The 72089-nt window shown below is 36.6% G+C and overlaps 1 protein-coding gene across 1 annotated transcript; it reads right to left on the reverse strand.

Annotated features, from left to right (window-relative positions):
* Positions 1 to 7955: 7955 nt before the first annotated feature.
* CRISPLD1 (cysteine rich secretory protein LCCL domain containing 1) lies at positions 7956 to 52971 on the reverse strand. The gene is made up of 15 exons (XM_082600733.1): positions 52823 to 52971; positions 51527 to 51846; positions 26418 to 26536; positions 25935 to 26067; positions 24786 to 24901; positions 23908 to 24008; positions 21868 to 22008; positions 21638 to 21698; positions 21462 to 21528; positions 21134 to 21264; positions 19393 to 19436; positions 19227 to 19299; positions 15863 to 15938; positions 11743 to 11873; positions 7956 to 9055 (listed from the first exon to the last, which is right to left on the reverse strand). The coding sequence occupies exons 2-15, from the start codon at positions 51782 to 51784 to the stop codon at positions 9004 to 9006; spliced, it is 1503 nt and encodes a 500-aa protein (XP_082456859.1). The 5' UTR covers positions 51785 to 51846; positions 52823 to 52971; the 3' UTR covers positions 7956 to 9003.
* Between the last annotated feature and the right edge of the window lie 19118 nt (positions 52972 to 72089).

The raw sequence follows: 72089 nt of genomic DNA on the forward strand, positions 1-72089 counted from the left end.
CGAAAGGAAAAAGAAAAGTTACTTAGAAATCTCCCTCTAGCAAAAATATCCTCCAAAACTGAAGATGGAGTAAAGATGTATCAGATAAATAAAAGCTGAGCAAATACATGAGCAGTTGGCCTACACTACGGTATATTATGTTTTCTCATATTAAATAAAATATGACAATATATGGAAACACAGAACTTCTGAAGTAAACAAATCCTGGAAAAAGTAAATGTAAATAAATACTGACTACTTCAATGAACAACGATAATGTCTTATAAGGCAGATCACAAATGTAGAAGTAAAAATTATGATAACACGAGCACAAAAGGCAGGAGTGGTGGTAAATGAATTAAACTGTTTGAAGGCACATGCATTTAGAAGTGACAAATGTGCTAATTTAAGATAGACAGTAATATAACAAAAATGCATATTACAGTCCCTATAAATTACTACTATGAGAAAAATAAATGAATATAGAGCTAAAACGTCAATGGAAAAGTAAAAAAAAAAAATGGAATAATTAAATATACCTGACTTATCCAAAAGAAGACAGGAAAGGAGGAACAAAGGAATAAAAAACAGATGACCAAAATGGAAAATATATATCAAGTGTAGGGGATTTCAGAGCTGATCAAGGAACAATATACAACCACAAGGTGGCAGGAGCACACACAAACTTTACTGGGCAAGCTTTGACACGTTTTCACGGGGTTGGGGAGTCCCTCACAACACGAAGCCAATGAGAGGCTAAAACGTGGGGCAGAAAAACAGGAAACTTACTTGTCGCTTACCCCGGTGGGGAGCTTGTTAGCCTGGTTATTGAAGCCTCCTCTGTAGTAGATGACTTTACAGGGCATTTGCTTATGACAAAAGTATCTTCATACCTTGTACCATTCTGAAAAGTATATTTGCATAAAGAGATTAGGCTGTCTATACAGCTAATAAAAGATGCTGGCTGTGGAGAGAAATAACTAATAAGAGGCCAGAATCTAGAGCCATATTTTAGGAGTTCAAATCCTGGCTCCAATATTTACTTTATGGGTGATTTTGAGGAAGTTACTGAACTCTTATCATCTATAAATGAACATGATAATGGCCCTCTCCTCACTGGACTGTAGTGTGGACTGTGTGAGTTTCCATATAAACTGTTTAGGACAATGCCCGGCACGTAATAAGCACTCTATGAAAATGGCTATTACTAGTACTATTTATAAAAGCATTTGATAGGCCTCTTAGTATTTCACACAGGAATACCAGTTGTCTGGTAGCTTTTTAACATCTTACAGACTTAGTGTATATGTTGTGATTTTTTTTTTTTTTTTACTTTTTAAAAAAGAGATTCTGATGCAACAAACAAATATGCTTCTAAATTGACACATTAAATTACCTAATTAGGTTTATTCTTTATTAGTGTGGTACTCACCCTTAGTGGTAGAGTGTTTGTAGTATAATCACTGACTGTTGATACTTTCTGAAGTGTGCAAGGATGTATTCAAAGCATTTAGGCATCGGGACTCTAACATTGGGTTTGTGTGCTTATTCCTGGTTTTATCTCAGGGAAATAGAGAAAATATGACTGGAAGTCTGAAGAACTTACTTAAAATTATTCACAGCTCTATAAGACTTAGGCCGAGTCAGTGCATACTCAGTTTTTCCACCTGCAAACTGAGATGATGAATGGTAGTTAGATGAACACTAAGACATTTATCTAACACACCATCATTCTATGAAAAATGTAAATTTACACACACACAAATTCATATACAACATAGACAGAGGTTGTCCAACTATAGTTCTCAAAGGAAGCTAAGATTTTTTTTTTTTTTTTTTTGTCGATTAAAACTGTATCAAAGTTATAGAACAATTTCCAGCACATCTGTTCTGGATACATTATCATAATGATTTCCTTACATTGCACATCTCAGCAGTGCCAGAGCCATGAGCCAAGTAGGAGCAAAAATCTTATTATTAAGCAGTGACAACAGTTCCCAATTCATTTCTTCTCTGATGTTTGATAACTGAAGTCAATTAAAGACTTCCAGTGGAATTCTTTACGTTAAAATAAAGGTTATGGGCTTCCCTGGTGGCGCAGTGGTTGGGAGTCCACCTGCCGATGCAGGGGACACGGGTTCATGCCCCGGTCCGGGGGATCCCACATGCCGCGGAGCGGCTGGGCCCGTAAGCCATGGCCGCTGAGCCTGCGCGTCCGGAGCCTGTGCTCCGCAATGGGAGAGGCCACAGCAGTGAGAGGCCTGCGTACCACAAAAAAAATAAAAATAAAAGTTATTTGTATTTAACAGCTATAGATGAACACTCACCTCCCGGCTAAGTGCAAAGACAGGATTTGGCTTATTTTTATGACTGCAAGGTCGGGCCAAGGTCCAGCCCGCTGCACAGCCGGGTCTGGGCAGTGGCGGGAGAGGCCAGGCCGCAGGCTGGGAGTTCCGGAGCAGCAAGGCGCTGCCAAGGTCCAGCCCGCCCCAAAACAGAGACGCCTGTTCCCCTGAAGCCTATCTCGGGACTCCTCAGTCTTGCCGTCCAGGGCCCCGTGGGAAAGTTCTCTGCTGCTGAGAGATGCCTCTGAGGCCTGACTCCCACAGAGGCCGCCCTGTGTACCTTCCCGGCACAGGGCCAAGGAGCGTCTAGCTCCAAGGACCTTCCCTGCTCCACGTCAGGAGTGCAGTGGGGGAAACAGCTGACCCCAGGTAGACGGGCTGCGAGGCTGGACCGGCCCTGCTCACACAGCCGTAAAGCTTCCGGACGCCTGAGAACAGGTGCTCCGTGAGAATGAGGTGGGGGGCGGGGGCGGCGAGCGAACTGCCAAACTGCGCATGCGCATCCTGCGACTCGACATCCTGGCTCTTTGGGATCGGTCCCAGGTCGACGCCTTGTAGGGCGGGGCCAGGCCCATCTGGCCGGGGACTCCGGGCCGGATATCAGGGGAACTCCTCAGCCTTGTCATCCCAGGCAGTACCGGGAAGTCGGCTGGTGAGAGACACGTGGGAGGCCTGACTGGCTCTGTGTACCTTTACAGCGCAGAGCCTTGAGTCTGGCTGCAAGGAAGTTCCTCTCTCCTCTTCTAGAGTGCAGTTGGGGGAACCGCTGGCCCTAGGAAGATGGCCGCTGGGCAAGGTCGGCCCAGGTTCACAAATGTTCATAGGATCCCCTGGAGTGTTTGCTTAATACCAGCCTGACTCTAAAAAGAGCAATGAGAGAAGAATAAATGGAACTTTTCCAGAGCTCACCAGGACCCAGGAAACAAGCTCTGAGCAACCGGAGTGGCTATTCCTTGCGTATCAGTGGGAGCACTTCATAGAGACCCCAAAAAGGTTAGACCTTAGTATGAGACTAAACAATCTCTACATAGTGATAAATAGAAAATTTAGAACGCTGCCAGAGGAAAAAGAACCATTATGTAGAGACGGATACAAATAGAATGATTGCAAAGGTCTCTTCAGAAAATACATAAGCCAGAAGGCAATGACATGACATCTTTAAGATGCTAAAAGCAAACAACTGTCAACACAGAATCTTATATCCAGTGAAAATAGTTTTTAAAAATTAAAGCCAAATTAGGACTTTTGAAGAACACTTGTAATAAAACACAAAACAAACAAAAAATTAAGTTGCACTCCATCAAATTTAAATTTTCTGCTCTCCAGAAAACATCATTAAAAAAACAAATACATATTTACATATATACTGCTTAAAATACATATGCTTATATGTATATGGATGTATATGACAAAAGTCTTATATCCAGGATATATAAAAAACTTACTATTGTAATTCAATAATAAAAAGACAACCAATCATTTAAAAATGGGCAAGAGGTTTGAATAGACACTTCACAGAGTAGATATATAAATGGCACATGAAAAAATGCTCAACATTATTATTCATGAGGTAAATGCAAAGTAAAACCGCAATAAATGAGAGAGGATTACACATGTATTGAACAGCTAAAATTAGAAAGATTAAATGTAATCGAGTTTGCCAAACATGTGGAGCAACCAAGAGCTCTCCTACATTACTTGTGGGACTGTAAGATGGTACAACCACTTTGAAAAAAAGGTGAACAAAAATCTTTTAAACACATATTTGCTATATAACCTAACAATTCTTCTACCTACGTATATAAAAGAAATGAAAATATGTGTATAGGCAAAGCCTTGTACATGAATATTCATAGCAGATTTATTCAATATTACCTAAAACATGGAACATTCATCTGCAATAGATGAATGGATGAGTAAATTGATGGAAATTCATACAACAGAACACTATTCAATGTTTAAAAAAGAAAAATTACTGATAAATGTAACAACATGAGTAAATCTTAAAAACATTAAACATTATGCAGAGTAAAAGAAGCAAGACACAAAGCAGTACATACTATATAGATAATTATATTTATATGAAACCCTAGAGGTGTTCAGTCTAATACTGATAAAAATCACAACAGTGATAGCCAAATCTGAGGGCATTTGGAGGATTGGCTGGAAATAAGCAACACAAAATTGGGGGGTTTATGGAAATGTTTTATATCTCCTTATAATGGTAGTAAATACAAATGTATAAATTTGTCAACACTCATGTAGTTGAATTGTGTTCTCCAAAATTCACATGTTTAAATCCTAATCCCCAGTACCTCAGAATGTGACCTTATTTGAAAACAGAGCCATTGCTCATGTAATCAGTTAAGATGAGGTCATATTGGATGACTTGTGTACTTATACAAAAGGGAAATTTGGACTCAGGCACACACATAAAGAGGATAACGTGTGTATGTTGGGTTTATGCCACATGCCAAGGGAATACATTAAAATGTCAGCAAACCAACAGAAGATAGAAGTGAGACATGGAACACATCATTCCCTAGAGCGTTCAGAGGGAGCCTGGCCGTGCCAACACCTTGATCTGGGACTTCTAGCCTCCAGAACTGTGAAACAATAAATTTCTGTTGTTTAAACCACTCATTTTGTGGTACTTCATTAGAGCAGGACTAGGAAACTAATACAACTCATCAAAGTGTATAAAATGCATACACTTTCTTGAATGTAAATTATACCTCAATAAATTTGATTTAAAGTGATTGAATCTAGTTCATTAATATCTGAAATAAAGTTCATAACTTTATTTAAATAACTTCTGAGAGTTCACATGGAGATAAGTTACTTAACCTTTTAGAATCTACATTCTAATACATAAATTTGGGGAAATAATCTTGCCTCACAAGTTGTAAGAAATCAAATAATATACATGAAATCTAAAGCAGTGTTTCTAACACATTGTTGGTGCTCAATACATGTCATCCCTTCTCCTAGAATAAATGAAAGCAGAAAGCTTCAGGAAGGGCTATTATTTGTTCATTCATTCGTGTTTTTCATTGTATCGTTCCTAACCAAGTTGTTCCCATACGGCTTAAAAAAAAAAAATCTTGGTTTTAGCATAAGTTAAGAGCTCAGTCAGGCGGGGATTTTAACACTCCTAATGTTATTTTAAATCAATCCATACACTTTTAAATATTTATTCCTTATTTCTATTTCATCTTACATACATGTCCCTTTTTAAAAGTGAGCTTATCAGATACAGCCCTGTGTAGGCCCTCTGTTTTCATCTTCATCAGCATAGTCATAAATATAGTTGACAATTAGAGTTTTAATTAGAAGATATTTTTTAGTAGTCGCTGAAAAATTAGCTTTTCACAATTTAATGATCTAGTACAAAGATATTTGCTTATCAGCATTGTTTTACACTCATTATTTTGCAGAACATGACAGGGATTGGAGAATAAGAAAAAAAGAGAATATCTAACTGGTAGGCATAATAGTAGAGTTCTAAAAAGTTTGTCTTTTAAAAATCTCAAAAGTATAATTTAGCCTTTAATTCCAACAAATTAGTGAAAGAGGTTCAGGTAATTTGACTAAACTATTTCTTCAGCTCCTAAATATTATTGTGCCAGGGTTTAAATACCACATCAGATAAGTGTTTTAAATCCACCTAAACAATGTAATTCTTTGTGCAATAAATTAGCTTAAACCCTAAATCTTGAAGTTTGGTATGTTTGCAAAAATCATAGCTTTGTTTCTTTGCTTAGCTCACCATGTTCTTCAAATGAGTTTATATTTAAGAACATTGTAGAAATGCTAGAGAAAAGTCAAGACTTCAAGTTACAATATTGAATAGAAAAATATACACTATAGCATGTAAATTATCAACAGATTTAGGAAAGAAAAAAATTTTGATTACTCTGTTTTGCTTGAAATGCCCACATTATTTTTATTAGATGCATAACATTAAAGTAATAGTTAACGTATGGTCTGTTAAACTTTGAAAGCTAAAATAATGATGTTAATATTGATACTATTATAAAAGCATTGAACTCTGTGTTAAGTCCACATTTAGAATGTTTATCAATAAATTATTTTAATTAGCTATAATATTTTATTTCTGCTGTCACAACATGCACGTTGTTTACTTATGTCATCAAGAATAAAATTAGGAATTGTTGGACTATTCATTCAACAATACTGACCCACTATTTATAGAGGATAAAAATTACTGTGTCTCTGGGGTACAGACATAGATAAGAGTATTACCATTATCCAGGAGCTTATCCTTAAAGAACTAAATGTAATATAACAAAATTTAAAAATTAATATGGTTACGTTAAAAAGGCATATTAGAGAGCATTATTTTATTCTTACCAGGAGAGTTGCAGAAAAATTCCTGGAGGATTTCACATTTAGTTAAATGCTGAAGGATCAGTAGTGTATTATGACAGATGCATAGTTTCCCCGTGGTAAATAACAACAAAAATGTTTATAAAGATATTAGTAATAAAAACTAATGTATATTGACCGTATATTTTGTGTTTAATGTTCTTTTAAGTAGGTTATACATAATATCTCAATTAATTCTTAGAGCAATCCCTATGAGGTATTATTTGTCCCATTTTTCAGGTGAGGTAACTGAAGCATAGAAAGTTATATAACTTACTCCAGGCCACACCCTGTAGAACAGCAGAGATAAGCAATATGGAGCAAGACTATGGAGGGTCTTAAATGCTTTTATAAGATGATTTGGTTTTCTTAAATAACGGACTTATGGAAGAGAGTAATTCCAGTAAAAATTAATGATGCACTGAAAAAGAATGGAGAGGAACAAAATGAAAAGGCTCCACTTGGAGACATGGCAATAGTACAGAACACTGATGATGAATAGCTAAACGAGAGACAAATATAACAATCCTTATACTGACAGAATTAATGGGGCGTCCCTACTCGCGGGGGAGGAGTGAGGAACAGAAGATGAATCTCACTATGTGTGTTTACATTTCAATCACAGTATTTAAGAAGGTGTATGTGTCTTTTGGAAAAAAATATGATCCCACAAAATTTGCTTTAAGTTCTGACATTTTTAATATATAAATGGTTACTTTTTGATTACCTACATTTTGAACCAATTCCCAGCCAATACTTGATAACTGACCATGATGTTAGTTTCTTCACCATTTGCCTCTCCAGCAGCTGTTTATGTGAGCCCCTCTTTTCTTTCCTGTTTTGGTATGATCCAGATCTCTTGCTTTCTCTGATCCCTCCTGTAATTTATCTCTCTTTTATCTGTTCCTAAACACCTACTCATTTCCTTTCTAAAAATATTTGAAGTATTTGTTGCCAATTTTTCATAATCACTTTGTATCTTTCAGATTCCTTCCTTCTAGTTTATAAATAAATCTCTCTTTTTTGAAATTTCCCTTAATATAATGTTTCTAAATATATGATTGTCTGTCTCCTCTTTCACAAACAAATAACTAAATAATCAGGGTGACTCTGCAACATCTTATATAAGGGGTGTTGTTTAGATTAATGTCAAAACCCAAATTCAAAAGAATTACAATAATGTTGTTAACTGAAAATGATTTCTAAATCAAAATAAGGATACAAAGGGGACTAAAAAAATACTTTGAAACATGATTAATTTTAATATGTTTACAAGGAAAGAGTAAATTCACCAGCACAAAAAAAATTACCAAAATTAACATTTTACAGTTTTTTAGTCTTAAAGCACAATACATTTTTCATACAAACAAATATATCACCATTATAGATACCATAATATGGCAACATTTATACACAAGGCCATTTACCATTAAGAAAACCAGTGGCAATGGTGATGCAATACATCAGTTCATGTTTGTTAAACTTTTTGCTATTATACTTCCTGGCCCGCAGGAGTATTTGCCAGGATACAATATAAATGTGTGACCTCAGTTTCAACAATACATAGAAAGCTCTGGTTGCCCATGCTTAATCCTATATTTATTATATGATCACTAGAAATGTTTTCGTACCACTACTCTGACGTAATTCCATTTACTATTAAGACCGTTCCCAAGAAATCAAACATTTTAACAGATTCACTTGGATATTAAGGAATTATTTTATACAAAATAAGTGCAATATCAGGACTTAATATTCTATATGCCTAAACTTAATAAAAGAGAAAAACTATACAGGTATTATGTGGAAAATAACTTGATATTATATGGAGTAGGTAACCATAGCATTGAACTTGGGAAAATGCAGTATGTGTTTTTTTCATTTTTAGAGTTACTATTTTTATTATTGTTTTTAAATGCACCAGATGATTTTCTGAGGAACATTCACATTCAATGTTTAGTTTCATTTTACTAGTGGCATATACAAAGCACCATATAACATATGAAATGTAGAACAATTATGACTACGTAATACTGTAGAAATAACTGCTAAGAAAATATAGCAATATTTAACACAGGATTTCTAAAACCATTACATATTCATTACTTTTCCCTAAACTAATAATGTCCCATGTTTAATTTTATAGACGTAGTCTATCACAATTTATATGCATTTGACACTCATGAGGGGTTGAAAATAGTTGATATCTTCTGTACAGTAATGTTACAGTTTTATACAAACTTCAGAAATATGGCATTTGGAATAGTGTTCCTCCTCCAAGTGTTCCATTTCACACAACAGCAAATACTCTGAATGCCTTTCCTCCTGGAGGATTCTGTAAACTGCAAAAAATACACAAAGTGTATTGATGTCATCTCCATATATAATCCTTCAAACAAATCATGCTTTCTTATGACAGTCAAGAAAGCAGCTTTATGAGTCCAGATGGTCAACTTTCTTAGACTACTATAATTTATAGTTATTGGAAAGCTTGAGTGAGGATGACATAATTCTTAAAATCTTGGTTGTACACAAGTTTACTAAAAAAATTTAAGGTGCAGAGTGGTAATAATAGTACTTTATATAGAACATTATAGATTCCAGGTCATGTTTTCATATATTACCACCTTTAGCTCCAATAAAGTAGAGTTAAGTGGCTCTTATGCCATTTTACTGGGGAAGTACTAAGATACAGGTTTACAACTGACCGGCATGGTTAAAAGCTAACTACAAGTTAAAGAGAGGGAGATACTTAAGAGATACTCTGGAATACTAACTTATTATTCCTTAAGTCTGACAAAATTTAAATTATATAGCTAGCATACTTATTAATATTTTAACATCTGTGGTTTCAAAAAAATCTTAGTGAGGAAATTTAATGGTCAAATCTGGAAGGTCCTAAGTATTTCTTCACTAAACAGGAAACATACACACACACACACACACACACACACACACAAAGCACTCAATCTCATTTCAGAAGTATTTTAAAACAGAACTTTAAAGCAATGCAAAATTATTCCTTTTACTCTTTATTAAATTATTTATATTTTATTTGACAATATTAATCAAGGTATGTTTTGCTTAAATGCCTCAAGTTAAACCTGGTTGATAATGACATTAATCATTATTTATTCTAATCAAATGTAAACTTTTGAAGTCCATATTTTTGCATAAAGTATTATTTTCTTAATAATACAAAAAAGCTTTTAGAGATAAACACAAATGCTAAGAGAGAGACAAAGTGCAATTTCTTTTACTATTTATTCATGTGTAAGAAAAGAAAGGGGAGAATTTTAGAAGAAGAGATGAGAATGTCACAAGTGTGCACACACGTTACACAATAAACACATACACAAGCCAGGTTTTTCATACAAGCAGACGGCTAATTGAAAGCCATTTTTATTTGTAGGAAACAAACTGACAAAGTGCCCTGGAAAGTGTCTTTTTACACAGTGATACACCAGAAAAATACACATTTTTGAACTTAACTAGTTCTGAATCTGAGCTCTGACACTGACTAGTTATATGACCTTGGGCATATCATTTAACCTTTCTGAGCCTCAGTTAACATGTCTGTAAATTAGAGTTTATAGAACCGACTTTGTAAGGCTACTGGTAGAGCTGAGTTAATATACTTAAAGGGCCCTCCAGCACCTGGAAAATTCATAGTAGATGTTCATAAACAATTATTATTCTCAGTTTTCTTAGGATATTGTCTACCTTATAGGTTTAAAATAAATTTAAGAAATATGACAGGTAAATGAAGCCACATTACTCAGTTTAGCTTACAAAACTGCATATCATACTCTATAAATCCATCTACTTTATATATATATATATATATATAGAGAGAGAGAGAGAGAGAGAGAGAGAGAGAGAGACAGAGAGACAGAGAGACAGAGAGAGAAGGAGAGAGATGGAGGAAGGGTGTAGGGAGCGAGCTCTGTGTGTTTGTTTACATTTCAGTGAAGAAATTCTTAGGATCTTACAGGTTTGACCATTAAATTTCCTCACTAAATTTTTTTTAGATGTTAAAAATATTACTAAGTATGATGGCAATACAATTTAATTTTTTTCAGACTTAAGAAATGGTAAGTTAGTACTCTAGGACATTGATATGAGCCAGCTAAGCCAGGTTGTGGAGAAGCCACCTCCTTAACAATGGCCTCCTGATACAGTCTCATCTGAAAATAGATGCTAAATACAAAGCTGTCATTTTATGAAGATGGCACCCAGATGCTTTTGTGGAAGGCAATCTAGGTATCCTGCATGGCACATCCTTTGGTGTCCTTTACAGAAACGTTACCATATGTGCAAACCCTCCACTGGCAATTTTGAAGAACCTAGTAAAAGTTTAAAAGTTAGGGATTTATCTGTATACAAAATACATGGGACTTAATATTACTTCCCCAAGTACCAATGATTTAAAAAAATCACTACAGGCTTTTTTTCTCTTAACTTTTATTATTACTTGATAAAGTAAGTCACATTAATTTTCTCAAACCACTGAAATATATAATACTAATAAGCCAAATACCAGATGATCTGAAAGAGTTCATTTACATCATACTAGGCATCGAACTTCCAATCAAAAAGAGAATTTGGTTCCGGGGAAAATCAGACTCATTGTTTTGGTCAAATACTTTGTCAGATAACTGGATTAGAGAAATACTCAGTGCCTCACTCACCTAGAAAGAGTTACATGTAAAAACCAACCTAGAAAAGCCAAAAGAGGATGAAAGAAATTTCCTTATTATAAGATCAATTAACAAAAGAGTGGTTCTGACTCATAATCCGATTTTCATGTTGATTTTTATAAGCCTGCAGGAGACAGGCATCTCTGGTACTGCAGCTTCTCCCATCCCTGGAAGACCTACTATTACACAGCGTGCAAAGGAAGCACACTGGCTCAGTCACGAAACCTCAAAGCCATGCTAAGGAGAGTTGGTTGTAAAGCCAGCATAATGGGAAAGATGATATATCTAAATACATATATGTTTATAAACATATATATCAATTTATTTACCTTTCTGAGAAGATTCCATTCTGAAAAGAAGCAGTGTAAGTCTTTCTTTTGTCCACAGGCATCACGTCAACATAACCCCCGTGATTTTGAACCACGCCAGCATGTACAGCTGCTCTGCAGATACTGGACAGCTGAGGGAGCAAGGAAAAAACCACCATCATTAGAAAACGTCTGCTGAACTTGTCCAGCCTACTCTTCTATGGGACACAAGGTCGCTGACATCTGTCTCTATGTGGATACCCAGTGAGCAGTTACAGGATGATGTTTTGTGCGTAAAGGAATGTTTTAAAAGTCACAAAGTTAAAGCCAAGCAAGTCGCACCTGAAGGTAGACCTTAAGGGTGGCTGCAAGGATAAGATCCTTTCACCAGCTAATCTGTCCAAACAGCAAGCTTTTACTACTGTCCAAGCAATAAAATGAAAATTAGCTCATTTTATCTCTTCAAGGGCCTACTTATCACTCTTAAATTTCAGCCTTTGCTAGTTCCTACTCGGGTCACTCTGACCCAACGTTCACAGGGGGGATTATCTGGACCTCATTTACATTCAGTTTTGACTTTGAGCAACTCAAACATAGTTCTGTATATCTCTACAGTCCCTTTTCCAAAATACAGGCATACATTAAATGAGGAGGTTTTTCCTATTAGATAATATAACCTATGTAGAGAAAACTTGCCCAAAAGAATAAGCCCAAGAAGAAAAAAAGATGAAGAATAGTCATCGCTTCTACGTAGATTTGCAATGTACATCACTCTGATTTGAATGGTCTGACATGAGGTACTAAGAAAGTTCTATTTTTGCATTGTACCAGTTATATAATCTGAATTGAATGGAATTTCTATAAAGGAGAAAATTGTTTCAGGTCTAACAAACACTTCCCATTTTTTTAACACGACTGAGTTCTAGAAGTCAACGCTTTCCTTTTGGCCAATTAAAGTCTTCTGTAGATTTTGACAATTGCTTTCATCCAAATGTTCTACCAAAATTTGTCAATAGCTGAGTATAGCCTGACAAAATCCTACAAAATGAAACGCTTGAACTGTTTCAGAATAAAGCAATCTACCCCATATCCCGATGGGTCTTTTCTGAACCCACTGGTGTATTCTTTTCTTATCTCTATGCACATGTGAGTGACTTAATGTGCTTTTTAAAGTTCACATCAGCATGTGCATCTTACATGACCTTGCTTTATTACTGTGCTCTGAACTCTGTGTCATCAGTCAGTATTTATTAGATCAGAGAGACCGAATGCCAAGCTGTCTAATACTTTTCATGTTTTTGCTATATCACAAAACACCATACATCCAAAACCCCATATCCTTACTCTGAGGACACATTTTATTCACCATTTAAAGTCCCTCACTGAATTAATATTTGTGTCTAATATGGTTCATAACAGATGGAATTAAAAATAACTGTACACTTTTCAGTATTTATCCTGTTCTGTTAAAAGGTTATCATCAGCATTTTTCCCAAGATAATAAAAGTGCTTAGATATAACATTCACTAAATCCAAGCACTTAATATGGTTTGAAACTATTGTTTTGCCCATAACTATGTAGTCAGCAGGCATTACGATTTGAGTTCAAAGGTCAGAAGAGATTTTCTTTTCCTACTGCACTTTATAAGAACTAATATACCATGAAAAGAAAAAACTATATCTGTGAAAACAGTGGAACATTTTTAATGAATGCAGAAATTAATTTCATCTGTCATAAATGAGAAATAAAAGCTCAAAGCAATAGAATGTACAAGTTGTAACTCTATAAATGGAAAGAGAGAAAGAGAGAAAGATGGGGGAGAGAGGGAGATTGATAGATTGTTTCTCATCTTTCCATATCTTGTATTTAAATAGATAATGTATTTTGTAAGGGATGGGAAGATTGCGTAATTAATGGCTGAATCTCTGATTCTTTACTTAGCACATAAAAATATATATTTCCAACTTGTTCTACATAGTAATACAAAATTTCTTACCCCATTTCCCTGAGATAGAAAGATAAAATGATCTCAGGATATAAGTCTTAATAAAAACCTGAACTCTAGCAAAGAGATGGCTTATAGGTACAGAAGTGTATAGGATTATTTTGAAAGATTTTCACCAGACATGAGTAAAATTAAAAGTTTTTTTTACTTAAAGGAACAACCTGGGAAGAATGATTTCTTTGGAAATCTCTGATGATTCTAGATTTCCTCATTCATATATATTTATTAATTTTTTTAAACAAACATTTATGTTTCAAGGTGTTTGCCAAATGTCTGATATCATTACGTGCTCTAAGTTCTGTTAAAGCAGGAACTAGGCCTGTCTTGTTCACAGCTTGGCACATGTAAAATTGCTGATGAAAAAATAATGCATAATTTGCCCAGCTGCTGCCTTCAAGAAACTTAAAAATTAATAAAAGAGGTGGGGAAACAATCATAATGCCTAACAGAATCAGTTAAGTGATAAATAAAAGGAAAAAAACAAAGTAATAGGGTTAAAGAAAAGCAACACCGGGCTTCCCTGGTGGTCCAATGGTTAAGAATCCACCTGCCAATGCAGGGGACACGGGTTCGAGCCCTGGTCTGGGAAGATCCCACATGCCGCGGAGCAACTAAGCCTGTGCGCCACAACTACTGAGCCTGAGCTCTAGAGCCCGTAAGCCACAACTACTGACCCCACATGCCACAACCACTGAAGCCCGCGTGCCTAGAGCCCACGCTCCACAACAAGAGGAGCCACTGCAATGAGAAGCCCGTGCACCTCAACAAAGAGTAGCCCCCGCTCGCCACAACAAGAGAAAGCCCGCGCACAGCAACAAAGACCCAATGCAGACAAAACATTTTTTAAAATAAATAAATTTATTAAAAAAAAAAAAAAAAGAAAAGCAACACCATACTTGGGTTAGGAGAACCAGCAATACACTTCACAGAGAACATGGCAATAATTCAGAAGGTAAAGAATGACCATGATGTTCACAGAAAAATTAGGAAAAGCATGTTTTCAGAGACAAGAAGATAAGCACAAATTGTGAGGACTACCAAATTAAGATACCAACCCAGGACATTGAAATTGCAGATAAGATACTGCAAACCTGGAGCTAGGAGAGAGACTTAGATTTGGAGAATAATTTTAACGGTAAAGCTGAACTGAAAAAAAAAAAAAAAACCTGAACCTGAAATGAATTCAGGTGTAATACTCACATTTCAGGACTCTTCACAATTGTATTTCCATACTATTCTACTGAATAAGTACATCAAGAATATATTTCTTAAATTTCTTTTGGAACTCTTTGGATTAGATATTGGTAGTGGTTTCCAAATGTCTGCCACATAAAATCTAAACTTATCAGCATGTATTTAGACTCTCCAATTACATGTTTCAAGAGCCGGATTCCTCCCTCCATCCCTCACACTAAGTTGTCTGCAGCCCCTTTTAGCTTCAAATCTCACCAGCTCAGATACAAGCAAACCTACAAGTCACGCCCACTTTCAGCTCACTTGCTCTCACTTCATCTCCATGTCTTTGTAGGTGCCATTCACTCCACTTAAAATGTGCGCTAATCCTCTTTACCAACCCACACTTGAAACCTGGATCAGAAAGCACTTATCGGCCCTGAAGCCATCACAGCTAATCTTCCTGGTCCAACCCCAGTCCTGGCATCCATTACAATACACCCTCAACTGGTTTCCTTTTGTATGTATTTTAATGACTACCTGTTTTTGATTCTATGCTACTTGCTAAATGCCCATTTGGCAGTGGAGATATTGTTCATACATTTGACAAACTCTTAATTATCCAGTTTATACTTCAAGTACTGAAGAACCAAAAGGAAGGTTAAAGAAAAGTAAAATGCCTTTTCCTTCCCAAGGATGCATCCAAGCTATTTCACTTAGTATCTGATATAAGAGATATAGATAGAATATGAAGAAAAACTTAGTCAAGATAAATGATTATGCATGCATATTTGCATATAGATATTTAGTTTTTAGTGTTACTGATGATTGACCTTTCTGAGAATATGTATATCAACACAGAATCTGTTCCTTTTTCTGTATATAAATGTACATATATACATTTAAACACGTGTGCATGCATATAGATAGATACTGAGAGCTGCATAAATTAGGATACTTACATCAGAATAAATTCGAGTTCCAATTACACGAGCATAATGTGGATTTGCCTGCATACAGTTCCGAGGACAGTATACTCTAAAAAATAAATATATACTTACAAATATTAAGTAGCTGGTTATTTCAGTCTTTCTTATTAGTAAGATCATAGACATGCATACACAAAAGTAAACTCAGCATTCTAAATCCTACTCATTATTTTTTATTGAAGTATAGCTGATGTACAATATTATATAAGTTACAGGTATACAATATGGTGATTCACAGTTTTTAAAGGTTATACTCCATTTATACTTAGTATAAAATATTGGATATATTCTGTGTTTTACAATATATCCTTGCAGCTTATTTTATACCTAATAGTTTGTACCTCTTAATCCTCTACCCCTATATTGTACCTCCTCACTTCCCCCTCCCCACTGGTAACCACCAGTTTGTTCTCTGTACCTGTGAGCCTGTTTCTTTCTTGTTATATTCACTAGTTTGTTGTATTTCCTTTTTAGGTTCCATATATAAGTGATATCATAAAGTATTTGTGTTACTCTATCTTATTTCACTTAGCATAATGCCTTCCAAGTCCATCCATGTTGTTGCAAATGGCAAAATTTCATTCTTTTTTATGATTGAGTAGCATTCCAGTGTATATATACACATTTTTGCCTTCTGAAATAGGTCAATTGTACAATCCCGGCAGTAAGCACAATTGGTTCTGCTTACTTTACCTACTTCCAGTTTTTGGCACAGATGTGTTTCTTTTCTCTTTCTTTTTCTTAAAAAAAAAAAAAAAAAAAAAAAAAAAAAAAAAAAAGCTTGGCCAGGAAGCTTTCTAATTTGGGGATCCAAAGCAGAAAGAAACATCAGGAAGTATCTCTCTCTCAGTATCTGGGAATTTGTTACCCAATATGACTGCAGAATTTAGTAAACATATAACTTGGAAAAACTGAATCATTGTCTGCCACAGACATCTCATAGTTTCTTTTCTCTATGCTCACATCTTTGGTATCTCATAAAATTCCATAGCTTTGATTATCATCTATAAACTATTGATTTCCAAATTTATATCTCTAGTTGGGACCTCTTCTCTTAATTCTAAATTTTTATGTCCTACTGCTTACTGAATATCTCCACGTAGACCTAATAAATATCTCAAATTTAGCATGTTTGAAACCAAATTCCTAAACTTCTCATCCAGTCTGCAAATATCTTTTTTCTGTAGGCTTCCTACAATAAATGTCAACTCCATTATTCAGGTGCTCAGGCCAAAAAAAACATTTATTCTATCCTTAACTCCCTTCCTTACCTCAACCTTATATTCAACCCAATTTCTATTCGTTGTACACTGAAATAAAATCAGAACATCCTTAAGCACCTCAATCACTGTTAACTCTGGGCTCTATCTGCCAATATCTAGCTCACTGCAGTAGGCTCCCCTATGATCTCTCTGCTTCCGATTTTGCCCCTTCCAATCTATTTTGCCACACACTTACACTGAAGAATACAAGTCTAATCATATCATTCCTCTGCTCCAAATATTCTAGTGGCTTTCCATCTAATTCAGAACAAGTGACAGGATCCTTACAATAGCCAATAAGCCCTGAGTATTCTGTCTTCCCATTACCTCTCTGACATTATATCCTACCCCTCTTTCACTTTCTCACCCAGCTCCCGTCACACTGGCCTAATGGTTATTCTTCAAACATACAGAATAATCTCATCCTCGGGGCCTTTGAGTTTATCTTTCCCTCTGCATGGAATGTTCTTCCTCCAGATATCCTACTCCCTTCCTGATACTTCAGCTCCTTTTATCAAAGTTTCCAAAAGTTCTTTTATTTAAACATAGGGTCCAATTATCAGTGTTCAGTCAGTCACATGATATTTTAAAAAATTCGCTCCCAGAGTTTAAGAAACTGCCAAGTGGCACTTATTTAAATTGATTGGCTCTTCTGAATTCAAATACACACACACAAGTACACACACTCATACACTAAAAGGAAATCAAAGCTAAGACTGGAAAAAACATAACTCATTTTACATAGTAAATCAGAGTCTCAACAAAAAAACTATATGAAAATCTTTGTTTGATAAAAGTATCAATTATTTTCCAAAAAGTATTCTTAAAAAAAAAAAAAACTTCATTGCAACTACCTTTACCAATTGAAGCAGATCTTCCTCAACACAGTTTTTAAGAAATGGTTACATTTCTTTTTTTTTTTTTTTTTTTTTTTCTTTTTTGCGGTACGCGGGCCTCTCACTGTTGTGGCCTCTCCCGTTGCGGAGCTCAGGCTCCGGACGTGCAGGCTCAGCGGCCATGGCTCACGGGCCCAGCCGCTCCGTGGCATGTGGGATCTTCCCAGACCGGGGCACGAACCCGTGTCCCCTGAATCGGCAGGCGGACTCTCAATCACTGCATCACCAGGGAAGCCCTACATTTCTTATTTAAATTTCATGTTCCTAAAATTTGTATAACACAGTACACTTTAGCACCTAAACCAGAACCACTTAAATATAAGTAATAAATGAATAAGTTTTTATAACTTTGAATTAAAGGGTTGATTTTTATAAAAGATGTCTTCTGTAGGAGGAAGGGTGTCCCCATTGACTATAAAATTTTATTTTTGCATTTGAGAACTGCTGCGCATTCACTGCCCACCCTATGGCGATAAAACCAGCTGGTCCGCCCTTAGGATCATGACGTGCATGCTCTACCTTCACCATATTTAGCACTTGGTCTGTGGAAGGCCAAGATCAGTAGATTCAAACTGAGTTCATTTCTACGTAGGTAAGTTCAGGTCAAAGAAAGACTGCAGGAGCTTTTTGCTTGTCTGAGTTCTAGTCTCTGGTTTTAACACCTTGTTATATATCTGTGAGAATGTAGATAGTGATCTAGTAAACATTCCTTCATCTACAACTTCCCTTATGCTTTGAATAAAAATGCTGACACATTTTAACAGTACCTGCCTTTACATCTAATCATAGGGAAAGGGGCTGCTTGGCCCTGATGTAATCCATTAAAGAGTCATGCAATGACCAGACAAGTGCCTGACGTGTGTAACTTGTAACTTACTGGGTGGCCAAGCTTCATACAGCTGTAGGGGAATGAACATGTGATTCTTTCTTTGAAATGCTAAAATAAAGATTTTCGTAGAGACAAAAAAAAAAAAACCCACATTTTTTGGAGAAAGTACGTTAGGAGTGCCTAGAGTGCATGCAGTTTGTGGTGTCCATTGCTCCCTGATGCTAGCAGTTCAAGATCATACATCTTCTGAGTCCTAGAGACACTGGAATCTCAGGCAAAAGCAGTTATCCAGGGTAAAAGGCCCCCTGTTCACAGGTTAAAAATGAAGGAGAAAATCTAGAAAACTGTACCTTGGGCAATGTGAAGCAGGCTTATGAAAAGGACAGAGCTGTTCCACAGTCGTTTCACAAGTGACAGCCTGAACTGAAGAATTCAAACACAAAACAATAAGCAAATCCTTTAGAAAGAATAATGTGCAACAGAGTGGTAAGGAAATAAGACGAAAAAAGTGCTAACCTGTTACTTTAGAGACTGTGAAGGAATTAGCAGACTGATACTTGCTGAAGATAAAAACATAAAAATTTCAATAATCAACATCTTGCATCACCATCAACATAAATTCTTATATTTTTAAGTCTATGAATATTTTATTTTTCTTAAACTTTCTTATTTAAATATCTAGACATGTAGCAGTATAAGAATTAATCATCTGTTTTATGCTAAATTCATATTACCTTCAAGTATGAGCCAAATAAATACCATTCTTGATATCAGAGAAAGATCTCTTTTCATTATCAATCTCAAAAACTTATATATAACAGCATAAAATAATACACATTTGTATCTATATATTTGTTTCCTATTAAAATTAAAACTCTCAATATACTCATTCCCTGTTACCACAGAACCAAACAATTTAATCTTTCAAAATAGTCAATACAAGGCAGTGTAAAAAGACTACTAAATAATAAGTACCTTAAAGGAATACGCATCATTCATTTTTTTTGTTCCCCCTAGTATCTAGTAAAATGTCTACAATAAATGAATGAATTCCTCCTTCATGTTTTATTAAAAAGAATATAAAAGAATATAAGAATAGGTATTTTAATTGGTTTATCTATAAACAGGCTTTCATAAAAAACATCTATTGCAAAAGGTAATGCTTATTTGTGATGGTACTTTAATATGACACACACACATTTCAAGAGAGTTTATATAATAAACAATTTAAAAAACAAGTTAAAAGAAAAAGGTAAATAATAGGAAATAAATGTTCTTTAATGCAACACCCAATGTTTGGCTTACCAAAGCTAAAAACTAATATTTATTATTTATTAAAGTAAGTATTTGCTGAGTGAATAAATTAATCAATAAGTGTTTCTGTAAAGCTTTTACTTAAGAGATTAATCACTAATGGTTAAAAACCACACATCAGGCCTTTGAATAAAATTGTATACAGACGGCATCATTCCACCAATTTACAAGGATTTTTAACAAATTCTTTCTTATTATTATGAATCTATACTGTGGAGTTTCATGCAATTGTTCAGTTACAAAGGAAGGGAGACTATCATATTTCCTAAGAAAAGGCATTCCATTATGAGGTTCAATAATGTCTATTATTTTACATAGGAGAAAGAGAAACTACAAAGATATTTCAAAAGCCTACATTTTTCTACTTTCTATAGAGTAGATATGAAAATATGTTGTTTTATAATAATACATTTAGTATATTTAATATGACAAACATTTCAAAAGTTAATCAATGCTTTTATGTTGGGTCAAATTACATTTTAACAGACAAAAGAAAGGTGACATAGTGTATTACATATTTAGAGACTTTGCAAAATGCTCTTTTACCTAGTAATCTATCTTATTAACAAAGTTACTGTTGCATGAAATAAATAATTCTCCCAAACAGGGCAGGAAGAATATGCAAATCAATTAGCCTTCTCAGGCACTTTTTATCATAGCTGAAAAATGTATTGCTTCACAATGGGAAAAACTATAAATTTGTACATTCTTAATGAAAGTAGAAAATTTAGAGTTTTAGCATGATCTTTATAAGCAAAAGGGTTCAACTTTGAATTCAGATACTTTTCCTTCTTTTTGCCCATGGAAATTATGTAGTTGAAATGAACCTCGAAAATTACCTTCTCTCTTTATAAACTAAATTCTTCTATGCTTTGCTCTAAATGAATGTAACTTATTGTTACAACTTAAAATCTCTGGTCCAAAAGATTATTTAGGTACTTACCCAATTGTTTGAACACCATTTCTATTGGATTTGATAAAATAATGTTTTCTTCCTTGTCTAGTGATATCCACCCAACCACCATCATTGTCTATTATACCATAATGAATTGCAGCTCTACAGATGCTGGATTGCTGGGAGAAAAGGAAGGGATAAAAGGATGTTAAAATGATAAGAATTCTGAATAGGATACAACTCGTTACTATGTATGACTTTAAACAATTCTGAACAAAATAGCTATACATATATAAATTGTTATTTTTCCCATTAAAAAATCAAAATATTATATGAAAGGATCCTATCCTCAAATAATGACATTTATAATACTTACCATTTCATAATGTACACTGCCAATAACTTTAGCTTTACTATCCAAACAGCCAGCAGGGCATTCATATCTAAATAAAAGAAATGGGGAACAAAATTTAGCTTCTCTGAATGTCCATATAAAATGAAAATATTTTTTATATCTTGCCAGTTAATTTTGAGAGTAATCATAAATATTACCTATTGCAGGTTGTGCCTTTGCACTGGTCTCTTAATCTTATTTCGCAAGAAACAATTTGAGCTAAAATTTAGAAAATAATAATAAGTTAGACGATGCAACAGCTGCTCTAAATCATCCCATACAGTCTAACGCCAAGTTTTTGCCATTCTAAAACTGTTCAGATTAATAAAATAGAGTTGAATATGCCAGCAATGTAAACTTTAAAATGTAAATAATGCAGAGATCTTACACATTTGCTGTGTGCTTATGACTTCGTTTCTGTTACTATCATCTGCTATTGTCCGGATGAGGGTGTCATGGACTTGTGATTGCTGCCGTTCAATTTCATTTGTTTCTTCTTCTTGAGGAGGGTAATAGCTATCTGATCCTTCTGTTAGAGAGAATGGATTTAAGAAATATGAATCCATCTTAAATGTGCACAAATTACAAATGATACACATTTATATGCCTGTTTAACACTGAAAGCTACTAGAAAAATCAGTACTGTATATTGGCACAGGTTTTGGCTTAAGGTGGTGATCTTACATACTGCATTGGAATAAATAAAACAGAGGCATAAACCTTTGAGCCCTTGACTCATTTATGCTAACATTAAATGGAATCATTTCTAAACTTTGCTTATATTTTAAAGTGGTATCAGTGATTACCTTTCATAATGACATCGTGAGGTCTACACAGTGATCTAATGAAGTCGGGCTTAGTGAATTTGAATTTGTTTTCTCAAATGAAATCATATTTTCAAGAGGATAACACTTAAAATTTTCAAAAGGATCACATTTAAAATTCTCCTGAAAGGAAATTCAGACAAAGAAGGATTGACATGCCCTTGCTATTTACCACAATATCAGTTTCCATGGAAAGGTTTCTATTGCAGAAAGAAATTCAATGTGCAGAAATTTAAACTTAACCATGGAAAATATGCAAACTTTGAATTTAATATTTTTTCCAGGTTGGCTTGTATTAAGGGCTTGACAGGGGCACATTTTGGAAATGTGGTTATTTGCATGTATGTCTAAGAATTCAGAATCTAGAAAAAGGAAGTAGGAATTCAGAGGAAAGTCAGCTTTAGCAAGACAATGTGGTCATTGACAATGGAGCAAGCAGGGAGGAGGTTTGGAAAACAGACTCAGGCACAATGAAAAAAGCTTTCAGGAATTAAAAATGGCTCATATTACACAGTGAACTATATGCTTACTTCTTGTCTACTTATTATAGCTAGTGAGCACTCAATCATTAAGGAAAAAAAGATACCTCTTTATAAGTACTAAAAAGTGGCTGCATTTACACATATTTTCTAATACACTTGGTCTGCATTAATCTTCATTTAGTCATCATTAAGAACAAAGTAGTACAAGAGTGTAAAAATATTTGTTCACTTGGATGCCCAATAAAAAGCATGACTTTCACAAAGCTTTGTCAGGTAAGTTTTATCTTCATGTGTTACAAAAAGGACATCATATTTATATTTATTTTTGAGGACATCCAGTACATTTAAGACAGTATTTTTTTTTTTTTTTTTTTTGTAGTACGCGGGCCTCTCACTGTTGTGGCCTCTCCCACTACGGAGCACAGGCTCCGGACGTGCAGGCTCAGCGGCCATGGCTCACGGGCCCAGCCGCTCAGCGGCATGTGGGATCTTCCCGGACCGGGGCACGAACCCGTGTCCCCTGCATCGGCAGGCGGACTCTCAACCACTGCGCCACCAGGGAAGCCCTGAGACAGTAATTTTTGCAACAGTTTTATAATACTATTATATATTGTTGTTGTTGTTGTTGTTGTTATTTTGGCATGACAAATTGTATACTCTGCAGTAAGAAGCAGAGAATTAGTATAATTCATTGGGCATGGTTCAATAAGATTCACGGATAGGTATTTAGGCAAAAACTCTTAAAGTGCTTAAAATAAATTATGTTAAACTGCTAAATTCTTCAGAAATGATGACATTTATGGAAATAATTCTAGTCAACACTATATCAAGAGAGCTTTTAAGAATGAAAATATACTTGTCACTCTGGGATAATTTCAAAGTAGAATTACGTGGTTATCTGGAAAAATCATGAAACTTTCCTTTAAATACATGTTGGTGTAATAGACTTATTAATATTATAAATTAAAAAAATATTTTACATGACTTCTAAATATTTGAAATAGAGTTCTAGAAACTTTTCATGTAATAATTAAATGTGCTTTTGGCTTTCAAACACATATTAATGCAGAAGTTGGATGAAAATATAAATCAAACTGACTATTACAACACAATATCACATACCTTTGTAGCACAGATTTTCTCTACAGCCTCCTCCAAAACTAGGCGGGCAAGCAGAACAGGGCCGGCCATGTTTGTAGGGGGCATGGCCCCACCAGTTTCCCCTTAAAAAGATAATCCACTCCATTAAGAGGTGGTCTATTTTTAGTTTTTGAGAAACTCCATACTGTTTTTCCACAGTGGCTGCACTAATTTACATTCCCACCAACAGTGGACAAGGGTTCCCTTCTCTCTACATAGTCACTAACATTTGTTATTTATGTTCTTTTTAATGATAGCCAATCTGACGGATGGGAAGTGATATATCATTGTTACTAAGTTTAAACATACACTGCTACCTCATTCTTTTGAAAATATTCTAAATAATACGTTATATATATTGCTAAAAACTGAAAAACCAAACTTCTGCAAAACACTAACCTCTGCTATGGAATATTCATCTATATCCCATTTGTTTTAATAAAAACAGATTTTAGACGTAGACTTGACCCTAAGTTCAGTTGTACAGTATTTTCAATGTAATTATTTGAAGGGTCTTTACGTAGGTGAAAATACATTTCTCAGTCTATAGTTTCTCATCTCTAATAAACCAAAATTATTAAACATTTACACAATATAGTAGTGCAGTAAATAAAACTGAAGCCCTAAAAATATGATTCCTATCTTTACAAAGATTATATTTTCAATTTTCATATTCCTTTTAAGCACCAATTTTACACAACAGGCAACCATAATTGTTGCCATATGACATAAACTCAGTTAAGAAAATGCACTTTACTCAATAATACACACTGAAAACAAAGAAAAAAATCAAGAATATAAAGTTATTTTTATGTTGTTAAGAAATACTTACATATGAAAGTAGTGTTTTGTTTACTTACTTTGGGGAATAATTGCACACCAAGTAGACAGCTTTAGGCCATATCTGCCCCCAAATGTTCATGTTATGACACAAATTAATGGCACAGCCTATTCTGCTACTTGTTGCCCACACCACCTACGTTAGAGAAAAGAAAGGCTTAGAAAAAGTAGGCTGAGATGAAGTAAGACAACAACATATCTGAGAGAAAATGCATAAAAGTGAACTGGAGAACCAACAGTTACTATTCAAAATGAAATGAGGCAATGTCAGAAACAATATTTTTCCTGAGACTTGGGGAAGTACTTAATTTAACTTAAAAAAAAAGAGATACACAGGTATATAACTCTATCCAGATATAAGATATAAACCTCTTATTTATTACTAAATAATTCAAATGTTACATCCTCACGAACCTAAATGCCGTATTAATTTTCCTGTGAAGAAACTTACCTACCAAATGAACAGAATTTCTCATCTTAAAGCAGAAAGTACTGGAGCAAAAGTTTAGGTTTTCAAATTTCTTATACGATGTGACATTTTCACTGTGCCACTGGCTATCAGGGAGTCCAATACTGATCTTAATCTTGTCCCATGCAAAGGCATACAGAACCATTTGCTTTATAGTCACTAATAATCAGTCATAGAAATTCTAGAAACTCAGATCTGTAGTGAGCTTTATCTAGTCAAATCTGCCTTTTGTTGTTTGATTTAGAAGTTTTAGAACATGTCCAATACCCAATCCAAACACTGAAAATTTAAAAACATGATAAATGCTGCACACATGTGAATATTGAATGTCATGGTGAATAAAACCATATTTTTATTTTTTGAAAATAAAAAAATTGACATCTGAATTTGAAGATGGTAAATTTCTTCCCATTTGCATTCATTGGGGTCATATTAAAGTATTTTATATGTAAAATCATTGAAATAATATTTTTAAGGAAATGCCTGTACTTTTTTTGATAATTATTCTTATTGTTTATAAAAATTTATACGTGTGTTCTACATAAATCAATATTAATATATTTTAATAAACATATAAATGACATAAGGAAGGCAAATGTTCAGTATCCTAAGTTCTCCCACCCACACACACACACAAAAACTTTGTTAGTTTACACGAACTCAAATTAAACGAATGAAGTGTAATATACCCAAAACATACCTGTGTATAATGAGTACATACAGGACCAGAACATCTGAATGGACAATACGGGTTGCATTCATGTTCATATGGGTAGCTAAAGTCTCTGACTTCATCATACCATGCTTGTACGTGAAATGTTGGGGGCCTATATCTATTTGAAAGAAAATAACCACAAAGATCAAGTAAGGCTGGAGAAAACATAAAACCAAATATTGCCAAAAAGATTGATGAAGTTTGGTAGAGAGGCAGTTTTGTGTAACTTATTAATATTAAATACTTTTGCCCTTTACATCACTAATATATCAATTACTTGAAACAAAAATAAGTTTAAAATACTACTGATCATTCTGGTATGATATTTATTTTTTCTTATTTGTCTTGGTGTGACTGCTTGTTTTCCTTTTAGGCACTAAGCCTTTGAAAACTTACAGTGATAAATTAGTAAGTATTTCATTTCAAGCTCTTATGTTTTCAGAAACAAGAAGTTGTATTTTAAACTACCTTCCCCAATGTGCTCCCAAATTCTGTCCAATTGATGGAAGCATGCTTGCAGGTCCATGTTCCCACAAACAAGTTTCAGCCCAGGATTCTGCAGATCTTTCCAGTTCTATATCCCATGTCTACAATTCAAAACAAAAACAAAATACAGACACGAACAGATAATGTATATATAGAGTTTGGATATTTCTTTAGAATATAGTGTTACTCAGTTCTTATGTTTTCTCCCTTCTTCTTTGCAAAGTCAGCATCTTAGTCTGGGTTCTCTCCATCTCTCATATAGATTTTTGCACTAGCCTCCTAATTAATCTCCTTTCATCCACCTCTCATCCCTCCACTCTGCTCTACAAGTGTTTAGATTTACCTAAGTGGACACAAATATGCTTAAGTGAACACAAATACGCTTAAGTGATTCCTCTAACCGCATCCAACAAATCTGTGTATACTGTTCCCTGTCATAAAACATGTTATTCCTTGCTTTTGCTGGAATCGTTTCCTCTGCCTAAGACTTCCTTCTCCCAATTATTTGTCAGACAGGCTCTAACTCTTACTTCACAATCCAGCTTTATGTAATACATTCTTGACACATTTTCAGTTCTCTTAGAAGTAAGCTATTCCCTACTTTGGGCTCTTAAAGCTTTGTTATGCTCCTTTGTTTAGCAGCTATTACACAGCCGTGTTAGTATTCATTTATATGTCTCTTTCATGGGACTGTGAGTTGCTTGGGGGCAGTTATTTAACTCATGCTGGTATCTTCGGCCTATTATCTGTGTCTGCCACATGGCAAGGTGGTTAATAAACATTTGCTCAATACATGAATGGTTAATGAATCTGTATCCTATAAAATATAAATGCATTTTTGTGTACAAAATTCAATAATATTAATTCATATTTTAAAAATAATTCATAAAATGATATTTAAAATTATAAAATTATTACTGAAATAATTTCATATGTCCTGGGTTTAATATTCAATTTGTTAATTTGAAAATCAGGCAGTATAGTGAGTGTGGTGGTAAAAACAAAGAGTTGGATAGAACTGGACTCAATATTGGCACAATTACAGGATTCTCGGCATGTTAAGAGGGTAGAAAAATAGTCCTGGAACTAGAAAACGAGGACACAACCTAAGGTGATAGCAGTGAGACTGGAGAAAAGCAGACAGTCTGAAATAATGTTTAGGAATTTAAATTCGTAGAAGTTGATGGATGACTGAAGGTAGGTGGTGAGGGGAAAAAAAAAGCGTGAAGACTGATGAGGTTACCAAACTGTGAGAAAGAAAAACAGAAAGAGAAATAGATTGTTGTAATAGAAGTGTATGTCTATTCACTTCAATGCATATTTCAAGGATGATGTGTGAGGTGTCTGTGACACATGCAGTATATATGTCAAGTAGAAATTGGAAATAGATGACTGGGGTTCTGGGGAAAGAAATACACTCTGAAGATATGGATTTTGAAGTTATTCACTCAGAGATAAATTTCTTCAGGAAGATGATATAGAATGAGAAAATAAATGAAAAGAAAATTCTGGGGTTATCAAAATTGAAGGGGAGAAAAAACAATGAGTTAGTAAGATGAACTAGGGAAAATGGAATCAGAAAGGCTAAGGGAAAACTGAAAGAGGATTAAATTATAAAAGTGACAGGACAAGAGATTCCAGGAGAAGAGAGTGGGCAATTAAGGTCAAATGTTACAGAGAAGTCAAGGAAGATGAGGTCTGCTAGGTGCTAATTCATTGTTAAGAGCAATTTCAGATCTGTCCTAGGCAGAAAATCACAGCACAGAAGGTTAATAAGTGACTGGAAAGAGAAAGTGGAGAGGCAAGTGGGAGTTACTTGGTTAATACTTTAGAACGAAGAAGAAAGATGAGCAGAAGCCAAAAAAGATTTGATGCCAGGCTCTAGAGAGAATTTTACTTTCTTTGATTTTTAAAGGATGGAAGAAACCTAATCATGACTATAGGCCAAATGGACAAGACAATAGAAAGAAGCACCAAAAAAAAAAAAAGTATGTGTGGTGAAGGGAAGTTTCTTCACTCTTCATATAATCTTTTTATATTAAACATTCCTCCTCATTCACTTGTGGATCTGGAATACATAAAATCATGCTTTCAAAGCCAAAAAGTAAAATGTATACAAAATTAGGGTAAGTATATTTTTGTTATAGTGCATCTTTATTATCTAGCAAAAGCACACACAAAAAAAGTATATTTACATGCCACTAAAATAATTAACAGCAGCAAAAGTATCCGGTTTTCATAAAAACTTGAATTTCACTTTGAATTAATATCAAATGTTCAAGATGACTGATTCTGTGATACTGACATCAATACGTATTTATCAGGTAAGCACTTTATTCGCCAAATACAAGCATACTATTAATTAAATTCATTACTTAAGTTAGACCTAATTTTTATAATTACATATTATGTAATATGCAAAGGCATAATTCAACTTGCTGTCATTATATCCCCAGACAAATTAGGTAAGAAGCAAAGAATTTGGCTGAAATCCCAGAAAATGAGTAAGATGCTGATTTCCTTTTGTTTTCAGAAGGTTGGAGAGATGGTCATCTCTCAAAAGCAAACATGTTCCCAAGTAGAGTTCCCTGGAAAGTAAGTTGTCCTTAAGAGACAATCAAATTTTTGTTTTCAATCTTGGAAATCAGGTTCTCATATAATACTTTAGTCATAAGCATAGTGAAACTATACTTATCCACAGGTTTCTAATCTAGCAACATAGCAATCTCATAGTCAAAGAGCAGCCGGGAACCAGAAGAAAAACGTAAACATTCCTAGATGGAAAAAAAAAAAAAAAAAAGCCTTGAAACCACTGGGATGGTTTTAAAACACTCCTTCCACAAAGGGTGGAGTTGAATTCCCTCCCCTTCACTTCAATTTAAGCTAGATAGTGATTCCCTTCCAACAAACAGAATGGCGCTGTGAGACTTCCCAAGCTAGGTTAGGAAATAATACAGACTCTATCTGATTCTTTCTCTTTTAAAGACACACATCTTAAAAGACCTGAGTCAAGAAATTAGGAGTTCAGCTATCCTAAATACGTAGCTGAAAAAAATAAGATGGAGAGACCACACAGAGATAGACAGAGATGCAATAGGAGTTCCCACTGTCTGAGTTTTCCTAACCCAGTCAAGAGATCTGTGAGTTTGCACATCCAGGTCACTGCAAACAAGTGAGAGACCCAGAGCAAGAAACCCCACCAAGGGAGTCCTTAAGACCCTTACTCAAGGTCAATTTAGTCTTGTTTTACACACAATTCTACAACCTTAGATGTCAGTTTTCTTACGAAATTGAAGATGGATCGTTTTTAGAGAAGATATACAACCATTTCCAAATTCACAAATATGCTGTATTTCCAAAGTCTGTTTATATATCTGTTGTGTAGAAACTGGAAAAAAAATCTAAGACATATCATTAAAATGCTTTAAGCTATGTTTTCTTATTTATTTGTAAAATGTGTCAGTTGAGATAGAAGATAACTCAGGTCCCTCTGAGTTATCAATTGTTGAGTATATATTATGGATAAGTTGTTTTATAGCATAACTTGTCTTCTATTTAATCCATTAAAAATGGGGGGGTGGAGCATATCAAATTAACTATGATAATATTAAAATAGGGACATATATTATTTTAATATAAGAACTGAGGCAGAGGGCCTGCAACTAAAATTTGCTATCAATATTTAATAAATATTAGTTAGTGACAATTTTAAAAGTAATTACTTGAAAAATCTAATGAAGCATTGGTGTTTAGGGCAAGTTCAATTATACAAATCAGGGCTTCCCTGGTGGCACAGTGGTTGGGAGTCCACCTGCCAGTGCGGGGGACGCGGGTTCGAGCTCTGGTCCGGGAAGATCCCACATGCCGTGGAGCAACTGGGCCCCTGCGCCACAACTATTGAGCCTGTGCTATAGAGCCTGCGAGACACAACTGCTGAGCCCGCGTGCCACAACTACTGAGGCCCGCACTCCTAGGGCCCATGGTCCGCAACAAGAGAAGCCACTGCAACGAGAAGCCTGCGCACAGCAACGAAGAGTTGTTCCCGCTTGCCACAGAAAGCCTGTGCACAACAATGAAGACCAAAGGCAGCCAAAAATAAATAAAATAAATAAATTAAAAAATAATAATAATACAAATCAAGTACATTCCTTTTATACAAATCACTGAAAATATAGCTGTCCTGTAAGAAATACTATCATTTAACATGACAACAGCATGGAATGTATATTTTTATGCTACAACATAATGTTTTAAGACTGGCAATAATTCATACCCATCCCATTTAAATGCAGGTTACTCTCTATACATTTCTATTTAAATTCTAGATTGCAAATTAAGTCAAGATGGCCTAACCGGCTTCATTTTTTCTCTCTGAACTATTCACCCAGGACTAATTTAAAGCCAAGCCACACTTAAAATTACCATTTCTTTATAGAATGGGTACTTGAGGTGTGCAGAAATAAAAACCACTCTATTTTCCATCTACATAAGTAAGCCGCTCCTTCTGAGAACATAGTAAAGTTTTTAACTGAAATTTTATTACTAAAAGAAACATTTAGAATACTATTAACGTACTTTGTCTCCAGTGACATTTTTCGACCATTTCACCATAGTGGCTCTATCATTTCCTCTGTGTGTGTACATAAGAAACCTTAAACCTTGACAAAGCACTTTCAAAAGTAAACCTAGAAACATATAGTAGTTTTAGCACTAAAATACTGTTCGTAAAAATCAAAAATTATGCGGCTAGACATGTACAGAAAATTCCATTGACTGCTATCGTTTGTGAAATATGGTGGGCATACACAATTCATATTCCTATCAGAATACTTGTTACCCTATTATAATAACAGTCAATAACAGTTGCAAATCACTCAGGATTGTAGTTTTTAATAGAGTTAATATTGCTAGCTTACCAGAAGTTGTATCCCTATACATTAGGCAAAAACAGTCATTAGAGTAATATGACTCTTTCTTTCTCTTTGATATTGAGAATAGCTTCTCTCTTACAAAGGATTAAGTATTTTCAAATATATTTTTTGACTATTGTAAATTTATAGCTCTTTCCAGATTTACATAATTTTAAAATTCATGTCCTGGAAATCACTGACTCTTTATAGCATCAAAATTATTATTGTAGGACATTAAACAAGAGTTGAAAGCCAATGTTAATTAGTCACTATGAATTTGTCTGAAGACCATTTTTTTAAAACTGAGGCTTCAAAAATATTAGTATACAAAGCTAAAGTGAACAGTAGACTCTTTTTCAAATATAAGTCAAACATTAATCTGAACTTTTTAATGAATTATTATTATTTTAGATTGCATTAAAGCACATGAAGTAAAGTTTTGTGATATTATCTGCTTGATGCAAATTTGTGTAATTATACATAAATCCTCAAAGATCAGAGGTAGGGATGGAGATAATGCAAATCCCTTTATCCACAAAGGTATTGATAAGCACTTCTTGGTGAAGGTATCATGATAATTAGTCTACCAAAGGAAATACACTAGGTGACACTGAAGCTGTGAAGTAGTTTATTTTATATAGATAGGTTCAGCAATGAAAAAATATATGCATAAACAAGGAAATTTTAACAGGAAATTGACCAGCATGATCTGATACCTTTAAATGAACAGAGAAGTAATCTCCTGACTGGAAACTCTCACATAATTTAATAACTGTTCAGTGTCATTCTAAGCAGGGAGAAATAGGATTGCAAGATTTTCTACCATTCTCTAGAAATAATGTTTTAATTCATTACAACTTTTTGCAGAATTGATACAGCTTTACTGGATTTCCAAGATAAATGCAAACAAAAAAAAAGTCTTTGATTATCTTACTATTAGGTATCTTAATTAAATGGCAATTAACACCAGTCCATGAAACAATTTGCAATTTAATATGGACTTTTAAAATATGCATTGCTCTCTGGCAAAGTAATAACATCAAAGCACAGTGGTGTTGAAAATGCAGTTACACTGGAAATCCAGATCTAGGCTGAAAGCTCTGGTCTTACCTTCCTACTAAAAATCATAAATAACAATGAAATTATTTTAAAAAACTATATAAGCATTTGCAATAAAATTTGAAAATGAATCCCACAAAGATTTGTCTTTTTAGACATATACATGTCATATACATATGCATACAGAAAACCACCCTCATGTCTCTAAGCCTACCTCAGTTCTCAGCAGTCACTGGCTGTCAGAAGTAATGATACCATTCCAGCTTCCCATATATTGAAAATACCTTTGATTATTGAAAATACTCTTTCCTTAAGGCTATGTCTTCTAGACATATTCAAGCAAGGTCATTAATGATAAGTGTTTCTTTCATTTTTTTTATATAGACAGAGATAAAACTAAGCTTGCACTTGTTCCCATTATTCAAACTAAGGTTAATTAAAATACATGATACACCCTGGAAGAGTCTTCTTTCCCATTTAAATTGTGTACTTTCAAATTTATCTCTTTGATTATGTCAAGTGTGGCTTCTGTTTCCTTGTCTCTGACATTAGTAAGCTGGAGTAAGTCTCTTCAATTCCTTTTAGCTTTAAAATTCTATTATTTTGTACTTATAGTCTCTTCTAGAGTGCCCCGTATTGCTTGTAGAATCCCATGAAAACTTTCAAACATAAAATAATATTTCTGATGACAAGAGAGGTTATTTCTTAGCTAAGAAGAAAAAGTTGATTTGTGATTTTCAAGACTGCAAAGCCAAGAAGGTTTCAAATCTTCTAATTATGAGCCTAGAGGAGAACTGTTTTCGAATCACCTCTATTGGAGAAGGTTTTAATATTGTCCAAAACAGAGAAATACAACTGAAAACCTTCCATAAAACTTCCCAGTAAAACTTCAACATAATTGAATAAGACAAGATATTCTCAGTAAAAAGTTCAAAATGTGTCTCTCTTCAGCTTAGTCCTGAAAACCCAATGGTAAAACCTTTGAAATAAGGCATAGACTTCCACACGTAATTTTTCTACACAGCTAAAAGGAACACCAGGATTTTTCAACCAGCTCATGAATATAGAAGCAGTTGAAGAAAATCAAAGACATATAGAGCTATCTCTTTCTAAACACCACCTTTAAAAGATAATTCTTGTCCTGTCATACCTTCTGGAAAAACCGGTTTGTAAATATCCATCATATGTCACAACATAAATCCCTCCCAAATCACTGTTGTTTTCCTACTTAAACCAGAAAGTGCAATCCCAAAATCTTATGAAATAAGCTGTCAGTGTTATCCTCTCAATAGCAATAACTTGATCTCCAGGAAAGAATTTGTTTTTCTACGGAAGTAACACATTTGACGGTTCACAAAACTTCAGATTCAAATTCCAAAAATAATGCCTCATTATAAAATCTTAGCCACCTTCTTTTCTTCCCAATGGTGGAATTATCAGAACTATAACAAAGAAATAGACATCAATGAAATCAATTAATCAATCATTCAATCTACGCTAAAAGAATGTATGAGGTTTCTGTGACAAAGTCATCTGGTATAAAAAGCACTATGGAAAACAGTAGTAGTACATTCCTTACAACTCAGATATTACCTCAGGTGTTTAACTTCTCTGCTTCACCTGCTTTGAAAAGACTGTAGTTACAGGGAAAATACACGAGACTCAGATTTCAAAGGGAACACCTGTGTTTCAGGACATAGAGGCTTTGCCAGGTACTGAGAAAGTAGCAGCATTACCTCAGGGCAATGCACATATTAGGGTCTCCTGGAAATTACAGAGACGCGAGGCAGATGCGGCAGAGTTTTACTTAAAATCTACTTCAAAACAAAGCCTTCAAAGTCTTAAAAAAGATAATTTAGGGAATTGCCACTTCCTTTTACTAAAATTAAAATAATTTTTGGAACGGAAATTTAATGTGTGGATAAACTGACAAGATCATTTTAATTAAACCCATTGTTTCAATATTATACAGATAGACTGAATGCATGGTGTAGGGCAGATTGTCTTTGTGAGGCAGCCTAGACATTAATTCAACAAAATCTTTACATTTCTACAGAATATCTGCTGATTCATCTCTCATGTCCCTGCCAAGGCCCTCTCAAGTCTGGCTATAACTTACCTACCTCACTTATAACCCACTCCTCAACATGCGTCCTCTACTGCTGGCTCTCTGGAATGTTAAAGTGCCGGTAAATCATCAGGATATCTGATTCTGACTTGGTAGGTGAGGAGAGAAATCAAGTTATGACATTTCTAACACTGGTGCCAGAACCGTAAACTGAATACTTCAAGAAGCAAGGTTCTAGTACCTGTCTGTTCATATTTCTCAGTCATTGAATCCATCAGAAATTTTCCCTACAGGACTGTTCTTTCTTTCCTCCCCTCCTTAGTTACTTAAACTTTATCCTTTCACCAAAGTCCTGTTCACAATCATTCTCCTCTTGGAAGTCATTTCAACCACAATACATACTCCATTTATCTCACCCTTCTCTGAACCTTCTTAAACATATAATTTACCAATTACTGTGTGTTTTCCTAGATCTGTTTCTACTACTTTCAGTCTTAATTCTCAAACTAGAATTTTAAATCAAAAACTGTCTCATGGGCTTCCCTGGTGGTGCAGTGGTTGAGAGTCCGCCTGCCGATGCAGGGGACACGGGTTCGTGTCCCGGTCGGGGAAGATCCCACATGCCACGGAGCGGCTGGGCACGTGAGCCACGGCTGCTGAGCCTGCGCGTCTGGAGCCCGTGCTCCGCAACGGGAGAGGCCACAACAGTGAGAGGCCCGCGTACCGCAAAAAAAAAAAAAAAAAGAAAGAAAAGTGTCCTATAGTTTTTCTGTGTTTTCCTAATGTCACCTAATATACTTGGCTATGTTGCCAGTATACTCATCGATTATCTCTAGCCTCAGCTGGCCTGTCCTGGGCAATAACTTAGATCAGAGATACAAGAACCTAAATTCCCTGCATCAAACACACATGTGTGATATAAACTCAGGTGAAAAGGTGTTCATGATGTACCTAGGCTAAACAAAAGGTAATCCTTGAAAAGTTGAACTCGGATTATTTTTGTAAAGGACATATATGCCTATCTTTGTATTGACTTTGTGATAAATTCAACACTATAATGCTTTCATTATGTTTGTTGTCATTTAGGAGAGAAGTAGTTAATCTTCAAGACTATATTCTGAATGTTTAAGGAGATGTCAAAGGAGACTTGAGAAAGTACAGTACCACCTATCAGTTATTTAAGTCTTCATCTACAAATATTGAGCCAATTTATAAAAATGAGGACTTATGTTTGAGTTTATTTATAGCTCATAAATTTAGATAGATATATGATTAATCTAAAAGTCAAGCCTAAAATATGCATGCTAGGAAAGATAAACTTTCATAATAAATCCCTCTGCATGCATTAGTTCATATATTTAAATAGCAAACTGAAAGTAACAAGTTTTGCAAGTAAATAAAATATTAATTGCTTTTATTTATTGTACTTGGGGATGTCTTTTTAATTTTCAAAAAGAAAAGAGATAGGTTAACGAATGAAAACTTCTTTTTGGAAAATTAGTAAAAGATAAAGTTTATGGACAAATAGAAACCAAAACCTAAAATTTAACACCATTACTTCAACTTAAACCAAAGGCTAATATAAGAAACATTTAAATGCATATGTTTACATACTTTTAATGAAACTGCTATAGTAAGTTGCTCATTGTTCCTATATTGGGAATTCTGTGTTAAGTTTTCACTAATAATTCCTGCTTCAAGAACGATAAATTATTATGCTTCCAGTCATTGAGAGCTATGTAAACCATATGGTCTCCTGTTTTCCTTGGCTGCTAGGAAACTCAAAGCTGGTTTAGTAACCATAGCATGCTCAATCAGATGTTTAGGTGTCCCTTAGGAACTTGCCTATACATTTGTCTTCAACAACTAAACAATGACTTAGAAGATGATGTAAAAAAAAATACGGTTTACCAAAGTCTTTATTTGAAAATTTGAGAAAGAATAGTGTGTTAAATATTCTTCATTTTTTCCCACAGTCACGCTCAGCCACTTGCTGCCATACTCTATGTCCCAAAACGCTCAACTCTACATCCTGAGTTACTTCAGGCTCTCTTGGCTCCCGGGTTCTAGTTGAATTTGGCCAGTAGAAGACATGGACAGGAAGTCAGAGGGTGAGAGGTGAATTTCAGTATGTACTACCCCCTCTTCAACACCACTCATCCCGTGAGTACACTGCCTCACAGTGATGGTGCCTGTGTCCTTTCATACAGCCCTACTACCAGGCTCTGGTCCTCACCAGGCTGTGGTACCACAATTCATGCTTGGGTGTCCCCCATCCTTGTGGCTCACCTAAGCCCTGCCCACAACTCTGCATACAGAGCCTTCATTAATTTTTTCCTGTTAAATCCTTGTTATTGTGGCATTTGTTTTCCTAATGAGAAATAATATCTGAGAATAAAAACATCTCATAGAATGTGTATTAGTAAGCTGCCTAACATATTACCTGATACCTAATATATCTCAATAAATGTTCTCTTATTCCTCTGTTCCTCTAAGAATCTGCTTCATTTGCTGTGATTCACAGAGCCTCTTTATGATGCATTGTTAATATTCATGAGACTAAGGAAGAAATTTAAATCCCAAGTTTTGAATGATTAAAAAAAGATAATCACTGCCACCTAAATTTCCAGTGAAAAAGTAAATTTCTTAGAATTCAAATTTAACACACTGTTAGTTATAAAACGAAGTTTAGAGTAAGTTATGCCTAGCTTTGCTTTGAATCTATTGACAATCAACTCTATAAGTCAGGACCTTTGTTCACATTAAATTTCCAGGATGATTTTTCCACTGAAGCCTCCAAGTAAGTACCTGTGTAGTTTAGGTTTAGTTTAGTGTACATACACACACACACACACACACAGAGGAATAGTTTAAAAAGTGGTAATAAAATCAAAGTTTGGAAATCCTTTGTAATAACTGTATAACTTACAAAAGTCAAACTAATACCAAATTATGTCAAATAAAATGCTTCTTCATAGGTATGCAGAGAAGGAAAATGTATAGGGCTATGTTGCTCAAGTCTGCCATGAGTCGCACTGGATAGAGCAAGATTATTTTCATCTTTTCATCTGTTCTCACAGATCATGACTGCCATGCCCTCTCCTTTGAATCAACTGTACACATATTCTCATATCAACATCTTATCAGTTAAGGTTCTCATCATCCAATGCCCTCACCCACGGTCCCTACCACACGTTGACTATAACGTCTTCCAAACACTATTTCAAAATGTACCTCTTCTAAGAAAACTGTCCTGGTTACTGCTTTATTCTGAAATACTTTTAGATTTATATACAGTTTAAAATATATTCATTTGTACTTCTTATCACACTCTGATTTATATTTTGAAAACAGTTCTCCAGCAAAAGCCATGGCATTCTGATCATTGTATCTCCTGGAAGACTCTATCCCTACTTGCTGAAGGGTCTGGCCATCCCCACTTCATGAGACAGAGGTGTCCATAACCCAATATAACTCTGAAAAGTCACTAAAATCCAATGTTAATTTAGCCACTTGTCATACTTATTAGAATGATTTTACCCTAACCAAAAAGCTAAATGTACTTAAAAATAAAACATAAACACTTTGAAATGAATGTTTTGGCAACTTTCTAATAGTATTTTCTTGTCAAAATGAATCAAATCTTCTTTCATTCTGCCCATTTTAGAATCACTGTTGAAAATCCAATCATCTTTTTATTTTTTCATTCATTCATTCCATCTTTTCCCTTTCAACTAGCATAAACTGAGCTTAGAGCATGTGTCAGCCTCTCAGCTGGGGGAATGAAAAAAATTACGAAAGCACAGTTCCTTCCTACAAAGGAAAGTAAGGCTAGAGAAAGAGACAAGGATGTAAATAACAGAGGTAAAGGCAGGTAGGAGACGCTGTGGAAGCCAGGGAACTGGGGTGAAGTGCACCTAACTCCGTACAGGAGGGTTTAGACAAGAGCAGATTAGTCTTTAGAGGTGAGTCTTGAAGGAAGAGCAGAAATTCACTAGAGAGAAAACGAGATGCACATAAGTCATTCTAACATCTGCAAAAGCAACAGGGCTTGGCAAGATCCCTACAGCATAAAAAAATCCAGGGTATGTGGAACAACAGTATAGATGTTCCTGTGAAATAGCACTGCTTTTTATTTGTTTAGATGTATTCACTATGTTCACGGAATTCAGTTAACAAAGCTCTTCGCTCAGCCCTTTCTTTCTAGACAGGAGTTCTGATGCTCTTATTCCATCTTCATTCAAAAGCCTCCCCTCACCCCCCCCTTTTTTCTATCTCTTTGGTTTCCTGCCTCTGGACAACATCTGATCTCACTGTAGCTTCTTTTGATCATATCAGTCAATCTTTCAGTATTTCAGATTTGGATTTGCCATGTCTTGAGCAAACATAAGATATAGTCTTATATTTTATTCCCCTGTTTAGATGGTTACTTTGTACTGTTCGAGTTGCAACAATAACGCAAAGGGGAGAATTATAAAGAGTAACTCCCATGCTCATTCTTGGGTCTTATCTAATAGCTCATATCTGATCTAGCTGACCCTTACCAGCCCCACACTGCCACCCCTGTTCTTGCTCACTTTGGAATTCTACTTCCTTCTCACTCATATGGCCTTTAGAGTCTATCCTGTCACTGACCGCACTTCACTTTCCACCATCCTGCAGAACTGTGCCATCAACTAAATTTGACATTTCATTTTCTACCCCTCCTCCAAGCAGATTTAAACATTGAGTCTTGGGGACTCTTACTGTTCAACCTTCTTTATCTTTTTGGTTTCTAAGCACTGCATGAAAGGGAGTGAAAAGGAGTTGCTATTTCCCTGCACTAATAGTTAGAAATGCTACCTTATAAAAAGGAGAAGGTGAATGTGAGAGTTGAGATGAAAAATAAAGAATCTGGATCCTCGAGTCAACTTTTAATGTCTTAATTTAGACCTCGCTTTCTCCAGAGAGCCTAAAGCTTTCTACTCAAAGTTCCATTCCCAGACAGCAGCTGCCTCTTCACCTGGGAGCTTGTTAGGAATGCAGAATATTGGGGCCCACCCAGACCTACTGAATCAAAATCTGTATGTTAACAAGGTTCCAGGGAATTCATATGCACAGTAAAGTTTGAGTGGCACTAGACTAAAGCACCCCTTATTTCTATTCCCCAAATCATACCTCCCTGCTTTCCCATGAAAAACGCTTGCTACTCAATTTCCTGATGTTTGACTTCAAATTTTTCTTTGATTAAACACAAAATATAAAGCATGTGCAGACTATTAAATACATTGTATCCATATTCACATATTGCCTTTAGGTTAATGAGCTTCTAATAGAGAAAATCTGTTGCCTTTTTCCCAATAAGTTATATCTAAGCAGTTGACTTAATTGCACTTCATTGATTCTGTTAACTAGTTAAAAGAAAAAAAAAAAAAAGTAAGCTTCACTGGATCATAGTTCCAGGTTCTTACATTTGGTGAGTTTAATAACCCACTAATCCAAGTCACATATTTGGGTCATTCCCATAATTTAATTTTTAGAGTTCCCATACAACTATGTGTATTTAACCTCACTTGGCAATTTGAACCTCAAACACATTATTTGGTCTATATCTCTATCTGTACTTGATTTGTATTATGTAATATCTGAATACTTAAAAAATCAACCGCCCTCCCCCCACCCGGGCTAACATGCCTTTAATCTCTTTCACATCTCCAGGAGCTGCCTAGTCAAATGTCTTCAGAGGTCAAGCAAGTGACACCACATGATGTGGCTGGAAAGAGTGGGGTGACCTACGGCAAACCAGAGAAATCATTACTTTAAATCTTCCTGCTTTTTGGAAATACTTTGCTACTACATACTCCAGTAACACATACTCTAGTAAACCTCTCCCCTATCTATTAGATTTTGTAACTTAAAGCATGGTGAACCAAATGAACTTAAAGTACTTCAAGACATCTCATACATTTGACTCCACAGAGATCTTTAGATAGTAACTCCAAAATTACCATTTCATAATATCCTATCCTCACACCCCTCCATTCCTGCCTTCTCAATCTCAGCTGATGATCTTGCTCCATACTTCGCTGGGAAAAACAGAAGCACCCACATGAAAATTCTTTTTCCATTAAATACACCAGATGACCTGCTTGTGTACCTACAACCTCAGCATTTCCTGTCAAAATAAATGAACTGACTTTGGAGTTATATTTTCTCCCTTCCATGTCAAGTGCTTTCTCAACTTGTGCATTTCCATCAACTTACAAGCATGCTCTTTAAAGAACAAAACCAAGAGCATTGCCATATACCCGTGTAGCACTAGCTAGTTCCATTTCTCAGATCTTCACAGCAACGGTATTTTGAGGAGTTACTTAGTTCCTTCTCAACTTCCCCACCTTTCGTCCTCTTCCTCCCACTTCAGTAAGACTTCGGGTCATACTCCACCCCTGAAATGACTCTTATCAAAGTCACCGACAGCCTCCATGTCCACAAAACCATTGTTGGCTTTTCTTCCTCTTACTTCACTCCTCAGCAGTATGGAAGCTGTTGAACTCTCTTCTCCTGGCTTCTGGGACACCAGTGTAGCCTGTCTTTTCCCCCAACCTCACTGACCACTTGTTCTCAGCTTCCTTTGCTAGCTTTCTTCTTTCTGCTCAACCTCCATATGTCACTGGGCCAGGGCTCAATTCAAGGCATTTAACCTCCGTCCATAAAAATCTTCTCCTCGGATGGTTTTGTTCAGTCAGTTAAGATGGTCCCTAATAGCATCTACATGATTTCCACATTTTTATCTCAAGTCCCACCTCTCCACTGACCATTAAACTCAACTGAGGATGACATGGCATCGCAAGATAAGCTTGGCCAAAAAGAAACACCTGATTTCATGGCCACCTTCTCCTTTCTGTTTCTTCTGTCTCAACGAATGCTTCATCTATCCAACAACGTGCTTGAGTAAAAATCTGAGATCCTTATCCTTCACCCTTCACATTAAAGCTATTAGAAAACTATCAGCAATACCATCTAAACATACCCTGAAACTACCCACTTCTCTCCATCTTTACCACTATCACCCTGGTCCCAGTCACTATCATCTCTCACTCACAAGATACCAATGGCTTCCTAACTATCTCTCTGCTTTCAGCTGTGACCCTCCTGCAGCTCACTCTCCATAACATAGAGTAATTTTATGAAACCAAAAATATGACCGGGTCAACACTTTGCCAAGAATTTTCCAATGATCTTCTGTTTCACTAGAAATAAAATCCAAATTTCCCTTCACCAACGACCCAAAAGGAATTCTGGCCCCTGCTTATATGTCTACTTCATTTTCTAACACTTTCCTCATTACTAAATAAAAGTCAGCCACCCTAGCCATCTTTGGGGTCCCTGAAGACTCCTATTTCATTCCTGACTTAAAGACCTTTTGCTCAGTATTCCTTCTGCTTAGATCTCTGTAGCTTTGTGTAGCTGACTCCTTCTTGTAATTCAGTTCTCAGCTCAAAAGCCACTAACTCAGAGAGGTCTTCTGCAACTGTTTAACATGTTAGCTCCACCTTTATCATTCTCTATCATCTCACTTTGCTTATTTTCATTAGCTTGTTGAACCTTTTATACACTACTGTATGCTTCAGTATCAAACAACAGTGTCTGGCACAAAAATGCTCAAACAGTAGTTGTTGAATTAAATGTTTTTCTAATCACAAATTTATCAATGAGAATAACAAATTGTTTTAATCAATTATAAATGCCTTTCTGTAACTTCTTGAAATTATGAAGACAACAAATACTTAGAAAAATAAGGAAAGGGTTATTAAGCATACTTACTGTAATACCTTCACCAGACAAGTCATTACCACTTGAATTTTCACATTTTCTTCCAATGAACTAAATGTTTTATGTTATGTATATATAAAATACATAATAACATATAAAATGAGCATAGATTTATGCTAGTTTCATAAACTTTAATTCAATTAGTAAAAATCATCAAAAATATGAGAATTTAAATTTTAAATCATGTACAATTATGTGGTTGTATAAACTCCTAAAAGAAGTATGTGAAGGAACAAAGCTGAACAAGAGCAAAGAATGTTCTTGAACTAAGTGTCACTCTTAATTGTGATTATAAATGACCACGTTTGCTTTTAATGAAGGCATTCAGTAAAGGTAACTACAAAAACAATTAAGCAAAGAAACTGCATTTTCCTACTGACCATAATTATAAGTTTGGGATATGTTCCCTAACTAAACTACCTCTTCTAAAACTAAGTTAAAACTTTTGGTTAGAAGAGAGTTAAGGCTGTAGAGCCCACCTGGCCCATAGGAGGTGGTTCATGTTTGATGAATGAGTGGGTGAACAAGCTTGCTCATTTCTCCCATCCATTCTTCCTTGAACCATCCTAGGACCACTCTGATGCCACCCAAACTGTTTTATCAGACCTCCAGTGTGGCCTCCATATCTCAAAATTCAAGGGTCCTCATTTTACTTGATCTTTACAAGCAACATTTAACAGCGTTGATAATCCTTTCTGCCTTTCTTCACTTGGCTTTAAGGACATGTTGCTTCCCTGGTTTTCTTCCTCAATTCCCTTTGCTGCTGCTCCTCTCCTTCCCTTCGTCTACACTGTAAATTATGTCGAGGGCTCACTTCTCGAACATTTCTTTTTTCTGTACTCATTCCCTTGATGATCTCATCTCTTCTACTGGCTTTAAATACCATCTAAATTCTGATGAATCCTAACTGTATGGTCCAGATTAGACTACATATATCTAATTACATACATGACAAATTCACTTGGATATTTAAGGGAAATCTTAAATTTTATCTATCTCAAATTGAGCTCCAGCTTTCTCTACCAAAAGCTGGTCTATCCACATTCTTCCCTATCTGAAAAAATGGTAACTCCAATACTTCCAATTCCTCAGGCAAAATCTGTAAGGCCACACCCCACATCCAAAACCTGTCTGTGTTACCTCCAACATGGAATAAAATCCCAACAACCCACTCCATGATGGTGCAACTAGTACTTAATGAACAGGAACTGGGCCACTGACCTGTTCTGCTAAAGTTCTCACCTTCTCTTGTTTTTAGGGGGAGTGGGAGAATAGACTGGAGGTGAGGGCAGACCACGTGGAGAATCAGCAAGCACCTTTATCCTGGGAAGCAAGGAGGCAGAGTTTGCTTCCACCTCCTCTGATCTCTTGGAATTGAGTTGGCAAAATGGGTATCAGTAACCTGCTGATTTCTAGAATCTCTGTAACCACTCTAGAGTCAATACAAGTTGAAAGTTCCCCATCGATATTTAAACCAAAATAGAAACTGCCACCAGTTTTCAAAAACTACAGCCAGGGCTTGGGTGGGTTTAGACCTTGCACCAGATGCAGTAACTCCCAGCCTATTGGCTGCCTGGATGGCCAAGTCAATTGCACTAGTCTTGCAACAAGGCTTCCTTGAATTTATCAATATTGATGTCATGACTACAAAGGAGTTTCAGTGTGGATTCACACCATGCCACTTCTCTTCACCTTCAAGGCTACCATCGCACTCCTAGCCACCATCAATTGCTGGAATGATTATTGCAATAGCCTTGAATCCCTGCTCACACCATTGCCCCACCTCCCACCACTTTAAAGTCTGTTCTCAACAAACCAAATCGATTCTGAATAAGTATAAGTAAGATCATGATATTCCTCTGTTCAAATGGCTCAAATGGCTTGTCACTCGGACTTAGAGTGAGTCTTTAAAATGACTACAATGACGTGTATCTGTTCTCCTCAAATAAAGCTCTGACCTCATTTTCTGCATTACTTCCACACTCACTCTGTCAGCCACATGGGCCCCCTTGCTGAGTTGGGATATGAGGATCTTTACACATATTCCAGGAAAGGAAGAATGTTTGTTATGTTTACTGCTGGGTCCTAGACAGTGCCTGGCATTTGATAAATTCCTAATACCTGTTGAATGAAGGAATAAACAACAATAACAATTTCAAAATTTTGTGACACTTCTCTGTCTCTGGGTGTTCCACTCTCCTAAATGAAACTGCTTGTTGTCTCTTGCCTTTCTAAGATCCTAGATTTGCTGCTTACATTTAATGAGGAATCTTAACCTCCCAGAACTCCAGGGTAGTAGAACTGAGCTACAGTGTCACTACTAAATTCAGTAGAACTGAGCTACAATGTCACTCTCTTTCTATAGGTACTGCCATCTACAGTGGAACTTCCAAAAAGGAAACTACATTAATTTAAAGTGTCAATGTCTTAAAAAAAAAAAAACACACAACTATGTATCAAATTAAGGTTTTGAAAACTTTTAAATTCAGTAGACAAATAAACTAAAACAAAACATAGCTTTATTGTAACTAAACAACATTAGTGAAGTAAACAACATTAGTGAAGTAAAATAAAAACACTTTAAGAAAATTAAATGTTATTTTAAATATAGAATAAACTTTAAAAACTTTAAATAAGAATAACATTCTTTGAAGCAAGAAAGATATTTCATGTACCTTTAAGTGCATATGGATTATACTGTACGTCATTAAGAGATGCAAATATTTAACTTTTGAAAACTACCAGGCAAGTGCCAGTATACAGAGAGAAAAATCATTGTTTTAGGAATCAAGAGTTGCAATAAAACCTTACTGACAGTGAATTCCTGCCACTTTTAGCAAGATAAGAAATGTGTAGGGCTTCCCTGGTGGCACAGTGGTTGAGAGTCCGCCTGCCGATGCAGGGTACACGGGTTCGTGCCCCGGTCCGGGAAGATCCCACATGCCGCGGAGCAGCTGGGCCCGTGAGCCATGGCCGCTGAGCCTGCGCGTCCGGAGCCTGTGCTCCGCAACGGGAGAGGCCACAACAGTGAGAGGCCCGCGTACAGCAAAAAAAAAAAAAAAAAATAGTAATGTGTAGACACTGAACTTTGGGTAAATAAGTTATGATGCCATCATTTCATTCTTTGCATTTATCCTGGATATATGTCATTGGTGGCAAATTATGTCAGAAAATGTGAAGTTATGAGAGTTGTTTTGTGAGAGCAACTCACAAGCTAAAAATCACTTTTTCAGGCTTGGATTCATGCTACAGAGAGTCAGAAATAGGGCAGAACTCAGACTAGCATCACCCTGCTCAGCAAACTAGGTTATCCCCTGTCCAGTTCCTGGAATTATCTGCTACACTGAAGCACAGAAGAAAAATATCTTGATTTCCAGTGTTAAGCATGACCATATAAAGAATATATGTGACAACTGGAACTAAGCCATTGTTTGCATCAATATGTACCATGGACTGCAAGTACCACTGGCTATTTGGCTTGGAGCCTCTGGTTGCCCAGCAAAAGGATAAATATCCAGATATATTTTGTTCTACATTTGGAAAAATGCTGTGCAAAGTTTCTGCCCCTAGTCTCACCATATGTAAAGTGAGAGCAAGCAGGCACAGCCATCAACCTTCCCAGCAGAGTATCTGTCAATGGGGGGATGGTGGTGGTGGGATGAACTGGGAGATTGGGATTGGCATATATACACTAATATGTATAAAATAGATAACTAATAAGAACCTGCTGTATAAAAAATAAATTAAATTAAATTAAAAAAACAGTTCTCTAAAAGACATGGAAATAGTTATAATAGTGGAAAATGGCTTATATAATTAGCATGATATAATGACACATGTCATTTTTAGGTAACATGTCCTTATGTTGCTAAAATACATTCTAGACTTAGGTACGCTTTCTATCACAGTGAGCTATTTTGGATTTTAGCTAATCAATAAGTTTTAGAGGCCCTATTAAAAATTTGTTAGAAGGGGTAAATGCTCATTAATTTAATTATTTAATTAAAGTATTATTCATTTATTATTTAAATTAATTTATTATTTAAATTAATTTATTATTTAAATTAATTTAAATGAATTTATTATTTAAATTCCAGAGCATTTGAGTATTATCTCGGCAGCTGTATATTACAGGACAATTTTTAGTATAGCATGAATATTTTTAAAAATAGAAAAAAAAATCCTGAATTATTTATTCCTTCATCTCTGGTATTTCCAGTGTCCATGTCACTATCTCTGGTGTCGGTGATATCCTACCTTCCAGGGCTTTTATTATTTTAATTCCCCTTTCTTACCTGTCTTTCATATTTATCTCATATATAATCTTACCTATTCTTCCATCCCTCCCTTTATTCAACACATATTTACTATCACTCAGCAATGCTCAGTCAACAAATATTTACTGAGTACTTCTTTGCATCAGGCACGGGGTAATAAATATAAGCAGGGTGCATCCTTACCCTTCTAGGAAGTCAGTCTTGGAAAGGAAAATAGACATGTATATATCGAATTGCAACAAAATTTCAATACTGTAAATAGGCTTGAATAAAATCCTTTAGGAGCACAGAAGGAGTGGAGCAGGGGAATGAGCGCATCAGAGGAAGCTTTACAGAAAGACAGAGTCTGAGCGCGGTCTTGAATTTGTCAGGAGGAGACAGGATGCACAGGCATTCCGGGCACAGAGGAAACTGAACTCGCAAAGAGGCACAGAGGCATGAGGAACACCATCATCTCTAAGAACAGTGTATATTTTAAGTGTGAACACAGATTCAAAGATACGCAAGGGTGTTGAGGCTATGGGGCATATTGGGCTAGACCTTTTGTAAGTTATTCAAGGTGAGCTTTAGCTTGCGAGCAGCCAGAAGTTCACAGAAGCTTTGGGCAGCTGAGTGACCACCAGAGATTTGGAAAAGACAGACTGAGTAACAGGGAGGAAGGTGGACTAAAGTAGAAATAAAGTAGGACTAGACGGTACAGTCCATTGCAGGGGAAGCTGCGGTACCCATCACAGGGGCGGTGGAGGAGGGCGAGACCACGAGCATCCGTTAGGATGAAACAGAAGACATGGATTCAAAAGACATTTCTGAGACAGAATCTAGAGAATCTGGCAAGTAACTGTGTATTTATGTTTGTGCATGAATTTTACTTGGAAGTGGGTAGGGGGAATGAGAGCAAGGCAGGAGCTGAGGATGTGCCCAATTTTCTGCCTTTTGTTTGTTTGTCTTCTGTTTAGAGAGGACTAAGCCGATGTCCATGACATCCAGGGAGAAAGGTAGGACCGTGGGCAAGGATGGAACAAAAGCAGCTCATTTGTTTTTAGAAATCTTAAACTTGCAGTAACTGGGGAGTCAAATTACATGGAGAGGACCCAGTGGGCAGTAGGAAATAGGAAAACAATGCTCAAAGAGGACTGTTGGATGGAGTGTCAACTACAGAGCCATCAATATACGGATGGTATTTAAAGTCAGAGGAGTAGATAAAGTCCTGTAGGAAGGGAGAAGGCCGAAAGTAAAACCATTGGGGCCAAAAGTAAAGGTTTAAGAGATGAACAGCAAACAAGAATATGCTGAAGAAATAACCAGAAAAATAAAAGAACCAAGTGATGGGGTCAAAACCCATGGAAAGGAAAGGCTTGAAGAAAACTAACAGTATGCTCAACAGGATCAAATCTCTTACCTCATTGCAGCCTGTGGGTTTTATATTCCTACATAGATTTTACCGATGAGAAAAGCAATGCCCAAAATGATTGCTGACCGTCAGACTTCACATACCAGTAAGCAGCAGAGACAACACGAGAACCTAGGTCCAGCGCCAGTGTTTTTTCCTCAAAAATCCATTGCCTCTTCAGTAACAGCTTCATTTGATGACCTAAAAGCCCCAGTTTTTCAATGTATCCTAAGATAAATGCTGGTAATCTCTCTCCTTAAGTTCACTGGTTTCTATAATTAACAACTCGTTTCTCCCCTTCCTGATTCTGCCACAGGGCTTGCTTTCTTCAACCTATTCTGCTTCTAGTTTCCTACAACCAGCCTGCCACTTACTCCATGTGTGTTGGTTCTCTTCTTCTAACTGAGAAATGGCCTCCACTCCTGGCCACAATTTGTGGTCCTGATCACCTTCCAGGAACAACATAAACCTCATCTTCCCCACTGATTAACTCTCTCGCTTAGGAATATTCTTAAATTACTCTCCATTATTCTGTGCTCCCTTGGCATTATTCATACACGTGAACAAAGAACTCTGTGTCCTTGCTCACTTGAAAATTTTCAAATATGTCTATTCTTTCTTCTCAATCAGCCTATAAGCTCTTCAAGGGAAGAGGTTGCCTTGCAGAAGCCATTTTTAACCCTATTAAATGAGCATTAGAGTATGGGTAGCGTTGTGATGTTAATAAATGTGGATGTGACTTGGCTGCTGGAGTTCAAGCACAAAGACTAGACTGAAATAAGCACCAAATGTAAATAAGGTAACTGGCCATGCAAATTTTTAACGTAATATGACACATAGAGTGTAAGTGGCCAAAAGTGGTGGTACTTATCATAGGGCATTGCAGATTTTATAGGAAGTGGCTCTTGAGTTAGTTTTTAATTTTGTTTTATCAAAATAAATACACTTTAAACAACTATTTGAACAAATGTTGTTTTCACAGGTTGATCTACGTCTGTACTTCCATTATTAATATGTAAGCTATAAACCAACAGTATTTCAAATAAAATAGTATTGTTCATTTAGACTTTCCTATAAATATGTTTTCTAGAAAATGTGTTCCAGTACTACCACTGGGAAATAAACTCCTCTGCAGCCCAGTTATTGGCCAGGACATAGTTCCAGTACTAACAGTATCTAAGGGCAACACAACATAAACCCTGGCTGGTTTCTGAATCTACATTTCAAGGACAGAATGAAACCAGTGAAACTAAAAAGAAACTCATATAAACATCTTAGACCAGACATCATACAATAGGCAGTTATTTTCTTTGGAAGTCAGACATGAAAACAAATCACAGAATGTTCTTTCATTACTCCCATATTACTTAAAACACACACAAATATTCTCAGATTTCTTTTTGTGGGTTTAAACTCTCAAGTTCTTCCTTATTTTAAATAAAAAGCAACTGAGTACCTATCCACATGGAATAAGCATACAGTGGCCTACTTGGAAAAGCTCCATAACTGGCTCTTTCTGTTTGAAAGCTCACAGATGAAGAAGTCATAGAATTTTGTACTTTGAACAAACACTTTAAAATACACAAAAATCAGAAATGTGAGCCATTACAGATGTCATATCGTGCACAGAATTTTGAAAAGAGGGAACAATTTCGTCAGATATTCTATTTAAACAGTATAAGGAGACATAAAATTGGTTATATGTCTCAGGAACATTTACTGGGACCTTGTAATTGCAATACGCCTGATAATGAGCTAAACTTTACACAGGTCATCTCATTCCTCACATAATCCTCACAACAACCCTCTGAGGTGAGTGCATGTTCTAGACATGAAGAAACTGAAGTAGAGGGAAATTTATAAGCTGCCTACAGTCACCTAGCTAGTATCAGTGCCAGAATTTAAACCCTGATGGCCTGATGTTTGGGCCCTGATTCTTAATCTCTGATGAGTTCTCCTGAGTGCTACCTACTTTCTTTAGGGTAAAATATTTTTCTAGAAAAAGTTAAAATAATATAATGAAATACTTTGTAATGTGTAATGTTACCTTAGAATTTCCATGTTTCATGAAAGTTACCTAAATAGAGAATACCTATCAAAACTAATGTAAGTGCAAAAAAAAAAAGTAAAAACCAGAATGTATTAAAATTAACTGCACCCTGCAATGTGTCCAAAGGAGAAATGTTAGCACCACTGTTCCTTAAGTTTGCTGTCACCAATGATTAATATCAGCCTTTGCTAGTGCATTCCTAATTCATGCAAGTAGTATAGATTTTTGAAAATTTTTCTAAATATTTAGGGTATGAAGTATGCTAATATAAATGAGTTATAGTCTTACAAGAGTAATAACTAATAGTCCTTAAAAAGTAATTTTGTTTCCCCAACTTGCTAATTTACTCTCAGAGTGAATTAGCAAGTGACTTATTAAGGATAAGTCACATATTTTTATTTAATCCTTCACCCAGGCTTATTTTCACACGTCAAAGTTCACAAACAAATCCAGAAAAAAAAAAAAAAGCCATTGCCAAAGTATTCCTTAACATAAAGCAAGCACAGAAATGTACACTTTACAATATGTCATTTACATACTTCTAAGAAACAACGGCCCATTAGAAATGATATAGTTTGCAAGGCAGAAATAGAGACACAGATGTAGACAACAAACGTATGGACACCAAAGGGGGGAAATCGGGGGGTGGTGTGGTGGTGGTGTGATGAACTGGGAGATTGGGATTGATATGTATACACTAATATGTATAAAATGGATAATTAATAACAACCTGCTATATAAAAAAAATAATACAATAAAATTCAAAAAAATGTAGGGAAAAAAGGTAATATGGGGGCATTAGACAGCTAATAAAAATACTCTTTTCTAGAAGAAAAAAGAAATGACATATATCTATATCTATCTACCTATCTATCCATATATGTATATCAGCCATCTGGAAAGCATCTTCAAATTATTGGTCCTTGATTTTTTTCAGATCCACCATTCATAAGAAGATTCCATCGGTTAGGAATTAGGAAACAATTATTCTACTAAGTCACTTAAAAGCAAATACACCAACTCTCAGCACTTTCAAGATAGGAATCTTTCTCCTAAGAGTAGAATTTAAAGTACTTAGTAGGAACATTAGACCTAAAGGTATTTACTTCTACTCTGAAATTCAAAGAGCTCTTAGAATGAAAGGAGGACTAATAAAAGAGTATGCGGGGGCTTCCCTGGTGGTTCAGTGGTTGAGAGTCTGCCTGCCGATGCAGGGGACACGGGTTCGTGCCCCGGTCCGGGAAGATCCCACATGCCGCGGAGCGGCTGGGCCCGTGAGCCATGGCCGCTGAGCCTGCTCGACCGGAGCCTGTGCTCCGCAACGGGAGAGGCCACAACGGTGAGAAGCCCGCGTACCGCAGAAAGAGTATGCGGAAGAAGATTCTCTTGAAGAAAAAGATTTTTTTGAAATTTTATAGAGGACAAATAGCAAAAGATTAAATACTAGCATGATGGAATTTAACCATGGAAGCTAAAAGCATTATTAAACATTTCTATGTACATACCATTTGAAAAATTTTCTTACCATATACTCCATATTAGAGGCTGCTGGATACACCTGACTTCGTAACTTATTATGAAGGTCCAGGATACTCTGCATGTCATTGTCCGTGATGGCCCTTTTCCCTCTTTGCTTTGCCATCCACCACTCACCATCCTCATCCATGTACTTTTCCAAAAGTTTGTCCAATAAAGTGGCATTAGGAACCACCATGGCTGGAATTGCTCTGGCCACGAATAGCACTGTGGTTACTCTGAGCCACTCCCGCACAGTACACTTCATAATGAATGATCTCAGGATGTCCCCGGGAAAAGCTCCAAGAAAGGTTCTTCCACTCCGTCTGGCTATAAGGACATGCAGTGTAATTAGGGTGAAAATCCCGGCAGATATTAATTTTCTAATAACAAAAATAATCCAACAGTTACAAAGGGGTGGAGCCAGTTTGATTTGTTTATATAATGCCAGCAAATGGACATGCACTTTTTGAAATAAATTTTCTCCCATCCATGTTTCCTCCAGAGGACTTTTCACAATTGTTTCCACAAAATAGACAGCAATATTTTCCAAGATAATGTGCATGACGCCATAAATAAAAGGGAAAAGTAACTGAGAGGAGCCAAAGCTTGAAAATAATTTCTGAATTACAAAGCTTTAAATGGCTAGATATTACATACAGCCTGCAAAGGGTATGATGTCCCTAGAATGTTTTATCAATCAAACCAGAGGTTCACGTTTCTCTCTCTCTTTTAAGGTATTCTTTTATCTCAAGTGTCCCATCTCTGGTTCAGAATGTCAACAAAATTATGAAATTGAGGGTGAATGTTGTAAAGAAGTACAAATTGTTATTCACACATATATCCATGGGTACTTCGAGAGGGACCCCTGAATTAATGCGAGTGAAGTTACGGTCGCTGGGGGAAGTCTCTTCTTATACAGCCACAGGTCAAGAAGAAAATCATTATTTCCTAGAAAGTGTGTGCCTAACCTGTGGCCCGCACCCGATAAGGCTAACAGTACGCGGGCAACTTCACAGCCTCTCCTCCCACCCGCCAGAGGCGCGCACTGTTCACTTAACCCAAACCAAAGGGCGCGACGGGAGGAGGTGAAACTCACAAACTCAGAAGAAGAGCTCCCACAAATCTGCATCGTGGCTGCTTTCCGAGCAGCCCACCCACCCTCCGTGACCGACCATTCTCTGCACGTTGATTTTTTTTTTCTTTCTTTCTTTTTTTTTTTTAAGTAGAGTTTAAGAAGCCAAAAGTAGATTGGAGAAGGCGGGAGCTTGACGACTCAGCGCTGCGGTTTTAGCAATGCCCTTACCTCTCCAGCGTGAAGTTCCCTACGAGAGCTGAGCCGAACAAGACGGCCGGCTTCCCGCAGCCCGCACGCACGACTGCACATAGACAGCCCGGTTCGGGCAGGACCCGGGCACGGCGTGTCCTCGGGCGACGGGGGCGCTGCCTGCAGGGGGACGTGGGCCCCGGTCTCCGCGGCTCCTCCCTGAACCTGGAAGGAGGAGCAGGCAAAAAGGGCTCCAAAGTTAAGAGCCCGAGGCTGGGGCGGAACGGCGGCTGCCCGGTTAGCTCGCCAGGGTGGGCGCCCGAGCTTCTCGGAGCCTTATCAGTCGGCGCGAGGGGCGGGGACCCGGGCCGGGCTGGGCGGCGAAGGCTGGAGACGACCTCGCTCCCCGGCTCGGTGCAGCCGCCCCGCGCAGAGCCAGGCGCCGAGCGCTTCCGCCGCTTCCTCGAGCTCCCGGGCATTTATTGCGGTCCCAGCGCGCGCGCACGTGACGTGAGCTCCCCCTCCTCGCCCACCCCACCTCTGCCCGGCCCTGGACGGGGGCCCGCGGCGGGAGCGACGACAGGCCGCCCTGCTTCTCCCCACGCCCCTCACCCCACGGCCCAGCGAAGCCGGGACACTTGGCCTTTGTGCGTGTGCTTTGGGCTTCAGGGACCCGGGCGTGGAAGGTCTGGACCCTGTGGGAGGCGTATGCAAGGAGGTCCCCAAGTCCTCCCGCCCCTCACAGCTCCCCTGCTTTCGGAGGTCCTTCTCCTAGTTCCTTCCTGACTCGATGCTAAAATGGCTCTAACAACCTTACAGAAAAGGAGCTGCCCCCCAGCGGGCCTGCGGAGAGGGTGGAGGTGGGGTTAACACGTTGGGTTTTGGAGACTTAGAAGGAGAACTGGGGCGGGAAGAGGGGACTGGGGAGAAGGTAGGCTGGGGAGCAGAAGTCTTTTCCTTTTATTTTCTCCAGGGCATCACTTCCATTATCAAGACCCATTGTCTAGAATTGGGAAGTTGTTCTTTTTGGCTCCGTTGAAACCTCGATGATGATGACCAAATGGGGAAGGGGTTTCACAGAATGGTGGGTTATCTGTGACTCAGGATTACCTGACACTTGAGAGCTCCACTTCATGCATAAAATGCGTTGCATTCGGGTCCTAAGATGACCACAGAACTTTTTTTTTTCTAATGATGTAATCATTTATGGAGTTGATATGAAGGGTAGGCTCAGTTAATTGATCAGCGCTACCTTGACAGGAATTCAAAATCCAAACCAAGAACAGGTAGTGAACTGAGTTTCGCTTTTGTTCACGCTATACTTGGAAGTAGGAAAATTACTCATTTTAAATTCACAAAGGCTCACCCTAATTAATGTGGTGCTCTTCTACAGGTATGTTTTTTATTAAGCATTTATTTAATTTACTTACTTTTGCTTCCCTTCTGTCGTGAGCCATGAACTCAATTTTTTTTCTCTAAATGCTAGCGTCTATGGCCTATGGTCAAATAAAGTAAAACATTCTGATAGTAATTCCCAAATCATCCCAAGTTGCTACCTGTCTCTTTCCACACCAACCAATTACACTTTATCAGATCAAAAAATTCAAATCTAAGCCCCTGGTGAACGTGAGACCTTCCTTCGTCTCACAATATAGAAAAGAGACAAAAGGGAAACATGACCTATCAGAAGGGCAGAGAAGATGAAGTTTTGGTGAACGTACCACTTTCATAGAAGGTGTAATTTTGCAATTTTGTAGCAGCTTAAGCACAAAAAAAGACTTACATTTGCACTTTTCAGATAGTTATAACTCTTATGCATTGGTTTTCCTTCCTGGAAACTGATGGAAGTCCCCAAAGTATGTGGTAAAAGAACTATCATTTGTCACATCGGATGAAGAACATGTTTATATACTGCAATTTTAATGTGGTATTGAAAAGTATACTGAGTATCAAATAAAAAACAGTTAAAAGTAAAAAAAAAAAAAAAAAAATGTGGTAGGGCTTCCCTGGTGGCGCAGTGGTTGAGAGTCCGCCTGCCAATTCAGGGGACACGGGTTCGTGCCCCGGTCCGGGAAGATCCCACATGCCGCGGAGCGGCTGGGCCCGTGAGCCATGGCCGCTGAGCCTGCGCGTCCGGAGCCTGTGCTCCGCAACGGGAGAGGCCACAACAGTGAGAGGCCCGCGTACCGCAAAAAAAAAAAAAAAAAAAAAAAAAAAAAAAAAAAAAAAAAACTTAAAAGTAATAACATTACTTGAAACATTTTCAAAGAGAATTTAAGTTGTGAAGAAGGGAATTAAGATGCTAAGAAATGAAGTTAAATGCACTGACTCTTGAATGTTTCTATTATAAACCTTTCCACACAATATACAAATCAGACACCTAAAGGCTTACATTAAAGAAAATTAGATTTGGTTTTTAAGGTTTTAATTCCAAAACTTTCTCCAGGTAAGGAAAAAAAAAAGTTTGTATTCCTTGTCTCAGTGATTCTATCGGCTTCCAGTTTGGTACTGCAGGTCATATTTTTATATAAAATAATTAAACATTCACAATATTAAGTATTAACACTTCAATAATACATCGTGTCATGTCTGATTTAATATATATGCTGAAAATGTCATTTTCAAGAGTAATCAGACACAATATTCTGGAATACTCAAAGGTGATAGTGTTTACTTTTTAATTTGTTGTTGAGAAATCTGTGTGTAGACAGAAGAAAATGTCACAGAATTCATGTAAAAGGGGCACTTTGGTTTGTGGCTAAGGCTGTTACTTATAAAGCCACAGTCGTTTTTAGCATTACTACTTTCTTGTGGCAGACACTGTTGGTTGCCTAATCCAAAACCAGCCTCCTATCCCCTTTCTTCCAAGCCCATAGCCTCCAATTTACTGGGGGTGTTTGCCCTCTCACATCCTCTCAAACTGGCATCCTTAGGAGGTGAATGTTGATTGGTCAAAGGCAATCATCACACTCCATCCTTGCTACCGGTAATTGACTTAGCATGGGCTTGCCTTGCAACCTTGGCTACTGAAAAAAAGGAAGAAATCTGCTTGGGGGTGAAGAGAGGGTTGGCAAGGGTTTTCTTTTGTGATAAAAAGAGATGCAAAAAGAGGAAATGTCCCTTCAGGCACTGAAGTATCAGTTTGTGAAACTGAAAGATGCACCTGTTGCTGTGCAAAGAGGGACAAGCCTGAAGACAGACTTATCATCTTGGTTGAGCAGAAAGGCAGATAGTGACTGAGTCCCCCTGACACTGAACAATCATTGAACACCTAGCCTCCGTTTTTCTAGCCATAACAAACAGTAAATGTATTGTTTAAGCCACACCGACTTGGGAATTCAGTTACTTGCAGCTCAAAGCATTCTAATAGATATATTTCTACAAGAAGATACCTTCCTCTGGCAATGTCATGTTTTCTCCATGCTGCTGCTGCTATTATGTTCTGCTCATGTGCATACTTAGGAATTATCTTTAAGTATATTCGTATGTGTTTTTTCTATCCCCATGATTGCAAAATCGGGTATATATTCATCACTGGGTATTTCACCCACTGTATAGTTTCATGACCCCAAACCTTAATCTCAAACTGAGGCACACTGACTGTTCTATCACCATATTGTTAGTACGTCCATCCTCCATTGGAGGATGTAAGAATAGAATTTGTGTTATGTTTCATGAGGTGGAATCAGTGTAGTACAATGTTTTAAAGCACGTAATTTTAAATTAAGATGCCCGAGTTAGTTTCATGACGTGTCACTAGTCCTTGGACCTTGATTATGCTACTTGGCCTCTACCAGCCCTGGAGCCTTTTCCCTTTAAAGAAAATAATAACTGTAGCTATCTCACTTTTTCACTTTGTGTATTAAGATTAGTTAATACATGGAAGCACTTAAAACAGATAAACAGAAAGTACCCAATAAGCATTAAATATTATTATTATGAGAACTAAAGTAGAGGATTTATAGTTGCTATTTTATAAACTCAATGGGCTTTAATCAAAGTATTGTGCAGTATAAGAGTTTAATTTTTAAGTAGAAGATAGAATTAACTGGCCATACATGTGATAAAAACAATCTATAATGTTTCTGGCAGTGCTTAGTGAATTTTCCTCTCATAGCTGATAAAGTATCCAGTTCTGTTTACAGTAGAACACAGTTTCCATTTTTCTCCAAAGCAGCCATTTGCCTCTGCCTCAAGATAGTCACACATAAGTCCTTCTACTCTAACTACAAGTGTTCAATCAATTATTATAACCTTATTTTTGAAATGTAACATACATGCATTAAAGTGCAAAAATCTTAAGTGTACAGCTCAATGAAATTTTACAAAGTTAGCACACTGTGTGAAAACCACTGGGATCCAGATAGAGAATATAACCATCTCCTAGAAGTTTCTTTTGTGCCTCCTTCTTGGTGCATTCTCCCCAAAGGTAAGTAATATTCTAATTTCTTATCCAAAATTAGTTTTAATCTTTATGTGCATGGAATCATACAGTAGACAGCTTCATTGTCTGGCTTCTTTTGTGTCTTGTTTCTTTCATTCAGTATGTCCGCAAGATTCATTCATGTTGTTGTATGTAGCAATACTTTGTTCTTTTATTTATTTTTTATGAGCCTTCTACAATTTTTCTACCCATTCTGTTGTTGAATTTTAATAGTCCTGTTTAGGACTTAATGCTGCTAAGGACATTCCTGTACATGCCTTTTTGTACACATATTCACACCTTTTTTATTGGCTGTATAGCTTGGAGTAGAACTTCTGGGTACTAACATATACTTATGTACAATTTAAGTAGGCAAATTGAGTTGTATACATTTTTCTTATTGAACTGTAAGAATCTTTTGTAAGCGTTGTGAACATGTCCTTTTTAAATGTAAAGTATATTATAAATTTCTTATTCCTTTCATTTTTTTTTTTTTTGCCTTTTCACTCTGTTAATCATGTCTCTTGATGAATAGAATGTCCTAATTTTAATGAAGTTCAATTTTTCAATCTTTTCCTTTATGGTTAGTGATGTGTAAGACCTGTTGGATAAATATTTGCCTATCCCAAAGTCATGAAGAAAAATCTCCTATGTTATCCTCTAGCTTTATTATTTTACGTTTTACAGTAAGATCTTTGATCCATCTGGAATGGGTTTTTATGTTATGACAAGGGAGTAATTGAGTTTTTATAGAAAGATTTCAGAGATTATATTAAAAGCCTGCATATCTTATAAGCATCACTATAAAACTCCTTGTGAATTTGTTCTGGAAAAGAGGTAAATTTCAGAATTAAGGGATGGAAAAATGTCTTTGTTCTTTAATCTAGAGTTAGGATGCTTTAATCAGATTATTTAGAAATGCAAGTGCTGAGATCCATGTTGATGCCATAACCTGAAAATTCCTTAATCTGTCTCCTGATGTAAACAAAAGTAAATATTTTAAGCTTCTTTTTAGATTTGCAGAGGACCTATTTTGTCATCCATTTGAAGTTTGACTGATCTGCAATCACTAAATGCAATGATTCATTTTTAAGTTATCTACTACCACCAATACTGCTTCTACACATTTGAAAAAAAACACGTTCAGTAATTTCTGTGCATGCTTCTGTGCCTTTCTTGGTAAAGTTCTCACTGGTTGAAGTTTCTTCCATTCATTCTCTTCTGAATATTCACACTCTAACCATTCTCCACAAAGAGAATCACTGATCCAGTCAACAATTTTCTCTATTTTATTTTCCTCTAAATCTTATCAATTTCTATTATATAAATTATGGCTAGTCTTATATTTTCTTAGCTCTCCAACAATGCTAAAACCTCCTTGAGAAAAGAGATCATGTTTATGTGACCTCTATATTACTTACAATATATGTTAAATAAACAACTGAATTTGGATTTTTGGACTATTCTTATTGACCAGAAAAGTACACACATGTCCCTGGATGTACAAGCTTGTGGGCAGGAGCACAAGAATCCACAATGCAAACAAATCTCCACATCATGCTGGAGATGACTTTCACCTAGAGATTTTTCTTTTGAGAGAAATTATCTTATATTGAAACAAACATTTGACATTTATGTCATAAATGATCTATAAAGCAGACAGGCAATTCAGATTAATTTTAAAATGAAAACTAAGCTTGGCATAACTGTTCTCTACAAAATCTCCAGACCCACTACCATTAGTGGTTCTTCAGTGGAAAAGTTTGAGGAGTACAGCCCTATGCCATTTATTGACAAAGTTTATGTGTGTAAACTTTTCTTTTTTTAAAAAAAGAATGCAATCCACTTCTAAATCATTTATTCTTTTCAATTTATAGTTTCTAAATTCATAGGAAAATGAAGTTTCCTAAAGTAAAGAGATGTCAAATATTTATTAAAAATATATTTGATTCCACTTATATAAGATACCTAGAATAGTCAAATTCATAGAGTCAGAAAGTGCATTGGTAGATGCCAGGGGCCAGGGCATGGGGGAGGTCTGGAGGGGGAATGAGGAGCTAGTGTTTAATGGGGACAGAGGGTCAGTTTAGAAAGGTGAAAAATTCTGGAGATGGATGATGATGAGAGTTGCACAACAATGTGAATGTATTTAGTGCCACCGAACTGTACAGTTAAATAGAGTTAAAATAGTATGTTTTATATTTTGTGACTTTTACCACAATAAAAAAAATTTTTAAGTATATTTCAGAACATTGATCTACTTGATTGATGTTCTACTATGTTTTATCTATTGAAGGCTTATATTGCATGTCTTTTTTTTTTTTTTTTTTTTTTTTTTTTGCGGTACGTGGGCCTCTCACTGTTGTGGCCTCTCCCGTTGTGGAGCACAGGCTCCGGACGTGCAGGCTCAGCGGCCATGGCTCACGGGCTCAGCTGCTCCGCGGCATGTGGGATCCTCCCGGACCAGGGCACGAACCCGTGTCCCCTGCATCGGCAGGCAGACTCTCAACCACTGCGCCACCAGAGAAGCCCCTGCATGTCTTTTTTTTTTTTTTTTTTTTTAATTTTATTTTATTTTTTTGCTTTATAACAAATATAATCAGTTATACATATACATATGTTTCCATATCCCCTCCCTTTTGCGTCTCCCTCCCACCCTCCCTATCCCACCCCTCCAGGCGGTCACAAAGCACCAAGCTGATCTCCCTGTGCTATGCGGCTGCTTCCCACTAGCTATCTACCTTACGTTTGGCAGTGTATATATGTCCATGCCGCTCTCTCACTTTGTCACAGCTTGCCCTTCCCCCTCCCCATATCCTCAAGTCCATTCTCTAGTAGGTCTGTGTCTTTATTCCTGTCTTACCCCTATGTTCTTCATGACATTTTTTTTTCTTAAATTCCATATATATGTGTTAGCATACAGTATTTGTCTTTCTCTTTCTGACTTACTTCACTCTGTATGACAGACTCTAGGTCTATCCACCTCATTACAAATAGCTCAATTTCATTTCTTTTTATGGCTGAGTAATATTCCATTGTATATATGTGCCACATCTTCTTTATCCATTCATCCGATGATGGACACTTAGGTTGTTTCCATCTCCGGGCTATTGTAAATAGGGCTGCTATGAACATTTTGGTACATGTCTCTTTTTGAATTATGGTTTTCTCAGGGTATATGCCCAGTAGTGGGATTGCTGGGTCATATGGTAGTTTTATTTGTAGTTTTTTAAGGAACCTCCATACCGTTCTCCATAGCGGCTGTACCAATTCACATTCCCACCAGCAGTGCAAGAGTGTTCCCTTTTTTCCACACCCTCTCCAGCATTTATTGTTTCTAGATTTTTTGATGATGGCCATTCTGACTGGTGTGAGATGATATCTCATTGTAGTTTTGATTTGCATTTCTCTAATGAGTAAAGATGTTGAGCATCCTTTCATGTGTTTGTTGGCAGTCTGTATATCTTCTGTGGAGAAATGTCTATTTAGGTCTTCTGCCCATTTTTGGATTGGGTTGTTTGTTTTTTTGTTCTTGAGCTGCATGAGCTGCTTATAAATTTTGGAGATTAATCCTTTGTCAGTTGCTTCATTTGCAAATATTTTCTCCCATTCTGAGGGTTGTCTTTTGGTCTTGTTTATGGTTTCCTTTGCTGTGCAAAAGCTTTGAAGTTTCATTAGGTCCCATTTGTTTATTTTTGTCTTTATTTCCATTTCTCTAGGAGGTGGGTCAAAAAGGATCTTGCTGTGATTTATGTCATAGAGTGTTCTGCCTATGTTTTCCTCTAAGAGTTTGATAGTGTCTGGCCTTACATTTAGGTCTTTAATCCATTTTGAGCTTATTTTTGTGTATGGTGTTAGGGAATGATCTAATCTCATACTTTTACATGTCCCTATCCAGTTTTCCCAGCACCACTTATTGAAGAGACTGTCCTTTCTCCACTGTACATTCCTGCCTCCTTTATCAAAGATAAGGTGACCATATGTCCGTGGGTTTAACTCTGGGCTTTCTATCCTGTTCCATTGATCTATCTTTCTGTTTTTGTGCCAGTACCATACTGTCTTGATTACTGTATCTTTGTAGTATAGTCTGAAGTCAGGGAGCCTGATTCCTCCAGCTCCATTTTTCGTTCTCAAGATTGCTTTGGCTATTCGGGGTCTTTTGTGTTTCCATACAAATTGTGAAATTTTTTGTTCTAGTTCTGTGAAAAATGCCAGTGGTAGTTTGATAGGGATTGCATTGAACCTGTAGATTGCTTTGGGTAGTAGAGTCATTTTCACAATGTTGATTCTTCCAATCCAAGAACATGGTATATCTCTCCATCTATTTGTATCATCTTTAATTTCTTTCATCAGTGTCTTATAATTTTCTGCATACAGGTCTTTTGTCTCCTTAGGTAGGTTTATTCCTAGATATTTTATTCTTTTTGTTGCAATGGTAAATGGGAGTGTTTCCTTGATTTCACTTTCAGATTTTTCATCATCAGTATATAGGAATGCCAGAGATTTCTGTGCATTAATTTTGTATCCTGCAACTTTACCAAATTCATTGATTAACTCTAGTAGTTTTCTGGTAGCATCTTTAGGATTCTCTATGTATAGTATCATGTCATCTGCAAACAGTGACAGCTTTACTTCTTCTTTTCCAACCCCTGCATGTCTTTTTATGAAGATCTGGCACGTATGTATTGTTAGCATCTGCAGCATTGCAGATTACAGCAGGAGCTGTAGATGAAAAACTGAAAAGAGCTATTCATTGATATAAAAAACTCCATCCCGGTTGAAATATTATATTTTAATTTCTGTAAATCAGAATATCCACAACAGTAGGAAATGCTAGAAATGTTTTAAATTGAAAAAGTGTCTCTGAAGTACATTCAGGGTGGCATGAGGACTCTGGCTGCAGCTTCATCTTTTGATGATCACTTCTCTTTCTAGATCTGCAGAAGTGCTTCACAATGTGCCTGGGTTAGAGGTTGCCTTTCAGGTTTACTGGGAAGGGCTGTTGAAAGGCAGGCATGATAAAAGGAAAAGTATCTACCCTTTCATCTACAGCATTAATGTCAGAGCAGGCTTTTCATCCTAATAAAAGGAGGATAAAAACTTTCTCAACTACCATTAGCTAACCCATGAAGAAATAGTTGTCAAAAACCCTGCAGCCCACTTTTAATGGCAATTTTAAGGAACCATATTTAACAAAAGTGGAAAAATGAAAATCCCTGATGTTTTTCTGCAAATACACCATCCACAATTAAATGATTTTTCTATAATTATAAAATATAAAAATTATATATATGTAAATGTGTAGATAATAATTGAATGTTAAGCATTATTTCACTAGATAACGAGAGAGATTAAGAAAATTTAATTTTAGTTAGGTAAGTTGTAGGGAAACACACTGCAAATATGGAAGAAAATGTGCTGATGTTTACTTGCTATATATTACCTTTAGGTATTCTGCTAGAATAAGCACAAGAATTAACAGAGATTTTCGAAATGCTTTGGAATTAAAAGAAAAGAAAATGAAATAACTACCAAATACCGGTTTTTGTAAATCATAATTTTATAAATAATAAACAGAGCACGTGGACAAATAGGAAATATACTTAAATAAACAGCATTCACAAACAGATCTGAAACATTCATAACCTCAATACTGTGTAACTGCACTGTTCACAGAAGATATTCTGGTCCTGTCTTGCTTCGTGCTGTTCCCTTAACTGGGGTATTAACTCTTGGCATTTCACTGCCTCCTGAATATTCCTGTCCTGTGCTCTTTGCCCAAATTCTTCCCCCAGTCATAACATCATCCTCAATTGCTGCATGTACCTCTCTGCCCCTTCCTTTCAAGTTTTCATTGCAAATCCTAACTCTTTCAAGAAATTGTCCTGATTGTCCTTATATAGAAGTGTTCTAGCTATACTCTTAGATTTCTGTAGACCCTAAAACGAAAGAAAACCAAGGTTGAGAGGAAGAACGTGTTTTTTAGACTTGAGAAGACACTATTCTTAAAGTGGAAGGGTTAATTACACTGATGATCCAGATATTTGGATCTTTTAAAATATAAGCTCTTTCATATAAAAGAAATACATAGCAAACTATATTCAGAAGAAGTTATAATAAGGAAAATTCAATTTCATATATACTTCCTAGAGTTTAGGTATAACAATGTGACATTTTAGGTATAAAAATGGAAGTGGGTTTTCATTATGTTTTAAACATTCATTGAAAACACACATATTCCAGCTGGTGTTATATTGAATTACAGCTGACCCTAAACAATAAGTGCCAGTCCACTTATACACAGCTTTTTTCAATAAATAAGTATTACATACCACACAATCGGGGTTGGTTGAATTGTGGATGGGAAGTGCCGACTGGAAAGTTACACAAGGATTTTTGACTGTGTGAAGTGGGGTTGGGGGGTCTTAAGCCCCAAGTTGTTCAAGGGTCAACTGTATTTGCCTACAAATCTTTCTCTTACCATTGACTTTGACCTTGGCCATGTGACTTGCTTTGCTCAACAGACTCATACTTTTATGAGTAAAAGCTAAGACTTTGGGAGGCATCTTCTTGGAGTTTCTGCCTTCAGTCATGAGGAGAGCATGACCAGGTGACCATTGCTCCTTTAGTTTAGGTAGGACTGAACCAGTCTAAACCCTGGGATCCAGCTGAGGCCAGAGCCAACTTGTCAGATCCCTAAACACTCAATAAATATTTCTATAACCCCCAAGATTTTAATGTTGAGTGCTTCACAAAACTATCACAACAAAAGACTGACTGATACATACTTTTATATTTAACATATCAACATTATAACGACCCTGTGAAATACATATTACTGATGTTCAGAAAGATATAGTGACCTGCGCAGCATCTGATGGTAAGTCTTTTCCTCAGAGCTAATGTGCTTACCATGACATCTCTCTCTCTGCCACCACTCCTGCCCCACCCCACTGCTTCTTTCTCTTTCCAGTGCAAGTAAAGAATCTTTAGAAAATTCAAAAACTGGAAGTAGGGAACAGGAGTTAAGAAGTAGCAAACTAATAGAAAACATGCGTGCCAAGCTTTTTGTTTTGAAGTTTCTAAATTTTGTTCATGACTAAATACCCTCATCTGTGACTTTAACATTTGAGAACATTTCTGTGAGCCTTGGCAAAATGTTGATTGATGTATCTTAACAAAGTAGTGGTGTCTACATGATCTGACCAATAGGAATAAATAAGGATGAAATGTTGTATCATGATATTCCATAATTATCTAGAGTGAGAGATTGCTCTTCCTTTGAAAAATCGTATCACTTCTCTAAATAATTTCTTGACTTAAAAATTTGCTAGGTAAATTTCTGTTTCAGTCAACTCCAGGATAATCTTATATTTTAAGAAATAATAATGTTATATATATTTTAAATATCATAGTTTTGTCCATGATAGAAAAACAGCCTTGAAAGACTGTTTCAATCCTGAGTGGGATTCTTGAGTTTGGAAGGCACTGATGGTGGAAAAAAGTATATTCACTTGAATGAAGAAATGAACAACAGGCAGTGTACAGGCTCAAATACAAGGTAAGGCATATTTCTTGATACTGGAAAAGGGAAAATGAAGTACAAAGGCTTTCTGCCCTCAACAGTATTATATAAAGGAAGTTATGTCCTGAAAAGCAGGGTCATGCTTGTGCCAGGACGGAAGAAGTAGGTGTGCATGTTTTAAGATGTGAAGAATGGCTGTTGTCCAGATGGCAGGCAGGGCGGCTGAAGAAGGAATCAGAAGAATTCAAGACACGTTTCTCGTTTTGCCAAAGTAGCAGTCTCTCCAAGTTTATTCAAGATTTAATACTTTAAATGTGAGCTGAAACTGTAACTTTAATTATACATTTGGAATATTTGAAAATTAAGATTGCCTGTAGTTACAAGAAGAACACCTGGAAAGGAATATGTAAGAAAAAAATGTTACTTCTGCAAATCCCATAAGACGGATTCAATTTCTATTTTAAATTAATAGCTTATCTGTTAGTAACAATTCAGCTCACAGACCATCTATTAATAAGATGAAGCACTGCTCCCACATGTTGAACAAATTGCCTTTGCTTTATCAGACCAGGTTTCCTGTTCCACTTTTGGCTTCTCACAATTTGTTTTAAGTCTGCCCTTGGCTTGCTTTGTTAAACCAAAGGATAGGAACAGAATTAAAGGGATGCAAACACGAAGAAAAAGAATTCAATGTTATAAAATATACCTTTTCTTTCACTGATTGCCTTTTTACAATTCTATCCACTATTCCTTTTTTTACTATCTCTTTTAAAAGACAGCTTCTTTTTGTGAAGTTCCATTTTACTTTTAATATTAATGTGTTTATATTTTAAACATGCATTTAGTTAAGAATCATTTTTGGGGGAATTTTTTTAGCTATTTAACTTGGTAAAATATACCTTACTATTGATCTTCAGTTTGTGGCACAACCCTGGCATCACTGTACTACTGTGGCTGTCTAAGGGAGAATATAATATTCTTAAACAGAAGTAGCTCTGTCTTGGCATTTCATGAATACTCAGTAATTATGACTTACTGATTCATAAGTCTACATGACTTTGGTTGCTTTCCATTGGTAATCAACATCATGAAAATACCTACAGAGAGCTTCAACAAACTCCTGAAATGTATTTTATTCATTAGTTTAGTTTTCACTTACCCATGTGTTTTATTATACAATGGTAAATACCTTTGGGTGATTAGAAAAATGAGTAATTCAAATTATTACTGCCCTAATGATATATTAAAAATCATATTGAAAGAATTTTCTTTACTTGTGTTTATTGAAAAGTAAAAGAAATAACCATTCACTGTTGTTTATGCATATACATTTACTAAGCCAAATTATTGGCAAAACTTTGTCACTTTTTAAAAATTAAAATTCACTAACTTAAAAGAGTTTTCTGCCAGGAAAATGCCATAATTTGGTATGTTCTCAAATGCAAGAATCATGTCTTTCATGACTATGAGAAAAGACTGGAAGCCAAAGGTCAGTCTAGGCTTGAGGTTTAACCACTGGAGATAATATCTCAGAAGACAAAAGGGTTCAAGATTTCATTTCATTATTATACCCATTTACTTAAATATGGCAAACTCAAAGACCATCATGCCTGCTAAGGACAATTAACAACATTGGTTCCGTATTTTGAGATAATATTTCCACCTATTTTGTCAACTTTACTAAGACTATTTTCTTTTTAATTCATAGCTATTTCCAGATTTCTAGTACAAGGAATAATCTTTTCTTCTGGATTCAAGTCTGATAGAGTCATAATTTAACTGATGTATAAGAATGAGTTCAAAAGAATGGAGGACTCCGCACACATGGACATTATCTATACCTTGTCATTTTTTATAGATGAAGTATCCCTTTTCTAAAAGGGGAATACTTTTACAAATAAAATCCAGTCAATCAAAATTGTTTTTATTCTGTGTAAAGGTTGAATGGTTAGAACTCTAACCAGTGCACCTTCCACTTGATTGAGCTTCTAATGGAATTATTACACGAATTGGATGAAATCTAAGTATTGGTCCTCAAAGCTGCATCAGATGAGGTTCTCAGGCGTGCCTTGACAGTGATGGCCTTTTGACGATTATCAAAACCAGACAACTCACCTGCCACAGGTGCTCATTGTATAAAGAGAAGGCAGGGAAACATCACTGGGAAATACAGTTTTTAATGAGATTGATGGTTGAACTGTCTGACTATAAAACTGGAGCCAATGGGTTCCACTTTATTACTCTATCTAGGTGGAAGGTTTTCAGATATATTTTAACTGGTTTTTTACTGAGCCTAGTTTATGACGGTAAAAATTTCGAATGTATGAGGATTTCAATTCTTTCCATATAGCAAAATCATATTCTTTTTAATTTCTGAGCCCAAAGCATGATAAAGTACAGCTACACAGACACTATCTCTCCCAAACTAACTCTCTAACAAACCTTGAAGAAGTGAAATGATTCTAGCTGCAAATTCAAAAGATTTTGGAATTTTGGATCTTGGAAAAAGTAGTGAACAATTCTAGTCATGACCCAAAGGAGATAACTTGAGTGAGCTTTTCTCTTTTGGTCAAGACACAAAAAGATGAGGTATTAGAAAAAGCAATGCTTACTACCACATGTTGGAGCAGCATGGTTGGCAAAGCTTGGTGGAATTTGTTTTAAAAAGGAACACATCCAGGGCTTCCCTGGTGGCACAGTGGTTGAGAGTCTGCCTGCCGATGCAGGGGACACGGGTTCGTGCCCTGGTCCGGGAAGATCCCACATGCCGCAGAGTGGCTGGGCCCGTGAGCTATGGCCACTGAGCCTGTGTGTCGGGAGCCTGTGCTCTGCAACGGGAGAGGCCACAGCAGTGAGAGGCCCGCGTACCGAAAAAAAAAAAAAAAAAAAAAGGAACACTTCAGTAGATTTTCTACGATTCTATCTCTCCAAGTTCACCTTTTTTTTTTTCAGGGATCACATCCATAAGTGCACACCAGGAGTAGTAATGTGGAAGCTCAGCCAGATCCTTGTCACGTGTCTTTTTTAAAAGATTTAAACACCCATTAGAGTGGTCAGTAAGTCAAGAAGTCATTCACTAAGTTGACAAGGAGCCAATGTTTATAAATAGCAACTCACGATGATTTATGCACAATGGAAGTGAGGAAGTTAAAGATCTCTAAGTGTGGCCTAAAGGAAAAGTAGTGAATGCTGTCCACGTGGTTGGCTACAGAGCCTCTTGTTAGTTACATGCTATTAACAAAGCCCTTTCTACCTGTCATTAAAAATGCTTTCTGGTTCAGGGATTGACTGTTTGACCTATGGGTTAGAACACAATAAAACCACACCTATTTGGAAACTTGGTATGTAAAAAGTGTGGTATTATAAAGAAGTGGCACTGGATCATTCAATAAATTGCACTGTGAAAAATCATCTTCATTGTGAAAAAATGAAATTCTATACTTATTTCATATCACAAACAAAAACAGTATCAGTTTTATTAAAGACATGAGGGGGGCTTGAAACTTGTAGAATAAATATAAGTGAAATAGCTTTTTAATACCAGGTGAGGAAAGAATTTCTTAAACGAAATAGAAAATCCACAATACCCAAAAGAAAACTCGATGTATTTAATTACGATAATAACTAATAGCTTTGGTATGATAAAAGAACAATTTAAAAATTTAAAAACAAACCACAGATTCAAAGAAGGTAATTGTAACTTATATACCTGACAGATTTGTATTCAGAATAAGCAAAGAAACTCAAAAATTATTAATAAAAACACAAACCACCCAACCAGAGAAAATGACCAAGGAACAGAATTTAAAAATTGAGTGGATAATAAACTTGTGAATTTTATTACCTCATTAGTAATGAGGAAAATGCAAATTAAAATAATATATACCAGTTTTAAACCATCATATTGACAATATTAATATTTGACCAGGATGCAGAAAAAGAGGGACTGTTATACTGACACTGTTGGGACTTACTGTATGCCAGAAACTCTGCTGAGCACGTACCATTACTGATATAAATTTAAATATGGATAAAGAAATTATAAAACATGCATGGGAATGACATATACCAGCTTAGAGTAGAGGTTGCCTTTAGGAATGATGTTAGGAGAATGTAATCAGGGAATACAGTTCCAAAGAAGGTTTGTTTACATCTGTCTGTTACCTTTTAAATTGAAAGAGAGAGACAGAGAGAAGGAAAGACAGAGAGAGAAACAGAGAGAGACAGAGAGATATGAGTCAAGACGGTAGTTAGTAGATTGTGTGCTTTTTGCAGCCTCCTTACCTCTGTCCTTTAGCAGTCATATCCCAGAACTTATGTTCTTAGTATCTCTATAAATGCTCTCAGCAAGTTGAGATAATTGTTTTTCTACTTAACGTACAATAAAACAGAAACTAGAAGATGTTAATTGACTCATAGCTAGCAATTGGGGGGAGCCATAATTAGAACCCAGATCTGATATGTTCCAAACTTTTTTTGGCAAGGCGTTCTACCAACTAACAGAGAGCCAGGGGACACACTTGTAGGCAACATCTGTGGCACAGTGGACTGGCGTGGTGTGGAGTCCAGACAAAGAAGTCCAGTCCAAGAGCTGCCTTTTTTTTTTTCTTTGCGGTACGCAGGCCTCTCCCGTTGTGGAGCACAGGCTCCGGACGCTCAGGCTCAGCAACCACGGCTCATGGGCCCAGTTGCTCCGCGGCATGTGGGATCTTCCCAGACCGGGGCATGAACCCGTGTCCCCTGCATCGGCAGGTGGACTCTCAACCACTGTGCCACCAGGGAAGTCCAAGCGCTGACATTTTTGAATATCATGAACTCAGAAGAGTCACAGAAGCTCTCTGAGGCTCTCTGAATCTTAGTTTATCCATCTCTGAAAAAAGATCCACCTACTACAAAGAGCTTTGAGAGTCAAATGTGATGTTAAATACAATGAACTTTATCAGTACTAAGAGATGGACAATGTTCTTTAGAATAAGTAACAATTTCTGATTAGGAATTAGCAATCCCCACATCCCCATGGCCTAGCACAGTGGATGCACTTGCTAAGCATTCAATAAATGCTTGTTGATGGGAATGTTGACTGGTCCACACAGGAACCTAGAAGCCAACCATAACTGGCAGCTCTCTATGGAAGTTCCTGTAAATGTGTTACCCTACAAAGGAGTAGAGGATCCCAGGCTGACATATATGGGTTTGTTATTAATAGTCATTCTAATGGAAAGGAAATAGAAGCACGCTAGGATGTCTTGCAGGGAGCCTCTCAGGGTCCCAGAGAGAGAAGCAAAAACAAGACCAGAAGAATATGCACATCAGGCACTTACTTGCTTTACTTCTTGCCTACTCCTGATTGGAGAAAATGCAGTGTATAAAGTTGTGGGCAGGAAAAAATGACTTAGCTATGAAAAGACGCTTGGTAAAAGATGTCCAGGTTCTGACAGGAAGCAGCTGGTTCACCAGCTACAGTCAGGAGTCCACCTGTACTCTGAGTCACGGCCCAAGTCAGCTTTTGTGACAAAGGTATCAGCTTAGACAAATATCAAGACCCTCTTTAAGAAAAGGAAAACAAAATTATGAAAGAAAATAATTCAATGCTGCATATTTTCTTTAAAATGAGAAAATAAAGTAGAAGACAACAAAATGCAACTTAAAAAAAGCTAACAAACACTAATATCACAAAATCTAGGAAAATATCATGATGTATTTATCAATTACTACAGGAAACCCTTCAATGTATAATCTTTTAGCCACTGGATGCATAGTCTTTGATTGCCTCTTCATATGACAGCAATCTTTCAATATTTCCTAAAGACACAGTAGAAAGATATTTAGTCTTTCCTCTAGCATGGTTGAACAAAGAAGCCATTTCTAATACAGACAGCTAGCAATAGCAACTATATCTAGAAGAGATCCTGAGCTACATAAATCTACCCTGCCTATACTAAACTAGATGGATAACTGCTCAACTCAAGTTCTCCTTACCCAACACTCCCTGGGGCCATTTCAATATCACCCTAGATGATGAGCAACCTAGATCTCCATCAACAGATGGATGGATGGAGGGGATGTGGTGCATATATACAACAGAATATTGCTCAGCCATTAGGAAGAAAGGAATGATGCCATTTGCGGCACCATGGGTAGACCTGGAGATTACCATGCTAAGTGGGGTGGGTCCGACAGAGAACGACAATTGTCACGTGATGTTGCTTATGTGTGGAATATTAAAAAAAAAAATGATGCAAGTGAACATCACCCTGCAGGAGGTAAAGTGTGATCGAGGTGAGTTCTTAACTCATCAAAATACAAGATTTTACAAATTTCAAAAAAACACAATACCCTGTGAACATATTGCTAGTGCCTTTTCTGAGGTACGGCAAAGGCCGGTGCAGATGATGGACCCTGAAGCTTGATCTTCATCCACTTCAGCTAATCTGCCTCTACTCAGTTTACCTTCCGCCCACTAAGACATGCCAAGGGAGTTCAAAGTCAGGAAGTTGGTAATAAAGGGCTGGGGAGAGGAGGAGCTTCCCTCCCTGTCCTGTGAGTTCCTATTGGCATTGTAATAATCTTAGTTGTCAAGCCTCCCTGAAAACTGGCCAGAATTTCAAGTTTCCTCGCCAGTGGAAATTGTAGAAAAGAACTCCACCTTCCCGCCAAAGCTCAGGCTCTTTCACTGTTAAAGAAATTAGATTCCAAATGGCATTTCATTGATGTTTAAAGTAACTTAGCCTGACAGAAATGGCTTTTATTATCTTTGGAGAGAATTTCATTACTCCACAATAATGTATTAGGAAGATGCTTCAACACTGAGACTAGAAAGATCCGACTGGCACTATGGAAGCTCTGTGTTACTAAACTGCACGCTGAATGGGAGCTATGAATGTAACATGTGTGAATTCGATTGACTGTTTGGTCACCATTAATATTTCTTTCCATGTGCTACATGGAACCCTGGCAGTTCAAAGAATCATTGCCTGCCTAGGTTACCCTCCTGGAATGACATAACATATAGGCTGTTTAACCAGAGGGCATATTTGGCATAGAAGAAAACAGGGCTTAATGTGAAATTCAGCTTACTGCTTTTCCATCTAGGCCATGAGGAAGAGGGAACTGGAGGTTCAGATGGGGACAGCTTCAAAAGGCAACTAAAAAAATAAAATAAAAAACCCTTAAAACCAAACCACAGCCAGGCTCACACTAACCTGGCCCTGTGGACCTCTAATTCCAGTAACACCCTTGGATCGCATCCATTCTTCCCAAGGCTCTCTCCCAAGACTGAATGAGTGGAGGAGAGCCTTTTTGCTCAAAAGAGACACTGAAGAACAGATTCAGCAATATGGCAAACATATTCCTGTGGA

The sequence above is a fragment of the Mesoplodon mirus genome, assembly GCF_964341445.2.
Source record: "Mesoplodon mirus genome assembly, chromosome: 16".
NCBI classification, from domain to species: Eukaryota; Metazoa; Chordata; class Mammalia; order Artiodactyla; family Ziphiidae; genus Mesoplodon; species Mesoplodon mirus.

Bases quoted from the DNA above. Each gene is read 5' to 3' on its own strand.
- CRISPLD1 (XM_082600733.1), bottom strand. From the start codon at position 51,784: ATGAAGTGTACTGTGCGGGAGTGGCTCAGAGTAACCACAGTGCTATTC. The intron at 19,437-21,133 runs GTAAGTACCTAA...TTTTATCTTCAG, and splicing joins AATGGTGTTCAAACAATTGG to CAAGTATCAGTCTGCTAATT. The intron at 11,874-15,862 runs GTAAGTATCCTA...TTGCTCCCTCAG, and splicing joins GAACTCGAATTTATTCTGAT to CTGTCCAGTATCTGCAGAGC.